Genomic DNA, 72,089 nt, shown 5'->3' on the forward strand with positions numbered 1-72,089 from the left:
CTGTCCGCATGGGTTCCCCTTTATCGTTACCCTTTTGGGCTGTGACTTCCCCCAGCCCCAGAGGGGCAAGGGATTCCCCCATCAGGGGTAGTGTCCCATTTTTGTGAGAACTAGCACCCGGGGAAACCTGAGATTCTCCAAGGAGGAGGACGCAGTAGGCGGCCTGAGGCCAGGGAGGCAGGGTGTCCTCAGGTCCCTGGGCTGCTCTCAGGGGCTCTTGGTGGTAAACCCACTGTAGCCTTGGGGGAAATCCAAGGGCTTATCTAGGCCCCGGAGGCCAAGTGTCAGGCAATGGGAGGGTGCAGAGGGAGGAATTGGCTGGCTCCCCCCACCCTCCCCTACCCCCACCCCGCCCCCACGTTCACCCCACTTCCCCCACCCCTGCCAACTCTCCCAGGCCCAGGCCCGGGGACTCCCTTGGACCCTCAGAGACATGGGGGACCACAGAGGCTGTGAAGCAGGGAGAGTAGCATCCCCTGCCCTGCTGATAAGGACCTCGCCTATGGGGGCCAGTGGCCATGGCCCTGGGTCCAGGGCAGGGGCATGTGGGAGTAGCAGTACCCACCAGCTGCCCCTCCCTGCCTGTGGCTGTCATCAGAATACCAGCATCCATGGAAGCCTGCGGAGCCATGCCCCTTGGCCCTAGTCTTCCCCACAGGGGCGGTGGCTGGGCTTTGTAATTCAGCCCTGGCACTGGCACAGTCAGGGGGGTATGGTCAGCAGCCAGAGGATGACAGGCCTGAGCCCCAAGCATGCGACCCAGGGAGGCAAATGCTGGCCGGCTTTGTCCCCGCCGCTGAAGGCCGCCTTGGACCCAGTGGTGGTGGCAGAACAGGAGCCAAGTGGTCTTCTTGTGCGAGTGGCTTTGTAGAATTCCCAGTTCATTTTTTTTGTGCTTTCTCATTTTTTTTTCTGTTTTAATAAAAAGGATCATGAAATCATTCGTCATTATTGTTGAATAGTTCATTTTTTTTTCTCAATCTTACTAATGATTTATCTTGTGTTATGCAATTTTGAACTTATATCTGTTCACTGAATCATTCCTGTTCTTATGGCTTCTGTGTACACTGTATACACTGTATGTTTGATAAATATCTGAGTACAAAATTATAATATTTTATTTTACCCATTTTAGTTCCAGTAAGTTTTTGTTTAAATTTTCCTTTTGGTCATGGTGGAAATACTTTCTTAATATGAGATATATTTTTACATAAGGAGAGAAGAAAAGATGAAATTTTCATGTCACTTTTTTTAGCTTCCTTTCCTCCAGTGATTTGAAAGGACATCCGTAATATTCATATGAACCTGAGTCTGTATCTTTTGCCTTTTTTGGTAACTTGATTTGGCATATCTGAAAAATACATATAATCCAGTACTTTATGAGGAAAAATTTATTAAAGTCATGGTAATGATATCATATGGTTATTTTTTCATTCACAGTTTTTTTATTTATCACTTTATGACAGTAAATTAATAATTCTGGATTCTCATATCAGTTTCTGATAACTACTCTTTTCAGCATTCTTGTTAAATTTCTTCATTTCTATATCTTTAATCCTTCTTTCTCTATTCTCATGAATTTTTACTTTTTTTTTTACTAAATGTTTAAAATACATTTCTAAAGAGAATGGGCCCACTCAGTCACAGTAACTGCTGATCTCCATAGAAGAGCAACCCACAAAGATACAGCACTGATTTTTTCCCATAATCAGGTGTGAAAAATATACAATTTTTTTCTGAACCAAAACCACCATTTCTGCAGTTAAAAATGTGTTACTGCTAATATGGCCATGGTAGAAATTATAGAGTTTTACTTCCTTAAAAAAATTTTAAAAAATGTCCTAAGACACTAAATCATTAATCTGGAATGTAGATTCTGAGCATAAAGCAGCACAGTTCACCTAAAAAATAAAGAAAAAAAATTCCCTTCACCTGTCTCAGTAGGGTCTGAAAGGAGAGAAGTAGTGTGGGGAACCCCTGCTTTGATATGGAGAATCACAGCCCCTTGACCCAGATGGAGAGCATGAGTAGCCATAGCTGGTGCTTCTCTCTGGATAAACTCGGATGTAGGAAGTTTCACCCTCATGAGAGCAGAATTTGGCATCATCCAGTTTACACAGGGTATATTCCATGTCTTCTTTTCTGAGATATTCAACCATTCCCATTCCATCTTTCTGCACATCCGCGCAGCAGATGTCCCCAGCTTCTCGGATGTGATCTTTCAGGTCTTGCCAGCTGCCTGATGGAGGAAGTCCTAAAACAAGAACTGGGAAATCAGATCTTCTTGTAGGAGGCCCATTCCTCCCACTACAGGGCCACCCACCCTGACCTCCATAAGTCCTGGGGAACTCCACATGAAGGCGACATTGGCCATTGTCATAACCGTTCCTTCCATAAATGGCATCCTCAGCATCTCAGGGGTCCTCAAAGTGCACGAAGGCTAAGGGCATGAGGCCATGCTGATTCTTGAGCTCAGTCTTGCAGATGTGGCCCTACTTGTAGATCATGTCCTCCAGGTCCTTCTCACGCATGTCCGTCAGTTGGAAGGTTCCCCACGTAGAGGGGCCCGTTGCCCTCACCGCCGTGTTCATCAGCCCAGCCGGACATCTGCACCGCCTGATGCCACGGGCCTGCCGCAGTCGGCGTCGCCACCGCTGCCTCAACTGGGGTTCCCCTGCAGCATCCCTGCGGGCTCTGAGGCACTCAGCCACACAGCATCGTGGGGATGGGAGCGGAAGGGAAGGGCTTTACTTTCTTTTTTATCATTTTTCTTACAAACCGTCTTCAACATTTTATTAAGTAACCAGGATAATTTATCATTTCACAATAATCATTGAGGTGACACTACATATATAACAATGCCAAGGAAAAAAAATAAAATTCTGCCAGTGCAGAATTACTGCATATCCAAAAATAATGGTAGTATTAATTCCTATCAAACAATAATTCCTACTATGGAATCAGCACCTCATTTCTGCTATTAAATGATCTCTATCAGGGTGATTTTAGTTCCAAAACAATAGAAAAACTCATATATATTTTAAATATATATACATACATATGTAAAAAACACTTTTTAAATTACTCTAAGTAGATGATTGATGTGTTTCTTCAATAAGTTAAAGAATTAAGAGGAATGAAGTGACTTAATTTAAAAATATTTTCTTAGTGGTTCAAAGAAACATTTTTCTGCAGGTACACACATTGTAAGCAAGGAGCGATTCAATAGAAGATTCAGGTAGTTTTCATTGAAGACGTGCACACATAAGTAAATGCACAGTATTATACAAATTGTGAAAATTAATAAATATATATATGAACCTATGTCTATGAATTGATCTTTCTAAAAATTTATATCTCCAATTCTATGAAAACTGGTTGCAGGGCAATAGATATATTAATGCAAAGTCAAGGTATATTCATGAGAATCTTCATCTTTTAGGAAATGTATTTATCATTATAATTCAAGCCTTTTCTAAATGCAGGTTCATTGCCCTTATAATACATTTTGCTGTGAACACTGGCAATAAAGACAAATTCCATTCATAATTTCAGCAAGTTCTCCACATCCTTCTTAGTGGTGACAATTTTAGGAGATGTGGTTTTTCAGCTACATTACACTAGCTTTAAGTGCCTACATGTGTTAAATTATAAGTACCGCAATGATATTTAAAAATAGTGGTTAATGACTTTAATAAGTAGTAAAAACCTCACATTTTCAGGCATATAAAGCCTATCTATTATTTTTTAGTAATGCTCTGTTAAAGAACTATGAGGCAGAGTGTTAGTTGCTAAGGAAACCATCCTTCATGAAACTGAATAGAAAATAAAAACCTTTGGAAAAGATAACCAAAGTGAGCAGTGAATGTTCTGTATTAGCTTTTTTTTTTTTTACTTTGTTGTTGGCATTGGTGTCTTTTGAAATATATATTTTAATAGCAGATACAGTAAAATTTATCCAGGGCTCTAAATGTATGCAGTGGGTTTGCAAATTTTGCTAATATAGTAGATATGAAATTTTGAGAATTTTATGAAACAAATGTCCTTAAATATCAGGAATTTAGCTATACCAGAACAAGCTATAGCAAAGTTATAGTTTACAAAATGTGTGCATCTTCTGCTCTTTCAAATATAAACTTGCAACAAAATTGTCTGTTTATCATTTTGGTTTGAACTGCTTCGAAATAAATCTAAATAATGATTAAGCAAAGATGAGATTAACACTAAAGAGATAGCATTTTTAACCTTAGATCTTTCATTATAGTCTTAGTTTCTATGAAAGCCAGAATATTGTAATCTTTAACTGATTTGTAAAATCATTTGGATTTTTCACAAGATTAATGAACTATAACATGGAGGAGCATACAGCTTCCTTTAAACATCTGAAGTAAATCGCCACAGATGTCTATAACACTTTTGTGTTTGGTTGATAAGTTACACATACAATTAAGAATATGTTATTTTGTAAAAGAACTAAACAATGTAAATGAAGAAACATGGATCCTTGAATATTCAATCATGTAACATTAGTGGGTGGTAGTAGTAGCAGTAGAATAAAATATCTGTTATCACTAGGCTCTAAGTGTTTTACATCCAGTAGACACTGATTCTCACAAAATTTCATACAGTAGGTCCTACTAACAGTTTTATTGTAAAGAGAAGGGAATTGAAATACAGAGAGTTTGTGGAGTTCCCGTCGTGGCGCAGTGGTTAACGAAACCGACTAGGAACCATGAGGTTGCGGGTTCGGTCCCTGCCCTTGCTCAGTGGGTTAACGATCCGGCGTTGCCCTGAGCTGTGGTGTAGGTCGCAGACGCGGCTCGGATCCCGTGTTGCTGTGGCTCTGGCATAGGCTGGCAGCTACAGCTCCGATTAGACCCCTAGCCTGGGAAACTCCATATGCCACGGGAGTGGCCCAAGAAATAGCAAAAAGACAAAAAAAAAAAAAAAAGAAAAAAGAAAAAAAAGAAATACAGAGAGTTTGGTTTAAAAGATAGATCTTAAGGACATATTGAAGATACTTGATAAAGGAATATAAAACAGTCCATAAACTAGTTGTTGAATATGATCATATGAAGTCATATGACAGAGCAAATTAACCTAGTTAAAAAAAAAAAAACTGTTTATGCAGGATATTTGTTGTAGCTGTTTCTATACCCATATTTTCATATGTACACAGTGGCTTAGAACAATAGGTACCCCCAAAGATTTCTTTTTTTTTTTCCTTTGTCTTTTTAGGGCTGCACCCACAGCATATGGAGGTTCCAAGACTAGAGGTCAATTCGGAGCTGTAGCTGTCTGACTACACCACAACCACAGCAAACTTGGGATCCGAGCCACATCTGCAACCTACACCACAGCTCATGGCAATGCTGGATACTTAAGCCACTGTGTGAGGCCAGGGATCGAACCTGCATCCTCATGGATACTAGTCAGATTTGTTTCCACTGAGCCATGATGGGAACGCCTTCCTCAAGATTTCTGCATCCTGGTTCCTGACACCGAATAGGTTACCTTACATGGCAAAAGGGTCTTTGCAAATGTGATTGAATTAGGACCTTGAGGTGGGAAGATTATCTTGGATTGCCCATGTGGGCACAATGTGGGCAACATAAAGATTTCTTTATTAGAGGGAGGAGGGGGGTCAGATTCAGAAGAGAGGGGATGACTGAAGCAGAGGTTGGGGAGATGTGGTCATGAGCCAAGGATTATAAGCAGCTTCTAGAAGCTGGAAAAATAACTGATTCTCCCAGAGGCAGGCAGAGAGAATACAACTGCACTGACCTCTTAGTTGTAACTCAGTGAAATCAATTTCAGAATGCTGACCTCTAGGACTATCAAGTATTAAAGTTGTCTTGTCTTAATCCACTAAATCTGTGGTAATTTGTTACAATAGCAGATGGAAACTAATAGAGTGTTTTTAATATTGTTGTATCTTATTATATAATTCATAAGCTCCATATAATATTTTTTAAAAAGCTGTGCATTTCCATTTAAGGCTCCATAATTATGAGAGTTGTAAAATCAGATTAGTAAGCATGATTAGGAAAATTTAAATAATGCCAGAATGATGTTTTCTTTGGAAATTAGATGGAAATTTGTATAAGCATTTTGACTTGGTGTCCTTTGAGGAATGCGGAATTGGTACTACCTTATTTTTAAGTGAACATTCTCTTTCAGTCTAGTTTCACATGCCCAGAAACAATGCAAGACTAGTACCAAAAATTCTCATTCTCTTCATACCTAGTATCCCCTAACATTGAAATCTCTGAAAAATTATATGGTATACAATTAATAAACCAACATTGGTATATTATTATTAATTATAATTTATACTTTATTGAGATCTTCTTACTTTTTGTCTAAGGAAAAGCTTTTTCTGTTCCAAGTCCTTTTTTCTAAGATCCCATCTAGAATTGCACATACAATGTAGTTGTCATGTCTGCTTAGGAACCAATTGGGTGTGACAGTTTCTCTGACTTGTCTTGCTTTTGAGGCCCTTGGCAGTTTTGAAGAGTGTCAGGTATTTTAAGAGTGCCTGTCAGTTGGTATTTGTCTGATATTTTCTCATCATTAGACTGGGGCTCTGTGTCTTGGAATACGACAGAGTTAAAGTGTCATGTTCCTCCTATTGTATCAAGGATTCATGCTACCTCCATGTCTTATCATTCTTGGTGTTCATCTTAATCACATGGATGAAGTAGCCTTTGGCAGATTGCCCCACTAGAAAGTTACTCTTATTTCCTTTTCCATATTTTACTCTTTGGAAAGAAGTTACTGTTCAGCCTGTTTAACAAGTTGGAAGTTATGCTCTCCCCTCTTGAGAGCATAGTGTCTACAGAAATGATTTATAATTTTTCTGCAGGGGACATTTATCTTGTCGCCCCATTATTTATTCAGTTATTTATTTCTGTATACATCATATTTACTTATACTTTGAGAAATAACAATACTATTTTATTTACTTTTTTTCTATGATTATTCCAATTTCACCTATTGGGAGCTCTTTCAGATACCCTTTGTATCCCTTTGACATGCTCCCATCATTTTAGGTTGGTTCTTATTTCTTGTTTTACATTTTTTCATTTTTAAGCTTGTTCTTATTTTCTGGCATTATAAGATGCTGCAGGCTCATCTTATATATTTCAGGGCACTAGAATCAGCAATTTCTCTTGGGTGTTCTGGTTTCTTTTATTGGAAAATGAATTTAAAGACCAAGACCTGGGTATTCAGTGCCACTGGGGTATTTTTGCTTCTAGCGGACAAAGGTGTTTTACTTTCTCAGAGGACAGAAAAGTTAATGTATGGAATAACCCATGTTTATATACATATCTTTAAATGATTTGTTATATATGTATATTTTATCTTCCCACTGTACAGCAAGGGGGTCAAGTTATCCTTACATACTTGACCCCCTTGCTGTACAGTGGGAAAAGAAAAAAGAAAAAAAAAAGAAAAAAAAAAGAAACCCCCCCAAAAAAACCCACACATATATACATTACAATTACATTTTTTCCCCCAGCCTTTGTTCTGTTGCAACATGAGTGTCTAGACATAGTTCTCAACACTACTCAGCAGGATCTCCTTGTAAATCTATTCCAAATTGTGTCTGATAAACCCAAGCTCCCGATCCCTCCCACTCCTTCCCCCTCCCATCAGGCAGCCACAAGTCTACGTATTTCCATTGGTGTCTATATTAAGCTCACATGAATTCATACTGATATCCTCACTCTAAGGCATTACCATCTCAGTGATTTTAGTCTCTTCTCCTTTCTTCTCTGTAACCATTCACTCCAGCAGTGAGAAATCTAGCACCCACTGTCTGCCAGCCAGAACTTAATTGTTCTGCTCCTGTATTTGTGTATAATGGTCTCAGAACTGTTATCTCATATTCTCACAGAGATCTAGAGCTAGGCTTTCTGGTTGGTTTTATTAATTTTGTGAAAGTGTGTTTGTTTTATCACTAGTTATTTTATGTATGGACATTATTTCACTAATCCAGATAAGTATTGTCATCTTGCGATGTTCAAATATATGTATTATATACGTAGGGCTTTGCACTTCCATATTTAATGCAATACTATAATGTATGAAATATCTTAATAAATATATGTAAGGAAAATACTAAATTATATATTCATATTGTAATTAAGGTGTGTGCATCTGTTAACCCACACTCCTGTCAGGATAGATAATATAACCTCTTCCACAAAATTTCCTCCATGCCCTTTCCCAGGTAACCCACATTCCTCTAAGGCAATGTGGATATCCTTTTTTTTCCACCATAGACTTTTTGCCTTCTTTGGAATTTCATAAAATTAGTAATACTCAGGCTATACCTTTTATTTTAGAAGCATCCATACTGTTTCATGAATCAAGTGCTATTTGTTTTGCTTGATTTGTAGTTGTTGCCTAGAGTTGTTTTGTGTGTGTGTGTGTGTGTGTGTGTGTGTGTGTGACTATGTGTGAGATTCTATGAGCGTTTGATTATCTAGCCTACTATTAATGGATTTTTGGAGCATTTCCAGATTGTGGATATTGTATATAAAGCTGTTACATACTTTCTTGTTAAAATATTTTTGCAATCATGTGTTTTCCTTTCTTTTTCATGGACATAAGTTTTAATTTGTTTTTGGTGAGTACGTGGTTTTGATCATTTGGTCATAGGTTATGCGTATGTTTAGTTTCAAAGATGCCACCAGATATTTTTTGAAAAGACTTGTATAAAAATGTTAGTGAGTGACAGTTGTCACACAGCCTCAGAAATATTCATTTTGTGAGATTTTTAAAGATTTCACCTGCAACTGTTTATATGTGATATCTCATTGTAGATTAAATTTACAGTTTTCTGGGGACTAGTGATATTTCCATGCTCATTTTAGCCATTTGTGTATAATTAATGTGAATTATAATTTCAAGTCTTTAAGTTTGAGATGACTTTTAAAAAAACTGGGTTCACATATTTCTATTTCACTGTTATGGCTTACTTTATATGGTCTAGATACAAGTAATTTGTCAGATATAATAATTTATTCCTATGTGAGTCAATATTTTCTTTTTAATTTTTTTATTATTTCCACAATACAATTTGTATTTTTTTTTGTCTTTTTGCCTTTTCCAGGGCCACTCCTGCAGCATATGGGGATTGCCAGGCTAGGGGTCTAGTTGGAGCTGCAGCTGCTGGCCTATGCCAGAGCCACAGCAACGCAGGATCCAAGACACATCTGCAACCTATACCACAGCTCATGGCAATGCCAGATCCTTAACCCACTGAGCAAGGCCAGGGATCAAACCCACAACCTTATGGTTCCTAGTCAGATTTTTTAACCACTGAGCCATGACGGGATCTCCTTAATTTGGATTTTCTAATCCCAAGGACTTTGTTCAAAGAGCCCAATCCATCAGCATATTTGTTTGTTTATTTGGATTTAGTGTGGCTTAGTGGTTTCATCTTAGTCCTTTTTGTGCCTGCTCTATTTTAGAAATGCTTCTCCATCTCCAGGTTACTAAAATATTTTTTCATGATTTTTATAGTGTCCATTGTGTCATTACATTTTATGTTTGGATCTATAATCCTTCTTGACTTAGCTTTTTCCTGTGTTGCATGAGATAATGATCAGGTTTCATTTATTTTTCTGAACAGATATTTAATGTTTTGGGTACTACTTATTAAAAAGCTGTTTCTTCCCCCATTTTATTTCTTTGAGACCTTTGTCATACGTCAAGATAGGATATGATTGGATCTGTATTTGATTAGTCATTTGTATGGATCTAATTTTATTTCTTCATGTTAATCTGATTGACATTCTTTTTTTTTTTTTTTTTTTTGTCTTTTGTCTTTTGTCTTTTGTTGTTGTTGTTGCTATTTCTTTGGCCGCTCCCGCGGCATATGGAGGTTCCCAGGCTAGGGGTTGAATCGGAGCTGTAGCCACCAGCCTAGGCCAGAGCCACAGCAACGCGGGATCCAAGCCACGTCTGCAACCTACACCACAGCTCACGGCAACACCGGATCGGTAACCCACTGAGCAAGTGCAGGGACCGAACCCGCAACCTCATGGTTCCTAGTCAGATTCGTTAACCACTGCGCCACGACGGGAACTCCTGATTGACATTCTTTATGCCATTTGCATGCTATTTAATTTACTGCAGTTTTTAAGTGAGACTTACAATCCATAATTTTAATGGCTCTTCTAAATTATTTGCATTTCCATAAGATTTTATGATTAGACTGTAAATGTCTATAAAATGTTGTTGTAATTGTGCTGAATCTATAGATTTGGTAGGAATTGACATTTTTAAAAGGTTGAGAGTGTAATTTCCTGAATAATGACATATTCTTATCTTTCTTTAATTTCTCTTAAGAGTATTTTATAATTGTCAGAAGAGATGTCATAAACAATTTTTATTAAATTTATTTTTAAATATTGTATGTTTTAATGCTATTTTGAATGTATTATTTTCTTCTTGTATCTTGTTTTCCACTGATTAGGTGCTAGTATGTGAAAATACAGTTATTTTGTCTCTTGACCTTGATTCTGGGACATTGTTAAATTTATGCATTAGTCATATTACTTTTGTTGTGAGTAGTTTTAGGTTTCCTACTTGTGATCATCCTTTCCAATCTTTTGGATTATTTCATCATACCATGTTCAGTACTTAGGGTGTTGAAAAGAGGTGGTGAGAATAGATATCTTGATCTTAGAGGAAAATATCCAATATTTCACAGTTAAGCATGGTGTTACTTATAGACATTTAAAAGACATTCATTGAATTGAGAAAGTACCTTTCTATTTCAAAATTTGCTGTATGTATCATGAATAGGTATTGAATTTTGTCGATACTTTTCCTGCATCTTCTGAGATGATTATCTATTTCTTCTCCATTATTCTATTAATGTGGTAATATACATTGATTTTTTTAAAGTTAAAGCAACATTTCTGCATTACCATAACATAATTGAATTGTCAAAGCAGACTCACATTAATCATAGATTTTCTCCAACACCAAACTTTGGGAACTACTCAGTGGATTCAAACAAGATAGAAGTACCAGCTTCTTTCTGGAGAGACCAAAACAATCAGAAGCAGTTCTAAGTATTCCTTTCTCCCACATTGGGAAGCTGAAAATATGGACATCTAACCATATGTCCATAAGAATCCTGTTAGATAAAGGTTTTTTTTTTTTTAGTGTTTTTTAGTACTTTTAATACCATATGCTTGACTAATTTTATTCTCCAGCTGACCACATTCTATAAATCCTTAAATTCTGGGCTTATTTACCATAAGCACAGTGACAGTTTGATTTCTTTCTTTGTTTCATTGTTTTTAGTTTTTTTTTTGTTTGTTTTTGAGGGGGGCACACCCCTGGCATATGGAAATCCCCAGGGTAGGGGTTGAAACAGAGCTGCAGCTGCTGGCTTAGGCCACAGCCACAGCAACCAGATCCAAGCCACAACTGCAGCCTACTGGATCCTTTAACCCACTCAGTGAGGCCAGGGATCAAACCTGATGTTCATTACCCCAAACCATGACAGGAAGTCCCACAGTGACAGTCCTTCTTCCTTTCCAATTTAGATTCCTTTTATTTCTTTTTCTTTGCTGATTGCTGTGGCTAGGACTTCCAAATCTATGTTAAATAAAATTTGCAAGAATGGTCATCCTCATCTTGTTCCTGATCTTAGAGGAACTGCTTTCAGATTTTCATTGTTGAGTATGATGTTAGCTGGGGGGTTATTATATATGACCTTTATTATGTTGAGCTGAGCTATGCCCACTTTCTGAAGAGTTTTTATTATAAATGTATGTTGAACTTTATCCAAAGCTGCTTCTGCATTTATTGTGATCATCCTATGGTTTTATTCTTTAATGTGTTAATGTGGTATATCACATTAATTTATTTTCTGGTATTTAAAAATTCTTGCACCCCTAGGATAAATCCCACTTGCTCATGGTTTTTTGATCATTATTTTTTGATCATGGTTTTTTTATCATTCTTTTAATATCATCATTGTATTTGCTTAGCTAATATTTTGTTAGAGAATTTTGCATCTATTTTTACCAGTGATAACGTCTTGTAGTATTATGTTTTTGTGTGTGTGTGTGTGATGTCTTAGTTTAGTTTGGTTACCATGGTGATGATGTCCTCATAGAATGAGTTTGGAAGTGTTCCTTCCTCTGCAGTTTTTTGTACTTGTTTCCAAAGTTTAGGTATTAACTCTTCTCTAAATGTTTGGTAGAATTCACCTACAAAGCCCTCTGGTCCTGAACTTTTTTTTCTTGGGTGTTTTTAAATTACTGATTAAATTTGAGTATGTGATTGCTCTGTTCATATTTTCTATTTCTTCCTGGTTCTGTCTTGGGAGAGTGTAACTAAGAATTTGTTCATTTTTTCAAGGTTGTCCATTTTATTGGTGTATAGTTACTAGTATTATTCTCTTAGAGCCCTTTCATGTTTCTGTTGTGTCACAGCTATAATGTCTACTTTTTCATTTTTGATATTACTGATTTGGGCCCTCTCTTTTTTCTTGATGAGTCTACCTAAGAGTTTATTAATTTTGTTTTGTTTTTGCTTCCCTGAACTGATTCTTGGAGATATGAATTTTTATTTTTACTCTAATATAGAAAGATAAAATCCATCATATCTGCAAAAATTTTTCTCCTTTTTCTGTGTTTATTCTGCATTTTTTCCTAGGCCACTTGTTACTTAGTCACCCTATAGGTGACTGAGACTCTGCTTTTTTAAAGTATCTTCTTTCTGTGCTCTATCTGAGATAAATTTTTGTTGACCTACTTTCACATTTTCTATTCCTTATTTTTACAATGTCTAACATACTTATAAGTGATGTACCAAATTTCTCAGTTCAGGCATTTTAACTTTCAATAGTAAAATTCCTATTTTGTTCTGTTTTATAGGTTATCATGTTTCTCCTGAAATTTCCCATTCTCTTACCCATTATATCCATCTTCTTCAGTAAATTATTTATTGTATTTAAGCATTTGTTTTTCCATTACCATATGGAAATTCCAATATCTTGGTTATCTATCTGCCTCTTTGACTGTGTTTCCTTTTGATTAGGTGTCACATTTATCTGTTACTTTTGGATGTACCATATTTTTAAAAAATGTCATATGTATGTATAAAGGAGTGATGGGAACTCATAACATAGCTTTTTGTTCTTATTTGTATGGGGGTTCAGACATTTCCTCTCTTTGGCATCGAGGCTGAGGTGCTGGTCATTCTGAATCCACCTGAAGGGAGGAGTTAAGCTGGAACTATGCTACAAAATTAATTGAAATCAGTAGAAATTTTCACAACATTGTAAATCAACTAGGCTTTAATAAAAACTAAAAAAAATTAGTTATCTATGATTATTCCAACCTCCAACTTTCCAGGATATCACCACTGAGGAACTTATTTGTTTTATCAGTTTTTTAGCTGAGGTGATTTTTTGATAACTTTGCTCTTTTTTATATTAAACTCTAGCAGAATCCAGAAACTACGATCCACATTAAGGAAGACTGTTATAATTTCTCACTCCTTTCTAGCTTTTCCTCTAGTACTGCCTTCTAAGAATTTGTTAAGTGTGTGTGATAGTGTGAGGGGTGGTTTGTCAAGCACAATGATGTATTATTGCCTTTTGAACTCTTCCACATTCTAAACCATCTTTCCAGCCTAACAGTCATTCAATGCCCAGCTGCTTTCAAATTATCTGGACAAAGGCTCTCTCTCCATCTAGGGCAGCACCTCTCTTCTGCCTGCCCTGTCCAGAGAGGGTATTTGAATTTATGACAACATAAAAAGTACAGAATTAGAGTTCCCTGGTGGCTCAGTGGGTTAAGGATGTGGTATTGTCACTGTTGAGGCTTGGGTTGCTGCTGTGGCATGGGCTTTATTTCTGGTGCAAGAATTTCCACATGCTGCAAAAAAAAGTATGAAATTATATTGTTTTCTTTTTCTTAACCATGAGAGGGAAAACCTTTAACATCGTATAAATTCAAACTGGAAGTAGAAATCTCAATTCCTCTTACTACATTGGCTATATCTCGGGAAGGAATTTATCCAATGAAGCTAATCATGGGAACACATTTCATTTTTATATTAAAACATATATTTCTTATTCATACACACACATACACATAAAACTATGAAGTGAGGATAGTTGCTCTTATAGATTGAAAGAGTCTGCATGTGTCCAAACTCATTAAAATGTACACATCAAATATGTACAGTTCTTTGAACATCAATTGTATCTCAACAAAGCTGTTTAAAAAGTAAGTAAAAAAGGAGTTCCTGTTGTGGTGCAGTGGTTAACGAATCCGACTAGGAACCATGAGGTTGCGGGTTCGGTCCCTGCCCTTGCTCAGTGGGTGAATGATCCGGCGTTGCCCTGAGCTGTGGTGTAGGTTACAGACGCTGCTCGGATCCTGCATTGCTATGGCTTTGGCATAGGCCGGTGGCTACAGCTCTGATTCGACCCCTAGCCTGGGAACCTCCATATGCTGTGGGAGTGGCCCAAAGAAATAGCAACAACAACAACAAAGACAAAAACAAAAAAAAAGACCAAAAAAAAAATTGAGACTTGGAAAATGTAAACAACTTGTGAAATTATAAATCCGTAATAAGCAGCTCAGCCAGGTACACCCAATTCTAAAGCACACATGATTCCTTATGAATCTTAAACAAAAATGTTTAATAAGAATAATGCAATATTTTCTACTCTTGAATACATTGAAGATTTTAAGTATTTATTTCTATCGCATTCCTTCTTGTGTAGATTTAGAATTTTAGTCTTGACACAAACACACTGAAGTTTTTCATTAGGTACCATAGACTAGAATCACCTCTGATGAAAATTCTTCAAACAAAATCTTCACCAAGACAGTGCTTAAGAGAGATATTGTCTGGGGTTCACGCAATGCTTTTGAGGAATATATTTCATTATTAAAACTTGCTGCAGGAGTTCCTGTTGTGGCACAGTGGTTAACGAATCCGACTAGGAACCATGAGGTTGTGGGTTCGATCCCTGCCCTTGCTCAGTGGGTTCAGGATCTGGCGTTGCTGTGAGCTGTGGTGTAGGTCACAGATGTGGCTCGGATCTGGTGTTGCTGTGGCTCTGGTGTAGGCCAATGGCTACAGCTCTGATTGAACCGTAGCCAGGAAACCTCCATATGCCATGGGTGCAGCCCTAAAAAGGACAGAAGACAAAAGACACACAAAAAAAGAATATTTCGTTTGACTTCCTAAGAGAGAACAGGATCATGCCATTCTATGGAGAGACTGATAAAAAATGACCAATAACCTTTCTACTTTTCCAGTGTTGTGTCTATAGTCCAAATTACCATTTGGGTACTGTGTTTTCATTCATTATATTTGTCCTTTTGGGGTGACTATGTGCCATGGCTTGATTCACAGTTCCTATGTTAGCATAGAGTCTAATGGCAACTTTTACTTTTTTTCTCTAAACAAACATATTTCTATTAAGAATCATTTATCTTACATAGAATTACAGAACACAAGAGTTATAATCTCATCCAAAGCTAAAGCATCCCTGTGCTGACCCATAGGAAGGAGGCAACTTAGAGCACTTTAGCACAGGATGCTGGTTGGATGGATTTAATTTCTAACCCCACTCTTCCACTTGCCATGACCATAACTAAATCTACTTCACATTTTAGATTCATTGTCTACTTAAAATTTAAATTTCCATTTCAGTGGGTTCTTTTCAACATTAATGAGATCCTAAGTCTAAATAACTAATGAGAATCTGTATCTTATTGTTGAGTTCATGATGATGCTAAGAAATGCTTGTTGTTTTCATGGCAGTGATTATCTGTCTAGATTTCACCTGCCTCCTGAAATAATATTAAAAAGACTATGCAGAAAACTGAAAAATTTAAACATTAAGACTTTCTCAATTCACATCTGTATAGCACTTAACAAATCTTCCTGAGTCATTCCATATGAGTATCATTTTTTAAAAATAAGACAAAAAGTTTGTATATACCAAATTGACACTGATGAGCTCTGTATGCATGTAAGTGGTATCTGCCTCTTTCTTAGGCTGGTTTTTTTTTTTTTTTTTTTTTTTTTTGGAGAATCACAGATCTGAATCTAGAGACTCAGAAGCAGGCTCACTTAAAGCCCTAATGTGGTTTTATTATGGATTAGATATTATGCAAATCCCCATGGAATATGGAAAACCTGACCCTACACCATCCCATTTAATGCTTTTACATACTTTTTTCCTTATCCTCGCATATGCTACTTCTAGATATTATTATACAGTCCATAATACACTGTTATTATGTTCCCATTAGCAAGCAGTACCTAAATAAGTTAAAAATATAACAATGTTTCAGAGTTCCCATTGTGGCTCAGTGGTTAATGAATCTGACTAGGAACCATGAGGTTGAAGCTTTGATCCCTGGCCTCGCTCAGTGGGTTAAGGATCTGGCATTGCTGTGAGCTGAGGTGTAGGTCACAAACACAGCTCAGATCTGGCATTACTGTGGCTGTGGTGTAGGCTGGCAGCTACAGCTCTAATTAGATCCCTAGCCTGGGAACCTCCATATGCTTTGGGTGCAGCCCTAGAAAAGACAAAAAAAATAACAATGTTTATATTAACCTACACATTTTCTATTGCTTTTGCTCCTCATCTGTTTCTACTGGTCTGGGCTTCCATCAGGAATAAATTTCCTTCTGCCTCAATAAAATCCTTTAGTCAATTTTTTCTTTTTATCTTTTGCATTATTTAGTTCAAGAATTTGCATTTTGTTCTTACCTGAACACAACCCCCTTCTTTCTGCTGAAGTTTTCCTTCTGTTCATCCATCTTGTTCCTCTTAACCTCTTGAAATCTTCAGCCAATTTTTAATACTGTACAATAGTTAAAAGTTCTTGTCTGTTAGTCAAACCTATGGGTTATTTGAAGCAGCTACCTTTGATTCTTTTTTTTTTTTGTCTTTTTTCCTTTTCTACGGCCGCTTCCATAGCACATGGGTGTTCCCAGGCTAGGGGTCAAATCAGAGCCATAGTCACCAGCCTACACCAGAGCCACAGCAACGCAGGATCCAAGCCACGCCTGCAACCTTCACCACAGCTCACAGCAATGCCAGGTCCTTAACCCAATGAGCAAGGCCAGGGATCGAACCCAAACCTCATGGTTCCTAGCGGATTCATTAACCACTGTGCCACAATGAGAACTTCTACCTTTGATTCTTATTCATGTTAATCATGGGTCATATTTTCCTGCTTCTTTGTACATGCTCTTTGGTTTTGTTTTTAAATTTATTCCTGCTAGATATGGTGTGTAAAGACTGCAATAATCTTCTCCCACAATCCAGAGGAAATAAGTCATTTTGCATGCATGGTCAACAGTAAAATTTGTATTTTTGAAGTGAAAATCACATCCCTCTCTCACCAAAAGCTGCTACAATCAATATTCCTTCCTGACACCCCCCACCCCAAGGCCCATGTGTGGACTGTATTGAAAAACCCTTTTGTGCCTTCATATCATTCTTAGGAAAATATACAAATCATGCAGACAAGCTATAGGGCCCAGAGTAATCCCACTCTTACTATGTCTGCAGACATATCTTTCCAAAGTCCTTCTCTATAGCTTTGCTTAGATATACTGACATCTTCCTTGCTTTCAATTTACCCTTCTTCTTCCCAGCCTTCTGCTGATGCTGTTTCTTCAGCCTGAAACTCTTCCCTTCTTTCTTGCCTTACTAACTTCTTTTACATCCTTAATTCTTATTGTAAATGGCATCTACTCCTTTAAGAAAATATTCCTTGAATTCTTTTTAAATTCTATACTATGCATTCTCTAAGCACCATCTATCCTCCTTTGCACATACCTCAGATGAAGTACTCTTTTATTTGCATGAATATTTCATTGGCATTTTGTGTTTGCATCTTCATTCATAAACCCTTGTAAGAGTAGGACCAAAGTTCTTTTTCATCCCAAGTGCCTAGCACAGTTTCTGAACATTGTATGTGATTTCAAGATGGATAAATAAATACTTCCACTCTAGCAGTTTAAGTTCAAATATATTCATTGAAGTGAAATTTCTTTTCAAACCAATACTTAGAGAATTTTGCTTTCTGAAGGTAATATAAGTGTAAATAAGAAAGCCTTCATAACTATAACAATTACTATATCGACAAAAAAGGTTTCAGTACTATTATGCAGGGAGTCAAACTGTCCTTTTTTCAGGCTGAATACTATTCTATTTTCTTTATCCATTAGTCCTTTTATGAAGACTTAAGTTGTTTACATACATTGGCTACTGAAATAATTCTGCAATAAACACGGGAGTTCAGATATCTCTTTGAAACCCTGATTTCAATTATTTTGAGTGTATACCTAGCAATGAGATTGCTGGATCATATGGTAGTTGCATTTTAAGTGTTTTAATGAACTTCTGTTTTTGTTTTTGGTTTTTGTCTTTTGTCTTTTTGCCTTTTCTAGGGTTGCTCTTTTTTTTTTTCTTTTTTTCTCTCTTTTTTTTTTTTTTTTTGGTCTTCTTAGCTATTTCTTGGGCCGCTCCTGCGGCATACGGAGATGCCCAGGCTAGGGGTCGAATCGGAGCTGTAGCCGCCAGCCTATGCCAGAGCCACAGCAATGCGGGATCCGAGCCGCATCTGCAACCTACATCACAGCTCACGGCAATGCTGGATGGTTAACACACTGAGCGAGGGCAGGGACAGAACCCACAACCTCATGGTTCCTAGTCGGATTCGTTAACCACTGCGCCATGGCGGGAACTCCTCTATGGTTGCTCTTGTGGCATATGGATTTTCCCAGGCTAGGGGTCTAATCAGAGCTGCAGCCAGTGGACTACACCAGAGCCACAGCAACATGGGATGCAAGCCACATCTGTGACCTACACCACAGCTCAGAGCAATGCCAGATCCTTAACCCACTGAGCAAGGGCAGAGATCAAACCTGCAACCTCATGGTTCCTAGTTGGATGCATTAACCACGGTGCCACAAAGGGAAACCCTGTCTTTTATAGTGGCTGTACCATTTAACTTCCTACTAATATTGCACAGGATTCTTTTCTCCATATATTTGCCAACACTTGTTATCAGTCTTTTTATTAATACTGTTCCTAACAGGTATAAGATGATATGTCATTGTGGGCTTGATTTTCATTTTCCTAATGAGTAGTGAATTTGAATATATATTCATATACCTGTTGGCCATTTGTTTATCACCTATGAAGAAATGTCTAATCTGTTCTGTTGCCTATTTTATTTTTTCTTTGTAAACTCACATTTTATTCCAAATCTTTCAGGTTTAGGTATTTATATAACAAAATTAAACAGGAGCATTTTATCAAATATAGATGCTTTTGCAGATAATGAAACAGGCTCCTGGAATTCGTACTCTGAAATGACTCTCCAGACTTATTTTTCTCATTTGTACAGGTTGGTGGTGAGAGATTTTTTCCCACCCACTAGTTGAAGTAGTTAAAAAAATTAAAGCAAAGAAAGGAGTAACCTTAGCATGTACTGGTCCTATGGCACCAATTGTATAAAACTGCAATAGCTCTTTGTTGAGTATTTGTCATCCAAACGAAACCTTTACATTTTTAACAATATGGGGGTATAAAAAGCTCCCTCTCCTTTACTGCACATACTGCAAAATAACAGGACATGTTCTTATTCATCAATCTTCTAAAATAATCTCATTTTGTATTGTATGAGATTGTAGCTAACATTAAGGAATGCCTCTGTATGCTTCTTGTCTGTTCTTGTTTCTGACTCTGTTCTCGTTTGTGACTCTGTGCACAACCTTTAGTATTGAACTAAAACCAAGGAATAATAAGGCCTATATTTCTATGTTCCAAGCTAAAATGGGCATCTAGTTATATTTACAATTCATTTTTTTCTCCTATAGTACCCCCCTCTGCTCCCATAAGTGCTAGTTTTTTCCCTTTATATGCTTTTTTATTTTATTCACTAGTTTGTGGTATTTTTTGGAGTCCACATATAAATGATATTGCAGAGTATTTGTCTTTCTCTGCCTGACATATTATACTTAGAGTAATGCCCTCCAAGTCCATCCATGTTGCTCCAGATGCCAAAAGTTCATTTTCATGGCTGAATAGTATTCTACTGTGTGTGTGGGGGGGTGTATACACACAAATATTCTTTATCCATTAATCTGCTGATGGACACTTGGGTTGCTTCCAAAGCTTGGCAATTGTAAATAATGCTGATATGAATATTAGGCATGTATATTTTTGAGTTAGCGTTTTTTGTTTTTTTTCAAATATATACCCAGGAGTATAATTACTAGGTCAGATAGTAGTTTTGTTTTTAGTTTTGAGAAACCACCATACTGTATTTCACTGTGACCACACCAGTTAACATTCCTGCCAACAGTGTTTCAGGATTACATTTTCTTCGCATCCTTGCCAACATTCATTATTTCTGTTCTTTTTGATGATCACCATTCTGACAGCTATTTCCAAGTCAGATTATTTGTATCTCTGCTGTTGAGTTGTAGGAGCCCCTTCTATATTTTGGATATAACCCTCTCATCAAATATATGATTTGAAATTATATTTCCCATTCTGTAGGTTTCCTTTTCATCTGTTCATTGTTTCCTCTGCTCTGCAGAAGCTTTTTAGTTTGATGTAATGACATTTGTCTAATTTTACTTTTGTGCCTTTTGCTTTCAGTATCATATCCATGAAACCATTGCTAAGTATAATGTCATGAAGGTTTTCCATATTTTCTTGTAGGGATTTTATAGTTTCAGGATTATAATTAAGTCATTAATCCATTTGATTTTTGTGTATGATGTGTTTGAGATCTTCTGATTCCAAACAATTTTATATTTTTTCCAAGAAATGGAAAAAGAAATGCCATTGGAACTTTGGTAGATAGTGCCCTGAATCCACCGATTTCATTGAATCTATAAATGGTCAATTTAATATATTGTCTTATGATTAATGAGCATGGGATGTTTTTCCATTTGTTTCTTCTTTAATTTATTGATTAGTTTGCACAGTACAAGTCTTTCATCTCCTTGGTTAAGATTATTCCTAAGTATTTTATACATTTTCTTGCTTCTTTAGGGGGATTGTTTTTAAAATTTCCTTTTCAGACATTTCATTTTTACCATATAAAAACCACACTGATTTTTATATGTGAAAGAAATAAAATTATCTCTATTTATAGATAGTTATATATATAAAAATTTTAAAGCCTGCTCAAAATGTGTTAGAATAACAAAATTCAGAAATTTAATAAATTAATAATTCAATACCTAAATAAATTGAGACTAAAGGGAAAAACAAGTCTCAAAGCTATCTGTTGATTAAGAATGCACTCCACAGTATACTGTTTTCATTTTCCTTTTTTAAGCATACATTGATTTACAACATTGTGTTAGTTTCACTTGCAGTGCAAAGTGATTCAGTTATACATACATATACATCTAATTTTTTCAGATTCTTTCCCCTTTTAAGTTATTACAAAATATTGAATATAATTTCCTGTGTGCTATACAGTAGGTCCTTTTTGTTTATCTATTGTATACATAAGAGTGTGGATATATTAATCCCAAAGTCTTAATTTATCCCTCCCCCTCTTTCCCCTTTGGTAACCATACAGTTTTTTCTATGTCTGTAGATCTATTTCTGTCTTATATATAAGTTCATTTGTATATATATTTTTTAGATTCCACGTAAAAGTAATATCATGTGATATTCATTTTGTCCAGCTTATTTTGCTTAGTATGACAATTCTGAGGTCTATCCATGATGCTTCAGATGACATTATTTCATTATTTCCTTGTAGCTGAGTAATATTCCATTGTATACTTGTACCATATCTACTTTATCCATTCCTGTCTTGATGGACACTTAAGTTCTTCCATATCTTGGCTATTCTAAATAGTATGCAATGGGGTACATATGTCTTTCCATAGTATGGTTTACTCTGGATATATTCCCAGGAGTGGTACTGCAGGATCATATGGTAGTTATCATTTTAGTTTTGCAAGGAATCTCCATACTTGCGATACCAATCACATGCTCCCCAATAGCTCTGGAGGGTTCCTTTTTCTCCACACTCTCTCCAGCATTTATAATTTGTAGACTTCTTGGTGTTGGCCATTCCTCTCACACATTGAGTGGTATGAGATGATACCTCATTGTTATTTTGATTTTCATTTCTTTTCTAATTGGCAAAGTTTAGCACCTTTTCATGTGCCTTTTGGTCTGTCTTCTTTAGAGAAAGGTCTATTTAGATCTGTGCATTTATGGATTAGGTTGTTTGGTGTTTTGATATTGAGCTATATGAGCTGTTTTTATATTTTGGCAGTCAATCCCTTGTTGGTTGCATCATTTGCAGATATTCTCTGCCATCATATAGGTTGTCTTTTTGCTTAGTTTATGGTTTCCTTTGCTGTGCAGAAGACATTAATTAGGTTCCATTCATTTACGTTTGTGTTCATTTTTGGTACTCCAGGAGATGGATCCAAAAAGATATTGCTGCAATTTTTGTCAAAGACTATTCTGCTTATGTTTTCTGGGTGTTTTATATTATTCAGTCTTATATTTAGGTCTATAATCTATTTTTAGTTTATTTATGTGTGTGGTGTGTCTGTTCCTGGCTCAGCCTCTGGAGTGATCTGTAACAGTGGTGGTGGGGGGGAGCTTTCTCACATGTGTGTCAGTTTATGGCCCCCCAAGGTAAGATGAAATTAATCATCTATCATTGACTATCCTCTGCAAGGATTTGTGAGGATTGGATATTAAAGCAAGCACCTGATCTGATGTATTGAGGGTGGTATACTGGTCTGTGACACCCGGCTGTGGAGACCAGTACCACTCCATGGGGTCCCTTCTCCTTCTCCTTGGCTATGGGTGATCCCCATGTCCACAAGTACAAAAATCACATCCTCTTTACTCTCCGCCCCCCAGACTCTTAAGAAGGCAACTCTCTCAAAATAACATTGGACAGTGCCTGGTTAGCAGAGAACTGCTGGATTTTTTTGGTCTTTCTACATCTCACTTAACGTCCTTTCTCAGGTCGATCCTGCCTATCAATGAATCCCACCACTCCACCCAGTGATATCATTGACTGTGCAGCCTAGTCCCCACCCAACTGTCATGAACTACTGCCTAGGTTCTTGCGCAGGATGTCCCTTCCCTCTCCCAAAATGTATGTTTCACAATTCACTTTGATAGGGAGATATCAGATGAGCCACTGGAAAGAAGTCAGCTGAGATCTGTGCAGCTGGTCACAGTGCTGTAGAAGAGCATTTTCATGATACTGGTTGGCAGTGTCTTCATCAAAAGGAATTATTTCTTCAGGTTTTTTTCCCCAAGAACTTGTTCATGTTTTAAGACAATGTGTAGTCAGAAGTCTTCTGAAAAGCGGTTAAATGCCAAGTAGCAGTGGATAGTGAGAGAAGTGCTACTCACATAATCCCATTTTACACCATCGTGAAAATTCAATGGAAGGATCTTCACTAACAAAACCACCACACTCCACTGACTGGTGTTTGCAAATGTTCCTAAAGCTCTGCAAGCCACCTAACAATACAAATGCTCTATACGTACATCCCAACAATGTATGTAACTCTGTTTTCTTTTAAAAACAAAAGCACACAGTGTGAGTCACAAGTTGTATGATTTCACTTCAGTACTCTCTTGACTAAAAGTGCATTATGATCTCTTCAGCATTATCTACATACACATAAATGCGTATTCCTTGACATTGGAAAGTATTTCTAAATGATTTAGAAAAGGCGGGGAATATTGCACCTTGGGTTAGCAATCTACTTCATGTGTGATCTTTATGGGGAGATACATATTGTTTATCATGAGCTCTGTGCTATTGGAAAAGGCATTTGGGGGAACAAAGGAAATGTTCCTGCTGAAAAGCATAAAAATCATAAGCTTTCAAGGTTCCTGCTTAAAAAAAATAGCAATCCTGGAATTTTCTTTTTATCTCACACATCTTACTTCCAGTTCATCAGCATGACAGCCTCATTCAAAAGACAGAATGCAGTTGGAGTCTACTTCTTCACATGTTTTTTTCTGCTGCCACCTTGACTCCAGGAACCATTATTTCCTTCTGTATTCCTGTTGCAGCCTCCTAGCTTGTCTCCGATTGGCCTTCTCCCTGTAGAATCCAAATGTCCATGTAAGAGCCAGAGCAGTACTGTGACATGGTAAATTGGATTATCACTTGCTTCACAAATACCACAAGATTTCTCATCACACTAAGAGTGAAGGGGAAGACATTCCCAAGACCTCGTGGTCCAAGATCATCTCATCCCCACTCCTTGCCTCTGTGAACTCATTCCTCCTTCTTCCCTTAATTGTGCTTAACTTTGTTTTGAGCACATGGCACCTTCACTCTTCTGTACACAGTAGTCTGGATTCTGCCTGGAATTTTGCTCTTTTCTTCATTTTGAAACCTCCTTTTCATAGACAACTGCATGTCTTTTTCCCCCTTACTCTTTTCTTGGTGAAAAACATCCTTACCATTGTATTTAAAACTGTACCTCTTCCCTTTCCCCTTTCATGCTTCATTTTTCCCCCATGACAGTTACCTCCAATGGCATTTTTGTGACATAGTTCTAATGCATTTTCTTTCCTGTCTGCCACACCACACGCACACACACATCAAGTAAGCTTAATGAGGGCAGGATGCTTGCTTGCTTGGTTCCACATTGTATCTGCAGCATCCAGGCAGATTCCTCAATAAGTGTATCCCAGTGCTGACATTCACAGATGTTGAAAGTGGAGTGAAGACAGGTTAAATAAAGGGCTTCACTCTCACCCCACTAGTCAAAACAGCAGCATGTATTTGATAGTCTAATTCTATGGTTCATAATCCTCATCATCACCCTATGATGGCACCCTTTGTATGAAATTTTACTACTACTATCATAGTTGAGAAAAGAGGATTTATTACTGCATTAAAGAAAGCATTAAAGAAAATACAAGGGGAATAAACCATCATGTCAATTTTTCAGAAATGCCTGTTTAGTGTCATTAAGATTGCATGGAATATATAGATCCTCTGGGAATACAATTAATGAATAGATCCCTTTTCCACAAGTGGGCTGTTATCTATATTATCTTTCCTTGCTTCCTTCTTTTCTTCTCTCTCTCTTGTACAAATCAGATGCCATGGCCAACATTCCCTGTCTACTCATTTAGACTCACTGGTATGCAGCCAAAGTGTCTATGTATTTTCCACAGTCTTTTTGAAGTATCCCTTTAGGTGTAGAGTCTACTACTAGTCTAGGGATAAATGTAAAGATCATGGTGGTACACGGTTCAGATGCTGATCTTTCTCTCTACCAGATCTCTCATATTCTAATGCTCTATTACCTAGGATAGTACAGTTATCTGTATAGTGTCCCATTGCTGTTGTCAGTATTTTCTATAAATCTATTTATGTCTTTTGGGGGGAGCTGCACCCAGAGCATGTATAAGTTCCCAGGCTAGGGGTCACATCGGGGCTGTAGCTGCAGGCCTAGGCCACAGCCACAGCAACATGAGATCCTAGCCATGTCTGAGACCTACACCATAGCTCACAGGCAACACCAGATCCTTAAGCCACAGAGCAAGAACAGGAATGGAACTGGCATCCTCATGGATACTAGTCAGGTATTACTACCACTGAGCCCCAATGAGACTTCCCTATTTAAATTGTATTTTCTCCATTGACTACCTAATAAGTTTTAACATGTCTTTCATAACACCAGTGTAGCATCTTTAAATTTAAATGAGTGTATGCGTGTGTATGTATGTATGTGTGTGTGTGTGTGTGTGTGTGTATATATATATATATATGTAATGATTATGAATTCTGCCATCATTCATGGTGTTTTATTATTTCTCTATGTAAGTGATTATAGAATTTGGAAAGCAGTCAACAGGTTATATTCCTAGGAAAAAGCAACTGAATTTCAGAGAATTTAAATTATCCACCCGAAGGCACATGCTTTTTAGTGTCAGAACTAGGACGATGTGCCACATCATTACATTTCATTTCCAGTCCTATGCATACTCTTTGTCCACTGAAGAATCTTTTTATACTGGAGACCAAAGTGCATTCTTGTAATCATTTTATCATGTAGTTCCCACTTCAGAACCATTCTCTAGTTTACCATGGGAAAAGATATTTTTCTCTTGTTACTTTTTGGTCCCAGGAGAGAATCAGTGTGTTTTCTCCTTGGGGCATCCTTGTAGATTTCAGGATGAGCTTGAAAACCTGGTCTAAAACTCCAAATGGTTAGTATCCATAGCACAGCTTCATTAAATGAGCAGGTCATTTCCCCAATTAAGACTTATTTTTTTAATCATTTCCATCCCAAGTTACAACCTTGAATCTTAAACTAGATGATGTGCTTTAGTCTGTCCCCCTAAGATGGAACATTTTGGTTCATCCCACATTGATAAAAATTCAAGTGAGAAATTCAGCAAATGTAATAGGGAAAATAAGACGCTGAACATGTTTAGGGCAACAGATTTTTAAGTTTGGTATTTTGCTTAATTTCCTTGATGGAAGATAATTTAAGGCAGAATCAAGGTAGTGAAAATAAGCAGTTACATTTTCAATTTAGGTGAACACATTAACTGGACTGAAAATTAACTATCACCCAACCACGGGGTATATGACATGTAGGGAACATAATTGTTTCTCCTGGAAGGATATCCATGAATTTTAAATGTATTTGACTAGTGAGATAATGATCTAGAAACCACTCCAGAGTTCTGTTGGTTTCTTTGTCTGCCTTTGTTTTTATCAACATGATGGGCTGCTTAAGCTGGTGGCTTGATAAAAGAATGAAAATATGTGAGGATGTTGTGTCTAGGGATAACATTCCCAAACAATGGTGTATCCCAGTGGGTCTGCAATAGGGTCAAGCAGAAATAGCTTCACGTTTAGAGGGAGAGAACCCTGGACTTGAATCCTGGCCCTGCTAGTAACAGATGATGTGCACTTGATCAGGTTATAGGTCAGGGAATTCTTGCTTTTCTAATCTATGTTTAGTTGGAGGTGTGCTACATGTGACAAAGTGCACAACATTTTGAACACCTTGTGGCTACTTAATAGCAGGTGGAAGCTGGTATCCCAGCTTGCCTTCTCAGGCACAGTGCTGGCAGTACTCTTCCTGCGGATGTATTGTACTTGGTTTTCTGACTGTGTGAGGGTTGAGGAAACTGATTTGATTATAGTTGCCCAGAATGATCAAGGTTTCTAAAAAGTTGATCCCTCTCTTGTTGTCTTTCTAGCCTCTATCTCCTGAAGTGAAATCAAGAAGATACAAACACAATCAGCTCCTTAATTACTGATGGACAAAATGCCTGCTTGAAGAGTATCTTCAGTAAGTGAATAGATCTTACACTTTTTGACTCTTATCCTGTGGGATCCTTTGAGTGAAGTAGGTAATTGTTCAATGGGTCATAATTTGGATTAAAAGATACCTTTCTTCATACATCACCATCTTGCATGACAGATAAATCAGAAAAATTAAGGAAGTGATGAAGAGCAAATTGCCAGAGGGATTTAAGCAAACACACTCTTCTTTGTCCTCCCAGGGTCAGAATGCAAGGACAGAATTGACTTTTGAAGATGCCTGATACCATAGAATTGGGATTCTGTGGGTTTCGCCTCATGAGAATGGTGCTTTAACATAATTTAATATCATGGAACACAGATGAGTAAAAGAAGAAATATACTTTGTTTCTGGTGTGGCACCCATTTGCTGATCAGTGATGTGATGCAAACCTGACTTTGAATTCTTAGTCTTTTGTCGATAATAAAATTTGGAAATCACATGTCAAATGTTTGCATCCTTCATATATAATGAAAAACATTTCAATTTTACATAATAACATTTTAACATCTTTCATAAATACATGCTGTGTAATCACACCACATTCATGTAGGTTGAACACAACATGCACAGATGTTGTGGCCAATCTTCATGATTCTTTGGTTTGAGGCATAAGGTGATCTTTCCAAGGCCACACTAGGTGCTAACTCTGATATTTTCATGGAAGGATTTAGAGTCAAATACAATGTTCTTTAACTTCCACGGTTGTGCTGTCTCAGACACATCAGTTAGATCAAGTTTAGTATTGTCAGGAAGCTAAAATTTCCCTGTATGTCAGTGAATACATTTTTTTTTGATGAATACCTTTAGTAGATGCTCATTTATATACAATTAAAATATATTTTAATTGCATATTTTTTAGTTGTTTTCACTGTGCTTATTCCTATTTGCCTAATTTCTGTCTGCTTCATTCCTCTCTTATAAATAATTCATTGCAGTAGTTGTAGTATAAGCCACTGATTCTTGAGAACCAGAAGGAGAAATGAAGGGATTGAGAGAGAGTGAGAACATTTTTAAACATATCTGAAGTTTGGGGGATACCAAAATAATACTTTGATGATACTTAATGGATTGTTTATATAATTGTATTAATGTAACCATTTAAACTGAAGTAGGAATTGCAAGACATCTGTGTGTATTTGTGTTTACAAGATTAATGTGTGAGTTGTTTACAAGTACAAATAAGTCAAAAATTAAATATATGATGTGGTTAACCTAGAATTCTCTAAGAATCAAGTGATATTTTTCATTGGATATTACCCACATTTTAAAAATTATGTATTATTTCTATTAAACTTTGTCCACATGTTTCTGGGGAAATAAATACATGTAGCTATCCTTTTCTCCTAAGAGCCATTTTCAGCGGATGTTCTGATTCCTTCTTGATGTCTAGAGAATCTCAATATGATAAAAATACAATGTGTTTCATGACATGGATATAAAGTCCTTGTATTCTTCTAAATACATTTTGGTCTTTGATACATTACAGGGCAAATTCAGCTCACAGTACTGAAATCTCACTCCTTTCTTTGCCTCAGGGGGGTTGCAGAGCACTCCACAGCAGGCGCTACAGCTTAGCCCCATGCCCAAGGCCAGCCTTCAGGGTGTGGTCACAGGTCAAGCAACAGCGCTGGTCCTCATGCCAACTGATGAGCTGCAAAACCCTCTCAACTTCAGCAGCTTCAGTGACAGCCTGCTACAGCAGCAGCCAGCTGCCTCCTTGGAGCGCTGCAAGGAGCACAAGGGCCATGGCATCCAGCTGGTCAACCTGGACTTTGCCACCCCTCAGGATCATGGTCCCTAATGGCATGGCCAACAGGAAGATGATCAAGGTGAAGCGGCTACCCTGCTGCAGCTGCCAGATGCCCACCATCTCTCCCAACTACTCCAAGACTTGAACTCCATGGCCAGCTTGCTGGTCTCCTCCTACTGGTCCATGAGGGCTCTTGGAACCCACTCATCCCCCAGGAGCAAGAAGTGCTAGACGTCCCCAACTGGGTCTGAGGGGGCTCAGCCTGTTCACGCCCTGGTGTGAATGGACTTTGGAAGCAGGCCCACCACACACCCTGCATCTTTAGGGCTTTCTCCTCAGTGATGTTGGAAGGGAGATGAGCAGAGAAATGAAGAGAAGAAGAAAAGACAGCCAACAAATCCAGGCAACCGACCCCTATGCCAACTACACCTCGCATGTGAAGCAAGGCTCTGGCAAAAGAGGGATGGGCGCAGCACAGTATCTCTGCACTCCAGCCATTCATGGAGATAGAAAGAGGGACGAGGGCCTGAGTCACTGCACAAAATGCCACTTGTGGAGCAAAATCAGTGGGCTTCTGGCAGACAGGAGCATCACACCCCCTGTAGAAACTGCTACCCACCACAAACAGGCAGAGCTGACCTTCCTGCCTTCTCTGAATGTGCAGTTCTTAGCCCTCTAGAAGTGGGTTTGTGTCTTTCCTCTCTGCCCCATCCTGATAAGCTGTGGACCTTTGTCTACAGTGAACTTGTGCTGTACTCAGTACTTTAAAGCCCCAATTGGTTGTGGGGGAGTGGTTCCCCAGGGGGTTCTCCAGGCTCCACTCCCTCACACCACTTTTTCTCCCATTTTCATCATTGAATGCTTCCAATCCTTTGTGAATCATTTCTTATCATAAGAAAAACCTATTCGTATCCATCCTAACCAGTTTGGGGATATTAAGGTATTTTTGTACATAGGAGACAAAGAGAAACAATGTTACAGTGTTTTGTACAAATGGTTTAAAATGTGTATATCTCGATCCTTGAACATGTCATGCTATTACCTCTGAATGTGTTAGATGTGTATTTCACCTTACAGCTGCCATTTTCCCCATGTGGTTTCATAAAAACTGTCCTCATTGGTGAGATCAAAAGGTCACCTGGTGTACTTCCACATCAATCTGTCTGTCCATATAGAAAATTTGTTAATGTATCCATGATGTCATTACATCCTATTGAAGAAGAACAAGGTTTACGTAGCTAGTGTCCAAACTCAAAGTGGCAGGCAGTTGGTTTTGATGGGTTGCCTTTTGGGAAATTCTATCACTGCCCTTCTTATTTCCTAACTGTTTTACTAAAAACTTGAAAAAAAAAACTCATATATAACCCTGTTTTATACAAACTAGTTTCATTTTTACAAATGAAAAAAAAATCTTTCTCCTGAATACAGTAGATGAAATACTTAATATTTCTTCAATGATGAAGACTTTGAGTCCAGGTACAGGCAACGCCTCAGTTTGTTTTTCTTTTTTTAGCCACACTCACTCCCTGACCAGTGACCAAATCTGGCCTGCAACAGAGATCTACATTGTAGCTGTGTGGCAATGTTGGAGCCTTAACCCACTGTACCACAGTGAGAACTCCTCAGCTTTTTAATATGCAGTTTTCTTTTTCATATTTCCCTGAGTGAGAAAGAGTCTAAAAACATAGGGAGAGTATTTGGTAAGTACTAGTGGAAGGGATAATAGGCAACCAAGAGGGTTTACAACTTTTTGTTTGGAAAAGGCTTCCCTTTTACATCTAAATGATCCTAATTCCTGCTTATCTGGGAGCATTTCTTATCAAATAACTTTTACACATTTTAAATTTAAGTACAATACAATCTTGTGCTATGACTGTACAGGTTCCCTTTTAACAATTGTGAGCATGAAGGAAAGACATTTCGTGCACCACTGTAGAAAATCTAGGATTTGTATTCAGATGTGTACTTTCCTATTATAATATTTCCAGATTTAAAGATTCCTGTATTCATTCAGCTTAGTGAGGTTTAAGATTATGCAATATAATACCAGGTTGCAGTTAATTTAACAGAAAATCAAGTGGAAATTAAACTCTTTCAGTTAGATTTTCTTATCTTACAATTTTTGCCAGTCACTTATGAATTTATTAATTTAACAGGACACTGCACTCACTTGGACACAATGTCTTCCTCACTGCCTCTTCTGTCACTGCCAAAAGTATCCATATGCGCTTCAAAGAAACAAAGGGTATAAGAGGATGGGTTGTAGTTTCAAAAGCATTGCTTTGATTCTATAAAGGAAATTTGAAAGTTCATGGTTGACATCACTTTTCAATTTAGACAGGAATCAGAAAAAATATGACCGAAGTCACTGTGTTTATCTTGATGGACTTCACAGATGATTTTGAGTTATGTCTTCCTATGTTTCCTTTATCTAGCAATTTATTATTTTACATTGGTAGGAAATTTGGGATTGGTTATACCGGTCATTGAAGATTCTTGGCTCCACAATCCTATGAGCTATTTTCTGAGTGTGTTGCCATTCTTGGACGCCTGCTATTCCTCAGTTGGCACTCCAATTTCCTGTCAGAAAATACAGCCATTTCATATCATGGGTGTGCAGCACAGACGTTTCTCTGTATTAGTTTTGGGACCTCAGAATGCTTTCTTGTGGCTGCCATGGCATATGATTGCTAAGAAGCCATCTACAACCCACTAGTGTATTCGGTTAGCATGTTACACAGAGTCTATGTGACACTCATCGTTGCTTCCTATGTCTGGGGTCCTCTTGCATACTTCTGTACAGACCATGGCTACATTTACCCTATCCTTCTGTGCATCCAATGAAATTAGATGTGTGTTTTGTGATATCCCTCATCTCCTGGCCATTTCTTGCTCTGACCCTCACACAGACCAGCTTCACCCATTCGACTTTGTGGGCTCTATTGAGGTAGTCACTGTTCTGACTGCCCTGATCTCCGATGGTTTCATTCTGCTGGTGAATCTTTTTTTTTAATTACATAATGAATTTTATTACATTTATAGGTATACAACAATCATCACAACTAAATTTTATAGTATGTCCATCCCAAACTCTAAGTATATCCCCACCCCCCAACATGTCTCATTTACAAACCACAGGATTTTCAAAGTCTGTGAGTCACTATCTGTTCTGAAAAGAAGGTCATTGTGGAGTAAGCATTTCTTTAAAGCTCCACCTAGGATCCTGGCTAAGGAAAGATGCTGATCATCAGGCCAGAGTTGTTGATACTGTGTCTATGCCTCAGATAGTCCTAGTATCTGGTAGGGCTTTCAGTGATTCCGGAACATGACCTTACCATTCTCTCTTACCATCATGCATCCACAGTGTTTTATTTGTGCTGTAGATATCCATGGCTTATTTTTATTAGCATCATATAAAAGACTGGGTTGTCAGAGTGTAAATTCCCCAAGAGAAGACTGAGTCATGAACAATATAATGTTTACTTGGTATATGTTTATTAGGTATGTGATTCAAAGACATATATGTTTGCATGTAATGGATAGAGGATGTTTATTTGGTAAAAGATTCTAGGAAGCAAAAATGACAGAATGGGGATGGTGAGGATAAGAAAGAAGAAAGCTAATAAAGTATGCAAAATGAGTAAATTACAGCTGTATTTTTTCATACTTAAAATGTTTTCTTGAAGTATACTTTATTGACAACGTTGTGATAATTTCTGCTGCATAACAAACTGACTCAGTTATACAGGTACACACAGCCATTCTATTTCAGATCCTTTACCCAAATAGATTTTTACTGTATATTAGGTAGAGTTTTCTGTGCTATACACCAGGTCCCCTTTGGCAAGTCATTCCATATACCACAGTGTGAAAACCCCAGTCCATCCACACCCACAGAAGTCCCCTTTGGTAAACATAAATTTGTTTTCAAAGGCTGTGAGTTTTTTTTTTCTTTTCTGCAAATGAGGTCATTTGTATCCTTTATTTTAGATTCCACATGAAAGTGATGTTTGTTTTTCACCTTCTAACTTTGAATAGTATGAACACCTCTAGGTCCATCCATGGTGATGGAAATGATGTTATTTCATTCTTTCTTCAGGCTGAGTGACAACCCATTGTATTCAGGGACCACATCTTCTGTATGCAACTATGTTGCCATCAACTTAAGATGTTTTGAAGTTTTCCTTTAAATATCTGTGAGGAATTGTCCAAATGAAGGCTAAGGAGCTGAGGTATTTATCCATTGAGTTCTATGCCTTCTTAGTTGAGCACTTTTCTTACGCCATCAGATCTCAGGCAGTTCCAAAGCACTTTGAAGATAGTCTGAGGATGATTTCAGGATCCTTTGACCTCAAGAAGAGAAGTCAAACACCCGAAATGGGAAGTTACCAGAACACCAGCATGGCTGTAGGTCAAGTCAGAGGTGACCGAGAATGACAAAGGATGGGAAATAGATGTGTCTGCTATAGTGACATCCGCATTATTAAGTGGATGGCAAAGGCAAAAGAATACCAAATAGACTTTTGAAAGAAAATTAACAAGAGTTCCCATTGTGGCTCATGGGTGAAGAACCTGAGTAGTGTCTGTGAGGATGAGGGGTTGATCCCTGGCCTTGCTCAGTGGGTTAAGGATCCAGCATTCCTTCAAGCTGCAGCATAGGTTGCAGATGCAGCTCAGAACCTGTGTTGCTCTGGCTGTGGTATAGGCAGGCAGCTGCAGCTCTAATTGGACCCCTAGCCCCAGATCTTCTGTATGCTGCAAGCGAAGCCATGAAATGAAAAACATATGTATATACCTGATAAGCTGACATTTCCTCCTCTCCTTCCTGGATCATTTTCTCATCAATATTATGCTGAGGAACCACACAGCATTTTCAAAGGCCTCAGGACACTTCCTTCCCCTGCTCCTATCACAAACCCCAGGCAGGAGGACCTTGAAATGCTGAAAAGGCCCTCTTCTACCCTTGGTCTCAAGAGAGATTCAGGACAAATCCCCTCCTATATGGAGACCAAACTGTGAACTTATTCTTTCATATTTATATGTGTTGTCTCCTCATGTGGGTATGAGAATATTCTGCTAACATGGAGTATGTGGACTACTGACTTGCCCCTTCCAAACTCATGTAACAGGAGACTGCATTGTCTTTTCTTGACCTCCAAAATAAACTTCTGGACTTTGGGTAACATGTCCACCACACAACAACAATAGGATATCTTTGTTCCCACTATCTTTGCATTTTTAAAATATGGATAGTAAGGTTAAAGGTTTGTAAGTATTTCCTAATATATTTACAGTGGGGCCAAAACTGAGTCTAAATTCAATGTCACTAAAGGGTTGAAGAAGCTCAGTTCTTGGGAGAATTATTAATCTAGTGCATGCATTATGTTTTCAGTATTGGTGAAATTACCATGCCAGAAACACCCCATAATCTAGCCTAGGGCATTTCCTTTCCTATTTCATAATGTACCTAAATGCATTGAGGGGCATTTTCTTCTTAACCTCTTCTTTTTCATTTTACACATAGCACATATCACAAGCAAATAGGAAAATTAATTCTCTTGAAGCATGTGAAGAGAGGGCAGATGACCTTTCCACACATCTCCACAGATCCCAGTTATATGACACAAGTAAAACAAAAATGTGTTACTCAGCTCATACAATTTTGCCTGCATGTTTGCGAATCTAACATCATGGGAACGAATTATAATGAAGAAGTTCAGGGTTTTTTTTTTTAATCTTCAGGAAGTGTTCCCTGGTGGTCTAATATTTAGGATTTAGTGCTTTCATAGCTGCAACCCAGCTTTGATTTCTGGTCTGGAAACTGAAATCCCATATCATACAGTTGTCAAAAAATACTGTGTATTTTACAGAATGAGAAAAGGAAACATATGCAAGAGTCATTGGCTTTATTAGCTGTGTTGAATATGAGAAGTATGGATGTTGGTAGTTTTTAATCATTTTGAAATACTATATGTGTGTATACATATGTATATGTATATATATGTATATACGTGTGTGTGTGTGTGTGTGTGTGTATCTACTGATGACATCTCCCTTCTTTGGTTTGTGCTAAGGAATCTATGTTTTTACTTTTTGGTCAATACTTAGTCAATATGGTGAACAGAATTTTTGGAAAGATTAAATCATGGGGCAGACTTAATATTGCAAATTCCTCTTGAATTTAAATTCTGATGGTCTTGAAATTCAAATTTAGTTAGTGACCTCCAGAAGTTCTAGTTTTTAAGACTATAAGTTTAAATATTATAGTTTCATGTTAAGTTCTTGACCAGTATATGAACGGACTATACCTTCCATTTCATCATTTTCTATAGGGATAATTATTTTTTCCAGCTCTATTTATGGAGTAGATAATATTGTCTTCATTGTCCTAACATGCCACCTCTCTCATATAACACAGTTGTATACAATCATGAGCTGTTTCTGAGTTCTCTATTCTGTTCCACTGATGTATGTGCCCACCCTTGTACCAATGCTACATTGTCTCAAAAACCCTAGCCTGTAGAAGTTTTAGTATCTGACAGTGCCAATCTTTTCAAGTGTCTAACTTATTCTTCATATTTTGCATTTTCTAAGTACATTCTAAGTTGGTGCCAAATCCCCCAATGAGGTTTTATTTGCAAAGGCATTAAGCAAATAAATTAATTTCAAGAGAACTGACATCTTTAAAACATCTAGTTCTGCAATCCACAAACATATTATGTCTGTCAACTTCTTAGGCCTTCTGTCATGTTTTTCAATAATGTCTTAACTTTTTTTCCTTTTACAGGTTAGGTGTTCAGTTTAGTTTTTATACAAGAGTCTATCATTAGGGAATTTCCATTATCTTATTTTTTCTTGCTTTTTAGGGCCACACCCATGGCATGTGGAGGTTCAGAGGCTAGGGGTCAATTTGGAGCTACAGTTCCGAGCCTACACCACAGCCACAGCAACACAGGATCCAAACAACATCTACAACCTACATCACAGCTCATGGCAATGCCAGATCATCAACCCACTGAGCAAGACCAGGGATACAACCCTCATCCTCATGGATCATAGTCAGTTGTGTTAACTGCTGACCCATGAAGGGAACTCCCCGTATAATTATTTTCATAACAGTTTGGAAGCACCTGACTTTTTAAAAAAATGAAGAAAGGAGGAGTTAGGAAAGTAGAAGTAGAGACAATGTGAACCTTACCTTAAAATCTGTTCATTCAAAACATGGGATGTAGCCCTGATGAAAGGTGAATCAAAGGCGTAAGAATAGCTTTCAAATCAAAACATAGTAAATATTCCTTATTTCTATGAATGTCAAGTCCAGCTGACTGAATCTGGATGAAACAATCTGTTGTCCTGTCCATGTATATTTAAATCAAGTAAAATTTTAGTCCTTCAAAGGAATCATGCCATATCTAGTTCCTCTTGTTTTTCATTATTGTCTTTCTTTTTCATCTTACACGTCATACAATGATATCCTTTGCCAGCCCTTGAGGCATTTGAAGCAGAATTCTATACAGTGATGTTTCTCTGGGTTAGATAAGAATATTTATAATAGTTTAGTGTGTGATTTTATGTGGTACAATAGTTAACATGTTTAATAAGTTTTTACTTTTCATAAAATGTGCTAGGAAAATAAAACTATGCTGTTAAACCCACCATTTCAGTGATACTGTGTTAGGGTAACAGCGGGTGTCCGAATGCCTACCAATTGTTCTTTTTCAGATAGAATAAACTGTAGAGGCAAGGATGACTCAATATGCAACACAGGAAAAACATCAGAAACTTCAAAAATCAGCACACAGTGCTGGGCCTCACTTCTAGAGGAAGTGAAATGCATCTATGTGCAATAAAGTGGGCATGTTAAGGTCTATGGCAAGGTAGCTAAATCATCCTCTATCATAACAACCATTACACAACATTTAAGTTCATAAAAAAATAGTTGAAGGAGAGCACAATTTAATAAATCAAACAGGAGTTCCCATTGTGGCCTAGTAGAAATGAATCTGACTAGGAACCATGACGTTGCAGGTTCAGTCCCTGGCCTTGCTCAGTGGGTTAGGGATCCGGTATGGCTGTGACCTGTGATGTATGTCACAGATGTGGCTCAGATCTGATATTGCTGTGGCTGGGGCAGGGGCTGGCAGCTATAGCTCTGATTGGACCCCTAATCTGGGAACCTCCATATGCCATGGGTGAGACCCTAAATGCAAAAAACAATAATAAATAAAATATCACACAGTGGAATAAAAATATTTGGATACGTGGAATTATTATGAAGTCAAGTAAATCAAAGTCTATTAAATGACCTTAAAAATGGTTTTCCTGGAGTTCCCGTCGTGGCGCAGTGGTTAATGAATCTGACTAGGAACCATGAGGTTGCGGGTTTGGTCCCTGCCCTTGCTCAGTGGGTTAAGGATCCGGCGTTGCTGTGAGCTGTGGTGTAGGTTGCAGACGCGGCTCAGATCCTGCATTGCTGTGGCTCTGGCATAGGCCGGTGGCTACAGCTCCGATTTGACCCCTAGCCTGGGAACCTCCATATGCCGCAGGAGCGGTCCAAGAAATAGCAAAAAAAAAAGGTTTTCCTTGGAGACAGAGACTGAAGTTGCAAGGGTAAGAAGCAGAAGGCTATTCCTTATTTTAATTCATTCTACAATTTGATACAGTTTAACTAATTACATGTTTCCTTTTTCATTTATTTACTTATTTTGGACTTGGAAATCTAGATTGAACCCCCCTACTTTTTGGCCACAACCATGGTGTGTGGAAATTCCCAGGGCCAGGTATCTAAATTCCACCACTGCTGTGGCAGAGACATGGCAGTGACAACGTTAGTTCCTTAAACTACTAGGCCCACAGGGAACTCCCAATTATCTCTTCTAAATAAAAAACATTTTGAAAAATATCAGGATTTCCATTCTGACCACATATTTTTAATGACATATTGTTGACAAAACTATAGAGGCTCTGTAAAGACCTTGAAATGAGAACCAGGACAGGACAGAAAAGAAAAATATCATGGCTACTCTATATCCTAGGTTGCAGTGGTTTCTAAATTTGGCTCCAGGTTCTATAATGGAGGTGAGACTTGTATTTACTTTTTTATTTAATTGTTTGTGTATTTATTTACATACTTGACTTGAAAGGGCCACACCCACAGCATGTGGAAGTTTCCAGGCTAGGGGTTAAATTGGAGCTGCAGCTGCTGGCCTGTACCACAGCTCACAGCAACACCAGAACAATACCAAACTGGGCAAGGCCAGGGATCAAAGCCATGTCCTCATACATACTAGTGGAGTTTGTTACAGCTGAGCCCAACAGGAAATCCATGAATCTTGATTTACATTGCTCTAAAATGATTGGGTTTATCTTCCATGTAATGCCTTTGCATAATAAACTTTCAACAGATGACATCTCCTGAAATGCAATGTTCTCTCCAATGGTTCATTGCACAGTTATTGTCCTTAATGGCTTGGATGGCCAAATGGAGTCAAACTGTGCTGAGTGAATTCATCCTCATGCAAATCACAGAACTTTGTGAGCTTCAGGCTCCCTCCTCTGGACTGCTCTTCATCACCTGTGCCATATCAGTGGGTGACTTGGGTGTGATCATCCTCACCAGGTTGGACCCACATCTACAATACCCATGTACTTCTTTCTCAGACACCTAGCTGTCACTGATCCTGGTCATTCAGTGACTGTGAGACACAAATGGTAAACCTTGTAGCTGATTGAAGTACAATCTCCTATGATTGGTGTGCTACACAGCTGACTTTCTTCATTTTGTTCATCATTAGTGAACTCTTCATTCTGTCGGCAATGGCCTTTGACTGCTACATGGCCATCTGTGACCCTCGGCTCTGCACGGTAGTTATGTCCCAAAGAGTATGCTGAGTGTTGGTCACAGTCCCCGATTTTACAGTGTCTTTGTTTCTCTGATAATCACCATAAAGATATTTATTTCATCCTTTTGTGGCTATAATGTCATTAGTCATTTCTACTGTGGCAGCCGCCCCTTGTTAACTTGGCTGTGCTCAAGCATTTGAGAAATTGAGCTGTTCGTACTGACCTGTTCAGTGTTTAATGTGGTTTCATCTCTTCGGATAGTCCTTGTGTCCTACATATGGATCCTTGAGGCCGGTCTCAGGAAGAACACCTCACAGGGAAGACACAAGGATTTCCCCAACTGTGGATTGCACCTGACAGTGGCAGCTGTATTATATGCAACTCCATCCTTTATGTACATGCAGCCCAAGTCCAGACACTCCTTTGAAACTGATAAAATGGCCTCTGTATTTTAAACTTTGGGAATCCCCATGCTGAATCCTATGATCTACAGCTGGAGAAACAAAAAAGTAAAAGGTGCTCTGCAGAGGATATGGAAAAATCTGCACAAACACCCTACATAAAATTGAATATGGAATGTGTATGTGATGCATTTGGTTATAGAATACTGTTTACTATATGTGATAAACAATTAGAAAGCAATCATTTGTCAACAGCAGACAACATAGAGATTTTTTTCTTGCTTTCAACTTATAGATGTTCAAGTAGTGATGATCCCTCTGGTATCAGCTTTGATATGCCTCAAATTTCAGTGCAAGAGACTACCATCCAGATCACCATTCTCACACTGCCTAGCATGTTACAATGGAAGGCAAATCTTTTTTTATGGCATCTATCATTAAATAATCTCTCTTTTTTTTGAAATTTTATTTTATTTTTTTGCATAATAAAATACATATATTTACACACAATTACATTCACACAGATTATTATATCACGGACCTTAAGAAACAGATTAAGTGACTCCCTCTGGAGAAGTGGGATGGAAAATATGCCGAGACAAATAGGACATTTATTCTATACTTTATCCCATTTTGTATAGCTTTCATCTTTACCATTTAGTGTTATCTATTACATTTCAATTTTTCATTAAAAATTAGCGTTGTATTAAAATTTTGTATATTATGCAACTAAAATTTATAAAGAAGAAAGCCTTATACACCATTAAATATTTTATATAGTAAATAATCTTTCTAAGAAAAGGCTTCCTATGTGTTTTAATAAATGTTTTCTGTGTCTTACACAACATTTAAATACTAGTGCCCGTCACACTGGTCTACTGACACATAGAGGATGGCAGCTACTGTTCTTTGTCCTGGGCATTTATACAGCAATGAGTAATATACCATCATAACTGCCTAAGGATGCTTTAACTGTCTTGTCTCAGTTGGTGGCACCTTAGATTTCTGTTAAATTATGATATGTGAACATTTATAAGCATAAGGATACACAAATAAAAGTGTAGCTCTTTTCATTGTGGCTCAGCATGTTAAGAACCTGACATTGTCTCCAGGAGGATGTGGGTTTGATCTCTGGCCTCACTCAGTGGGTTACAGATCCAGTTTGGATCCAGTGTTGCTGTGGCTTTGGTGTAGGCCCTCAGCCACAGCTCTGATTTGGGACAGAGCTGGGACACTTCAATATGCTGCAGGTGTGGCCTTGACAAGGAATAAAAAAGGTGTAACTCTTTTCCATTGGCATAAATGTCCTAATTAAAAATCCAGAAGTATTTCCAAGTGTTTCCCCCACGAGAAAAGTGAGGTTGCAATGTTGGTAGATGTAAGGTCAGCATACAAAAACACAGTTATTTTGCTATAATATTAGCATAAAACAGACAAAAACCACAATACTAGGTAATAAATTATATAGGAAAAATCTGTAAAGTTCTTAGGAAACAACTTGTGTGACTTCATTGTTAGGACATATGGAAACATTTCTGAATAGGAAAGAAGATATGCATGAGCAAAATATCATTGGCTGAAAGAAATAAACATGAAGTCATATATTGCTCCATATGTTTAATGCAATAACAATCAGAATTCCACTCAAGATAGTATTAACATTTACATGGAAATGCAAATGATTGAGAACAATCAGGACAATATGGTAGTAGAATAAGAATTCCAGAGGACTTCCAGTATCAGACATCAGGTCCTTAAATGAGGCTAGATTATTTTAACAGTTGTGTCATCAATGCATGTATGGACAGAAAGACCAATAAAGTAAATGAAAGTAAATTCAATATATAGACTCACCCATATAATTTCACTTGATTTCAAAAAAAAAAAAAAAGCTCCACTGAAATATAACAAAGAAAGAAGGGGTTTTCAGTAAATTGATCTTGTTCAATTAGGTTTCCTATGTAAAACAGGGACCATAGTCATTGACTTGCTGTATAAGTAAAACTTAAATAAGATGTGTCATAAACAGAAATGTGCAAGCTAAAATCACACAGTCCCTTGAAGAAAAAGGAAGTAATATCACTATTATTTGGGTCAAGCCCAATTTTCCAAAATGAAGTGCAAAAATTATAACACCAAAAGATAAGTAATATCACTCTTTCCAAAATTATAACTTTTTTTATCAAAATACACCATATGAGAGTGAAAAGCAAATCCTGAGAGAGTATATTTGAAACACATGCACCCTACAAAGTACTGGTATCAGATATTTGTAAAAAGAATAAAACAAACAGATAACAGGTCACCTATCAGTATGATCTAGTAAATCAACCTATTAAGGAAAAAAAAAAGGCAAAATACCTGACCAAACACTTCACAAAAGAGTGTGTCATAACATCCAAAAAATGCATAAATATATTTCAAAAATTATTCATCATTAGATAAGTGCAATTTAAGATTATACTATGATATCACTATACACCCACCAGGATAGCTTTTAGCTTTAAAGTTTTACTCAAAAATTACTTTGGACAATTCAAATTTGATATGAACATAAAGAAACTAAAACTCTCAGTTTCTTTATGGACTATATGATGCTATACAAACTTTAGAAAAATCAGTGCAGTGAATACTAGTTTTTAGTTATGTATTCTCTGTGATGTAGCAATTCCATTCCTGAGTGATTAGGTCTACTGGAGGATATGTAATAGCTTGTCTTGGAACATGTATTTATTATAGATATCAGGTTAAAAACAGTCCAGGTATTACGGGTCAGTATATAATGGCACACTCAGCATTCACACAATGTATTCTATAAGTAGTAAGGTAATGGAGGGAATGGGATGTGGGAGAAGAATGGGAAAGGGGATGAAGGAGGGGAAAAATAAATGGATACAATAAGGGAAAGATACCAGACTCTCTGTAAGTTACACCAATATACACACATATGAAAGATACTGAGCTGTACTCCTAAGATACAACCACTTTGTGTGTTATACTTTTTTTTTTTTTTTAAGAATCTGTGATACACTGAAAGGGGTACTAGATGTAAATAAGAATGACAGGTTGATTTTGCATTTAGAATTCAATCAATGTAATTAATATCATTATATATTAAAAACAAAATAGGTTAATACTAAAATTCAATAACCATTTTAATAAGCTGTCTAGCAGACTAGAAAAGAAAAAATGATTTTATAAATAATTACATATAATCTTCTACATATAGGGAGATGGTGAATAGGCAGAACTCTGAGAATTTTTAGGGCAGTGAAAGACACTATTTGATATTATGGAGATGGATATATGTCATTAGATTTTTCTAGGAAAGCTGCTAGTGAGCATGTAAGAGATGCTGCTGGCCATGAATCAGCACCAGTTTTTCAGACTAGGGGGTTATGTGGATCTGCTGGACCTGGGTCCAGGGAGCCCTGGCAATGGGCTGAGCCTGGCGGTGCCCACCTGGGGTGTCGCAGAGGAGGCAAGAATCAAAATGCTTCACGGTACCACCATCCTGGCCTTCAAGCCTCTCCATGGAGTCATTGCCGCAGCAGACTCCCCGGTCACAGCAGGTGCCTATGTTGCCTCCCAGACAGTAAAAAAAAAAGTGATAGAGATCAATCAATACATGCTAGGCACCAGGGCTGGAGGTCCTGACTCAGCAGTGACAACTCTATGAGCTTCAAAATGCATCTTGGTAACAGCTGCCTCCAAGCTGCTTGTCAATGTGGTGTATCAGTATAAAAGCGTCGGGCTGTCCATGGGCACCATGATCTGTGGTTGGGGGAAGAGAGCCCTGGCCTCTTCTATGTCGACAGTGAAGGAAACTGGATCTTGGGGGCAGCCTTCTCTGTAGGTTCTGGCTCTATGCATGCTTACTTGTTCATGGATCAGGGTGACTCCTAGGATCTGGAGGTGGAAGAGGCTTATCATCTGGCCCATCAAGACTTCTACTGAGCCACCTAAAGTGATGCCTACTCAGGAGGCTCAGTCAACCTCTACCATGTCTGGGAGGATGGCTGGATCCACATCTCCAATGACAATCTAGCTTATCTACATTATAAGTATACTGAATCTTTCCCCTGATGGAAGGTGTATATGGCTGTTTGCATTTTGGGGGTGGGGACTCTTGGTAATATGGATATGGCCTGCCATCCTCTTGCAGAGGGGTCTCCAATTGTACTGATTATTTTTTTAAGCTCTGGTGCAATGACCTTCATGTGTTACCAGTTGAAATGAGCTGCTGCTGAGGTCATTATTTGTTTACTTGGATGTTAACATTACACTACTTGACCTCAAAACAACAACTACAAAAATATCTACATAAAATATCTAATGCAGCACTGAAACACTTTAATATAACCCCCTGAAAATGATCTCACAAGTAGGAGACCCAGTCTCTATACTCATTAATAGTCAGATTATATTGGACATAGTATTTATTTCACTATGATAAAGAAATAACGGTACAAAAAATAGAAATTAGAAACTGCAACTTTAAAAAATTGGTGAAACACAGTGAAAGATCTATACATAATGTATGAAAAATAACAAGTGAATTTAGTGCAGTTACTGGATACAAAAAATTTAGAAAAATCAACTTTATTCCTACATCCTACTCACAGCAATTAGAAAATAACATTGAAAGATTATAACAATTATAAAACCACAAAAAATAAACCTAAATTAGGAATAAATATAAAAAAAGATCTAAGCCCGGAGCAATCACAGGTATAAAAATTTAACAGCTTTTTCTTTGGGGGGGGGGAGTGTGCTCCCAGCATATGGATATATCCTGGGGTTGGACCCACACCACAACCGGGGCATCAAATCCTTAATGCATTAAGCCAACAGGGAACTCTTGAAAATTTTGAACAATTGTACAATAAGTAAATAAATGAAAACCAATACCAAATTTGTCCATGGAGTGGAAGACTTATTACTGCAGACTTATTACTGCCCTTTCTTCCTGTTTCTTTTTTACCTCCCTCCTTTCCTTCCTTCCTTTTCCTTCCTTCCTTCCCTTCCTTGCCTTCCTTTGTCTTCCATTTAGAACCTTGAAGGTGTATTGTACAATTGATTCAGAAAGTAAAGCACAAAAAATAGCAAAGATACCCTTGAAGGAAGGGAATAAATTTTAAAAAGTTACATGTTGCATGGCCAGATGCCCTGGCCTATTACAAAGATTTAGTAATGAAGAAAACATTTTTTTGTGAGGACAGACCAGTCAATGAAATAAGAAATTCCAGAAACTGATCCATCCACTCATCTACTGTTTCCTGACATGCTATTCTCCAAAAGAGAAGAAAATGTCTTTTCAGGAAATGGTATTAGGTAATTTGCATATTAAATTTGAGAAAAGCATAAAAGAATTGGACAACTACACAATATCCTATACAGAATCAATTCTCCCCAAACTAAAGATCCTAATGTGAAATGCAAACTTAGACATTTTAGAGGACAACACCGTGGGAAAACTTTGTGATATTGGAACATGCACATTTTTTTACACAGAACACATAATGGGATAACTATATGGTATTTTAAAGATGAACTGGACTATTTTTAGAAATAGAATAGAATACTAGAGAATGAACAATCTAGAAGTACATATTGCAATATATATTATATTAAGTAAAATAACCCAGATAAAACCAAAACTAATATATAGGATTTCCTTTATATAAAGTAACACAAATAGTTGAAAATGACTTCTGTTAATAGAAGTCAGAATATTGTGTGTGTGTGTGTGTGTGTGTGTGTTTGCATGAGTATATGGATGTGTGTGTATATGTAATGGGACAGGTCAGGGTAGGAAGAAGAATAAAGGATTCTTCTGGGGTCCTAATGTTTTAGTTTATGTTTTAATTGTGATCACTGTTTAATTTGGATTCTGATTACACAGCTCTGTTATGATTGTACTTTTCAGCATGTAGTCCTATCCACATTGCATGCCTAAGTCTTTTATTTTTAGAGGTGTGACTATATCTGTTCTGGTGTCTTTGATTGGTTTCCAAGTGGCCGTTGTAGCAAGGAGGAGCCCATGGCCTGTCATGTGAGCTTGCCAAGCCCGCTGTCCTCCTGCTTGTGTTTTTCTTACTTCCCTGAGATTTTCTAGTCACCCATGCCCCTGCAAATGGGGCGTATGATTTCTTCCTTCCCAGTCTGTCTGCATTTCCTTGCCTTTGGAAGCAGCTGGGATTCTCAGGGCTGCTCTGCAAGGGGTGGAAAGAGCAGACTTGCTGTGTCACTCCTACCCCAGGGAAAGACCAGGGGCAGAACTGGGAACTGCCTCGCATGCTGTCCAAAGAGACCTCAGACTTGGTGGCCAGTGTCACTTACAACACAGGGCTAGTCCTTGCCTGTAGTGATCAGAGTGTGGCTGGCTCCACAGATGGGAACAGATAGTGACACTGGACGACCCCTCCAGACCAGATGACACAGGCTTTAAGGCCAGAGTGAGGGACCTGTACCCAGTGCAGGAGCTAGTGAGCCAGATGAACAGAGAGAGAGAGAGAGAGGAGCTGTGACAGCAGAGAGGTCTTCTTTTGTGACTCTGTCCCTTTGCAGGGGGACCTGGGGTGGGACTTATCCTGGCCAGCTGCACAGAAGCAGCTGGACACAGAGCAAGGTCCCACGGCTTGCCCATCCCAGCTGTGTCTCAGCATTCCTGAAGCACCAGGTTCTCGGACTCCTGCTGGGGCACAGCAGGTGCCACCCTGCACCTGCCAGGAGCTATGTTACCCTCAGAGATTTGGGTGTGGGGCCGGGGAGTTCCTTTGGTTTTCATTGGCACTTTCCACACTGTAGGGATCAGAAAATCAGAATGGTAGATGGTCACACAATGCAGTGACCTGGATGTGTCCTGGCTGTCATCTCCTCAGGACATTCTGGCCTGGCCCAGGCTAGGAGCAGTCAGAACAGTGGAGCTTCAGCCAGTCTCCTGGTGCTTGTATTTGGCAGGGCCAGCACTGCCACACATGCAGAGGTCCACATGGGCAGAATACACAGAGGGATGGAGGGCCTGGTGCCTCTGAAGGGACTGGGCAGGATGGAAAGAAGTTGGGCACTTAGTCTGCATGGTCCCACAGGTCATGGAGGCCTGTTTTTTTGGCTGAAAACCCATGTGCCCTGCAGAGGCTCCCAGAATCCCTTCTCTTTATCCAGAATGACATGGCATCTGGTGACCTGGAGGGCATCACGGATTCCAGTCCAACTGCAAGGGCTTAGTTTCCACATTGGTGTCCTCCTGGCACTCGTAGTAAGCAAGGGGAGAGAATGAGTTAAGGAAGGTCAGGGATGGAAAAGCATCTGGTTATGAGAGTCCAGGTGCCCATGTCAAGCTTAGCCATGCTCCATTTGCTCCTGGTCACACTGCCCTGCATGGAGAGAGGACCCTCATGGAAAAGGAAACTCATTTTTAGGTCAAGGATTCAGTGTTGCTCATGGCTAATGGGATGGGCTCCAATGTGGGTAGAAAGGCAGAGACTGCAGAGTTCCACCCCCTGCCCTCCACCCACTCTGCTTCATGTTCCCAGGCAGCTGGAAACCCTTGTGATCACTGACCTGCTCTGACATGCTCACCTGTCCACCCTGCTCTGACTCACCTGATGCCCACTCCCACCCAGTTACCTTGAAACCATTTTGAGAGGAGAGGCCCATATTCAACAGCCAGAGTCAGAAAGGTGACTATGAGCTGTGCCCTAGACCCTTACCACAACCTCAGTGACAGAGGCCACTGGTGGGTACCTGAACTACTCAGGTCTAGACTGAGGTGAAAAGGACTGCCAGCCCCAATCCCTGAGGGAGCAGCTCCCTCAGGGCTCTGTGGAATATGGGTTGCTGCCAGAGGTGCCTAAATCCCTGTGAGGAGCCTGAGGTGAAAGCTCGGGCCCCTGACCAAGAAAAGGAATAGGGGGCAGGAGGGATGGGAGAAGATGAAGGTGGTGGAGGAGGAGGATGTGGAGGAAGGAAGGTCTAGTTGGACCAGAGTTGCACGGAGGAAGGAGGAAGGAGGAGGTAAGCGAGGAGGAGTAAAAAAGGCAGGAGGGTGAGGAAGTAAAGGAAAGATGGTTGGAGGCAGAGGGGGAAGACATAGGAAGGAAGAAAAAGAGAAGAGGGGGAGGGTTGAGGTGCATTGAAGAGAAGGAAGTGAGATGGAGAAGGGAGTGAAGGAGAAGCTGGGGGGCCAGAATTCCAAATGGTGTTACCTAAAAATTGTACCTGACTGGGCCCCTGGTTTCATGCTAGGACCCAGGGAACCTCAGGAAGCTGGGTGAGGCCTAGGTGCAAGTCCAAAGACAAAAACTTAGTGTGCACATTGATATCTTCCTGGAAACCTCTAAGACGGAAGGGGATAGGGGGAGTGAAGGAGGGTCAGGGTTGGGAGACCAAGTGTTTCTGTGGGTCCACGTGCCCATGTGCATCACAGGCCAGGCTACAGCTGCCATGGTCCCCTTCCCTGCAGGGTGACACTCCTGTCCCTGGAGAGGATGACCGCCTTGGTTATGGGCTCAATGTCAACCCTGACATCTGATATCAACACTATTGTGGGTTGAAAGATAGTGAACTGGCAATTCTATCTGCTTCCTGAGACCAGCTCTGCTTCATGTCCCCAGGCAGATAGAGGCCCTTGTGGTCACTGACCTGCTCTCGCCATCACTCACCTGCCTGCCCTGCTCTAACCCACCTGATCCCCACACCCACCTGTGTACCTTGTTACCATTTTGAGAGGAGAGGCTCACATCCAACAGCGAGAGTCAGAAAGGTGAGCTTGAGATGCACCCTCACCCTCGACTGATATGTCAAGGACAGAGGACCATGGTAGTTGCCTGGAGCACACAGGTCTGTGGTCGAGGTAACAAATCTTTCTGGCACCAAATCCAGAGCATGCAGCTCTGTCTGGGTTCCATGGGCTGCAGGCTGCTTCCAGCATTGACTGACCCCCTGTGAGGAGCCCAAGGTTAGGGCTCAGATCCTGGCCAGAAAATGAAGAAGTAAAGAGGAGGATCAGGAGAAGTTTCAGGAGGTTGCAGGAGGGGAGAGGATGCAGGAGGAGGAGGATGGGAAGGAAGGAAGGTCTCACAAGAGGAAAGGTGGATTCAGGGAAAAGTTGGATGGAGGAGGAGGGAGGGAGGAGGTGATTGAGGAGGAGATGTTAGGACAGGAGTGAGAGGAAGAGGAGGGAATATGAATGGCGGTGAGGGGGAGGATGCAAGGAAGATGATTCAGGAGGAGGAGTAAGAACAGGAGGAAGAATATGAATAGATGCAGGAGGGGGAGGAGAGGACCGAACAGGAGGAGATGGATGGATGGAAGAGGTGAATGAAGAGGATGAAGGCGAGATGCAGGAGGGTGGAGAGGAAGTAAAGGGTCCAGGCCAGGCCAGAGCAGGTGGTATTGGGAGCTGGGTGGGGTCACTGAAAGGGTGTAGCTGAGTGAACACCTGGTTTGATGACTGGATGCAGTGAAATCAGCAGCATGGTGAGGCCTGGGTGGAACATTGCTGGCTTGAATCAAGTCAAACGGCAAGGGCTTAGGGTCCACACCAGTACTTTCCTAGAAACCCTAATTGGGATGGGAGAGGAGGAAAGAATGATGGTCAGGGTTGAGGGACAAGAGTTAGTGAGGGACCAGGTACCCTTATCCATCACCTGCCAGGTGATACCTGTCCCTGTCACCTTCTGCTGCAAGGTATAGCCCTGTCCCTGAGTAGGATGATATCCTTGGTTATAGACTCAATGCTAACACTGATCTCTGGCCTTGGTCCTTGTGGGTGGGACGGCAGTGACCCCAGAGTTGCACCCACCACACAGCACCTTCTCTGCTTTGTGTCCCCAGGCAGTTGGACAAGGCCCTCGTGGTCACCAACCTGCTCTGACACTCACTGGCCCTCCTTCCTCTGATTCAGCAACCTGACGACTGATCTACTGATACAGAAGGGACACAACTTTGACATCAAGGGGTCAGAAATGTGAGTATAATGTGAGTATGACCTGCACCCTCACCACATACTGACCCCTGCGGACAGAGGCAAGCTGGTGGGTGACTCCATTCTCTCTGGTCTCTACCAAGGTGATCCTAAACCCAGCCCTAGAATGACCCAGGTGCATGCAGTCCCCTCATGGCTCTGATGGGTGTGGGCTGCTGCCCCTGGTGCCTGAGTCCATGTGAGAGGCCCCATGTCAGATTTCAGACACTTGGCTTGCTGGGTGTGGGGATTCATGGGATAGTGGAGTAGTGTTGGGAAAGGATGCAGGAGTAGAAAGAGGAGGAGACACAGGAAAAGGAAAGAGGAGAGGAAGTTGAGGGGAAGCAGAAAAGAAAAAAGGAGCAGGAAGAGAAGAAGAGGAGGATGGGTTAGATGTGGAGGATGAGTCAGGAGGAGATGGATGAATAGAGGAGGAGCAGGAGGGAGGGCCAGGCCAGCTCAGAGCCTGCTCTCTGGGGCTTTGGTGTGGTCACTGCAATGGTTGTTGCTGAGTGAGCCCCTGATTTGATGCTCAGACCCAGCAAGCACAGGAAACTGGGGGAAGACCTGATGGGAAATAGCTGGCCTGATTCAAGTCCAATGGCAAGGGCTTTGGGGCCACATCACCATCTGCCTGGCAAGGCTATCAAGCAGGGGGAGAGGAGGCGTGCAAGAAGGGTTGGAGAACCAGCTGGTTGCAATGGTTCGGCCCAGTCAGTCTCCACCTGCCCCTGCTGATGCTCCCCTGTGTGGAGAGAGGAGCCTCCCTCAATGGAAAATCAATTTTAGGTCAAGGGCCCAGTGCTGCTCCTGGACAATGGGATGGGCCCCACAGGGGTTGGAAAGGCAGTGGCCCCAGATTTCCACCTGCTGCCCTGTACCCCCTCGGCCTCCTGTCCCCAGGCAGGTGGAGGCCCTTGTGGTCGCTGATCTGCTCTGACACTTGCTCACCTGCCCACCCTGCTCTGACCTACCTGACCCCCACACCTGCCTGGTCACTTTCTTACCATCTTGAGAGGAGAGGTCCACATCCAACAGTGAGAGTCACAAAGGTGAGCATGAGGTGCACCCTCACCCCCTACTGACAAAGAGAAGAGGCCTGTGGTGGGTGCCTGGGCCACTCTGGTATGAGCGTGAGGTGAGATGGACCTCTTGCACCCACCACTGAGCTTGCACCGCCTCAGGCCTCCATGAAATGTGGGCTGCTGCCAGAGGTGCCTGAGGCCCTGTCTGGAGCCTGAGGTCAGATCTCAGAACCCTGGCCCAGGAAACAAAGAGGGGGAGGCAGAGGGAGGGGAGAGGTTGCAGGAGGAGGAGGAGGAAGGAGGAAGATTGGGAGGAAGGCAGGCAAGCCTGATGAGAGATATATGGAGGAGGAAAGGTGGACGCAGGAGGATGGAACAAGGAGGTGAGTGATGGGACAAGGAGTGCTGAAGACAGGAGTGTGAGGAGAAAAGGAAATGTTGATGGAGAGGGAGGGGGAGGATGAAGGAGGTGTAGACAGAGGGGGGAGGGTAGGAGAACCAAGCAAGAGAGGGAGAAATAGGATGTGGATGAAAGAGAATGAAGGTGAGATGGAGAAGGGCTGAAGTAGAAGCTGCAGGTCCAGGCCAGCTCACAGTCCATGCTATTGGGACCCAGGGACTGTTGCTTAAACGTGTGCCCATGGGAGTCCCTGGGTTGATGCGCAGACCCTGAAAAATATGGAAGCTTGGGAGCCCTGGGTGATCAATCACTGGCCTGAGTCATATCAAACCCCAGGGGCCTAGGGTCCACATGGCTGTCCTTGCTGGACCACTAAGATGGAAGGGGACAGCAGGAGTGGAGGAAGGTCAGAGCTAGGGGCCCAAGTGTTTCTGAGGGGCCCTGTGGCTGGATCCCTCACCTGCCAGGCTACAGCTTCTCCTGACATTTTCACTACCAGGTGATAGCCCTGCCCCTGGAGAAGTTAAACTCCTTGATTATGTGCTCATTGCTTACTGTGATCGCTGACCTTGGCCCTATTGCGAGTGGAATGGCAGTGGCCCACGTGTTCAGTCTGCTGCCTGGCACTCTCTCTGTTCTTGTCCCCAGGCAGTTGGAGACCCTGCGGTCTCTGACCTGCTCTGACCCTCGCCCATCTTCTCCACCTCTCCTGCCCCATCCCTGGGTGCATTTCCACCAGAGGCACAGCTCCAGCAGTGAGAGGTCACAAAGGTAAGTGGGATGTGCACCCTCACCACGTACAGACACTAGGAGACAGAGGCTACTAGTGGGAGCCTGGACCACTCTGGTCTGTAGCCAAAGTGACAAGGACCTCCAGCAACCACCACTGAGGGTGCAGCTGCCTCAGGACTCCATTGGGTGCCTTTGGCTGCCTGAGGTGCCAGAATCCCTGCGAGGAGGAGGTGAGGGGATGATAGAGGAGGAGTTGGACATGCAAGGAAGCTGGATTGGGTGGAGAGATGGATGTAGGCAGTGGAGGGAGGTGGATGGGTGAATGTGTGTTGGAGGAGCAGTGGGTGAGGAGGAGGCACATGGAGGAGGACCATTGCAGAAGTGGACCGAGGAGACATGGGCCTAGGGAATGGGCAGAATGCAGCAGTAGGATGGTGGTGGATAAGCATGGAGGGAGGAGGAAGGTGGAGAAGTGATGGCTGGAGGTGGAGATTAGGGAGGCAGAGGAGGAGGATGGGAGGCCTGGATGGAGGGACAAGGAGCAGCATGGGGGCAACTGGGGAGGAGGAGGTCTGCACTTAGGCAACTCTCCAGGGTGCACTCATCCCTCAAAACCTCTTTTTTAGCCTGAATCCTAGGTTTCCCATCCACCCTGCCTAAGATCAGAGATGCCAGCTAGGTGAGCACGTGTGGTCTGTGGGCTGGGGTGGGGACATAGAGCCTCCCTCAGTTCAGCATCCTGTCTGCCATCATTCTATGTGTCATCTGACTCAGATACCCTGGCTGTGTTCCCCATTGGTGAGACCTGCTTTGTGCTGTCCCAGGACAGATGTGTCCCCCCACGTGAGCAGGGAAAATGAGGTCTTCCCCCTGTGAATTGTTCCCAATGTGAACTTCAGGATGGTCTCATAGCACAGAGGCCACCTGTGGTCATCCTTCCCACAATCCTTTCCACCCACACCCCCACCCCCAATAGGCTGGCACTCTTCTCTGATTCATTAGCCAGAATCAGCTGAGAGTTGAGAAGAATGGAGCAGATGGGAGCCTCCTGTCCTAGAGACCTCTGGTCCCCACATCCCAGTCTGTGTCCCCAGTGGCCACATCTGGTGTAGGGGCATGGTTAGGGAAGAGCTTAGTGGGCAGGAGCAAAGGGCTCTTCTTGGCTGGGTGAGCACCTGACACTATTTAAACCCATGCACCTTCCACTCCCAACTTCAGAGCCTCTCGGGGCCCAGGAGGTGGGGAATATGGCTCAGAGCTTTTGTCGTTGCTAAAGCAGATGATGGAGAGGTTTTTAGGGTATTAGCAGAGCCGTGCCACTATCACCACTCTTTCCACCTTTCACTCCCTCATCAAGAAAATCTTTTACCATCAGATACCTTCCCTCCGCCCTCCCACAGCCCTGGGGACCGCTGACCTCTTCCTGTCTCCCTGGGCCTGGCTCTTCTGGACAGGGCACCTCCTCAGAACCTCAGGACAGGCAGTCTCTGGTCCTGCTTTCTTTCCAGAGCATCATCTCTGTCCATGTTGCAGCACATGGCCATATTTCACTCCCTCTCTGGTTGAATGATGTTCCACCACATCCTGGAGCCCAGCTTTTTGTTCTTGCAAGTAGTTGGGCTATGGACATACACATTAGATGTCTGCATCCCTTCTTCCTCTCTGTTGGGTTTATACCTGGGAGTGGCGCTGTTGGGTCACGTGGCAGCTCTTCATTTAAATTTTGGAGAAAGAGCTGGTTTTCCATAGACGTTGCACCACTTTACAATCATGTCAGCCATGTAAGAAGTTTCCAGCTCCTCCACATCTTCATTTAATCAGTGACATTCCCTCCAGTGAGTGAGACTTCGGCCCTCTGGTGGCTTTGCTTTGCATCCCCCTGATGCTAACATTGAGCCATGTCTCCTGTGCCCACTGGGCTTGTTCTCTAAAGTTGGGTCGACTTTGGAGAGATATCTATACAGGCCCTCCACCCACTGTCTCTGTGGGCCGTTTCCATAGAGGAGATGGGAATTTGGCCATATTCTATATACCAGGCCCTTATCGGTCAGGTCATTCATTCTCATAGTTTTATGAATTGTGTGAGTTGCCTTTCTCTTGGCAGTGTCACTTGAGGTGCAGCTGCTTTAATTTTAATCAAGTCCAGTGTATCAATGTTTACTGTGGGGAGCTGAAAAAAGGCAGGGACTCAAAATAAGGACCTTGCCTGATGGCAAAAAAAAAAAAAAAAACGCTGAAGGCAGGTTCCTAACCAAGAAAGGGGGCTCACCGGAATGGTACAAGCCAAAGGTGGGCTTCTGCTCAGGAAAAAAGCTCACCTGAATGGTGCTGGTGGAAGGTGGGCCGCTGGTGAAGATCAAAGCCTGCCTGCATGGTACAAGCCAAGGGCAGGCCTCAGGTTACACAGCTCTCATTTTGATGTTGATGGGGAAGAATTAGGGCTTTCCTGGGAAAACAATGTCCATGTTTGCACTGGAGAACATGGATTGTTTCTCGGGTGACCTAAGTCTTTCCTGCTTTTTTATATGTTATTCAGTTTTCCTCAGCCTTTCCTGATTATTTTCTTATTTTTATTTTCCATTCTTATTTTCCTGTGGTGATTTGTGATTTAACAAAGTCATAACAATAATATAAGAAGAATTTCATCCTGAAAGACTTTTCCCTATTTTAATCCAACTTAGTTAAAACAGAGTGTTTATCTATTAACTAGTTATATGGTAAACTTTAGAGTTAGGATTTTAATGAGGTTCCTAAAAGTTAGCCATATCTTATCCAAAAAAACCTAGCTGTGAGTTTTGTCTTTGATTTTTTTTTTTTTCCCACTGTACAGCAAGGGCGTCAGGTTATCCTTACATGTATACATTGCAATTACAGTTTTTTCCTCCACCCTTTCTTCTGTTGCAACATGAGTATCTAGACATAGTTCTCAATGCTATTCAGCAGGATCTCCTTGTAAATCTATTCTAAGTTGTGTCTGATAAGCCCAAGCTCCCGATCCCTCCCACTCCCTCCCCCTCCCATCAGGCAACCACAAGTCTCTTCTCCAAGTCCATGATTTTCTTTTCTGAGATGTTCATTTGTGCTGGATATCAGATTCCAGTTATAAGTGATATCATATGGTATTTGTCTTTGTCTTTCTGGCTCATTTCACTCAGGATGAGATTCTCTAGTTCCATCCATGTTGCTACAAATGGCATTATGTCATCCTTTTTTATGGCTCAGTAGTATTCCATTGTGTATATATACCACCTCTTCCGAATCCAATCATCTGTCGATGGACATTTGGGTTGTTTCCATGTCCTGGCTATTGTGAATAGTGCTGCAATGAACATGCGGATGCACGTGTCTCTTTGAAGTAGAGTTTTGTCCGGATAGATGCCCAAGAGTGGGATTGCAGGGTCATATGGAAGTTCTATGTATATATTTCTAAGGTATCTACAAACTGTTCTCCATAGTGGCTGTACCAGTTTCCATTCCCACCAACAGTGCAGGAGGGTTCCCTTTTCTCCACAGCCCCTCCAGCACTTGTTATTTGTGGATTTATTAATGATGGCCATTCTGACTGGTGTGAGGTGGTATCTCATGGTAGTTTTGATTTGCATTTCTCTTATAATCAGCGATGTTGAGCATTTTTTCATGTGTTTGTTGGCCATCTGTATATCTTCTTTGGAGAAATGTCTATTCAGGTCTTTTGCCCATTTCTCCATTGATTGATTGGCTTTTTTGCTGTTGGGTTGTATAAGTTGTTTATGTATTCTAGAGATTAAGCCCTTGTCGGTTGCATCATTTGAAACTATTTTCTCCCATTCTGTAATTTGTCTTTCTGTTTTCTTTTTGGTTTCCTTTGCTGTGGAAAAGCTTTTTGTCTTTGATTTTAAAAGCTTTTAAGTGATAGCTAGTTTAGTGAAGTTGGTTTATATTTACGTACACTACCTCCCTGCCTTCAATGCTTTGACGATAAGCACCAGTCTACAAACAAGGCTTGTGAATGCCAAATTCTTGTGTCTGTGGCCTCCTCAAAGTACTAAGTTTAGTTAAGATAGAGATCTTAAGATATGATTTTTAGCTGCTATACCATGTAATAGTTAACCAAGGTACTTTTAACACTGTGATGTAATCTTTAGTGAAAAACTGTCTATATAATCAACCACTGTTGCCAATAAAGTTTGAGCAGTCCACCGCCCTGAAAGAAGGGACAAAGAGAATGTCTCTGTATGTACATTCGCTGATGCCGTGTCCCTCTCCAATGAGGAAAAAATGTACACTCCATGGCCGCCAGAGATGGCCTCCGACAACAGTGTACCTTTTGTTGGTGGGCTTTTGATGCCTAGGCAAAATGTGAGTCCCATGAGCCTGCAGGGCCTCCCCAGCTGGCAGCTGCCCTCCTCTCAGCACACCTGGGCCGGGAGTGCACCCCCTTGCACTGCAGGACCGCCATTGTCCGGGGTCTCTGGGCCCCCTTCTCGGCCTCCCTCATCTCACTGTGACAGCATCTCCCAGGCTGCTGGGAGGGGTCTATTAAGTGGAAGTGTTAGGATGGATGGGATGTCACCCACCCAGGTAGCACGGTTTTCTCCCCTCTGATCAGACAGACAGGGAGCTTCCAACAAGGAGCCCACTTTAACCTGTTGGTTCTCAGGAGGGCTTTTGTGCAGTGGCATATCAGGATTTTTTCTTGCAGCACCAGACACGGTAAGCCTGGAGACCCCACTGCCCCTGGAAGGAGCAGAAATAGTGGCCACGTTTGAGCAGGTGAGGCTCCAGAGGGAGCGAAGGCACTAAAAGCAGGTACAGCCACGGCAGGGGTCAGAGCCAAGGAGAGACAGGGAGGCCTGGGTGGGACCAGAGCCAGGTCACCAAGTGAGGCCCAAGGGGGCATCGGCATCCACAGGAGCAGGGACATTCCCCAGGTGGGAATCCTAACAGCCCAGGTGCAGACCACAGCCTGAGGGGGCAGGTGAGGCACAGGTGGGGAATCATGGCTCTCAGGGCCAGGTATGTTTCTGGTAGGATCCGAGCCAAGGCTGAGCAGGTGAGGCCCACGTGGGGACCAGAGGCAGCAGGAGCCAGTGTGTCCCAGGCAGGATCAGAGTAGGCAGGAGGTGATTTGCCAGCAGCTCCTCTTGGGGCAGGGTCGTGTGCTGGGCCTGTCATCAGACATTCCTTGGCTCCCTCAGATGCTCTGCTCACACCCACACCTCGGTGCTCCGTCTGGGTTTAGGGGGCACTGGTCAGTGTCTCCAGCAGACCCATGGGAAAATGTGGACCTCTCACTCCACAAAGTCACGGACAGCATAGGTTTTTCTGCTGTGAGTCATCTGGACACCCCCTCCCCTTCTCCCTCTCCCAATGGGGAGGGTTGCCATTTGTGGAATCATCTCTGGAGGCAGGACCCTTCAGCCTAGCTCAGGGCCTCCAGCCCTGATGGCCACTGGGGGCCAGGGTCCACACTTGGCTCATGATGAGAGAGCTCAGGGAGGTGGTACAGGCAGAAGTGGGGGCTGGGCTGGCCTGGGCCTCAGTCCCATGGCCTCCATTCCCACACTGAGCCCAGGGCATCTGTCCAGCAGGATCAGAGACTGCCCACCCATGCGAGGAGGGGCACCACCTGGGTTTCTGCAGGCTGCTCCACAGCCAGCACCCTCTTGGGGAAGTCCACTGCTCTGGGTATCCCAGAATCAGATGCGGGTTTGGCGGCAGCAGCAGGGATTTTGGGGCACCTGGTCCCCACGCTCTCCTTCTCCTGACTTGCAGTCAGGAGCAGCCTGGCCTCAGAACCCAGGGCCTCAGCATCCATGGTCCCAGCACCCACAAGGCGAGGGTGAAAGCCCATTCACACTATGTGGGTAGGAGCTGAGAGGTGGCTGAGGGGTGGCTGTGGTTCCCTGCTGCCTGACCTCCGAGGAGACCAGGGGTCCTCAGGCTGTGAGTGGTCTGTGCTTTCACTGGTTCCTCCAAGATCACAGCCCTGAGTCAGGGCCACTTTAGGGAAGTGGGGTGCTTGACTACCACCACCATGTCCCCTTCTCCAGCAAAGAGCCCAGGAGATCAGGTGAGCCTCTAAGTGGGTGAAGATGCTGTGGAATTGGAGTAAATACCAGGGCAGTCAAAATGGAGAAAGTGGAGGATCCTGACACTGAAGAGAGCTTGCCTGTATCCCCCGAGACATCTCTGGCCACCCTAGCCCAGAATGCACAGGGTAGGGCCAGCCATGACCACACCTCAGACTCTTCTTTCGGGGAGATGAGCACAGGTTCAGGCAGAGGCAGCCTCTTCTGAGCATCTTCTGGATGGGACTTCCTCCATCTCACCATGGGGTGTCCCTTGCACCTGTCTTAGGGCACCTTCTTTCCCGCAGATGCACTGGCGGGTCTATGAAGGGATCCCCCCACATGTAAGAGGACAGACATGGTCTCTGCTGTTGGAGAAGGTGAAGGCAGACAATCAAGGGAAATACCAGGTATGGCTTCTCCATCTGAGCCTCAGGGAGCCGCCCTCCCCTGTCCCCAGCTTTCCTAGTTCCTCCCAGGCTCACCTGCCCAGAAAGCCATGCCATGCCCACCTCCTTGCTCCCTGTAGCCTTGGCCCAGTGCAGACGCTGGCTCCAGAGTTGCACAGGTGCCACCTGACATTACAATTAGACCTCCCAGGTACCTGAGGGGGACAGAGTCACACAGCAAGAGACAGAAGCTAAAAGGACAGAGCAAGGAGACTCCCACAGAAACCACAGAAGGAGATGGCCAGCCAGATAAGCACAGGTCTGACAGACATGAGACAAGAAACAGGTCTCAACCCATTGATCCAGAGAGATCCCTGTCTCTGCCTAGTTCCTGCCACTCAGCCCCATTACCATGGCAGGTAGCCCAGGTCCCGCTGCCCAGGAAGGGTGCTCTATGCACCCAGGCTGAACTGCATCACCAGGGCAAGTGCAGATGGAGTGAGAGTGGCAGGGACAGTGGCCATGGTTGTCCAAGTGGCGTGAGGGTGCATGGACCAAGAGGCCCAGAGCGTGATGCACACACACTGACACTGGGCAAAATGTGCCAGCCTTACACTTGGTCCGCAAGCTCTCAAAAGGGCCTGAAAACAAGGCATGGGCTCCTTTTCCGGCCCTCTGCCTCACACAGCTTATGTGTGGTGGGACTCGGAGGGCTCAAGGGACAGAAGCTCAGTCACCCTCCCACTGCCCTGAGACACACACACCTGGGAATAGCATCCCAGGGGACAAGCCCAGGCCAGAAGCGGTGGCACTGCCATCATGGACTGCCTTGTGTGGGCTGAGGAGGAAAACTGGTGGCCTAGCCAGTGTGTTCCTATTGGGTGGGGGTTTAGGCCTTGCAGAAGCCATAGGCTGACCATTCACAGGTCCGCATCCCCTATCCAGGGCTCCTGAATAGACTGTGACCTTGGCACCCTTGTGACCGTGCCTAGCTTACGAAAAAAGCAAAACATAGGTTTCTTCAGAAAACACACACGCTGAGCCAGCAGCACCCACCCAACTGCAGCCAGTAGGTTCTGACACTCCACCCCTGGCTCCACCCACAGGGAATGAAGCAGCAGGCCAGGCTCTCGTCTCCAGACATCACGTTTATTGACATGGATGTGAGCCACACCTTCCAATGTGATACTATGTTCTGGGAGTGTTACAGCATCAAGTGAGGCCACTGAACCACTGGTCCCAGGGCAGAGGGGCAGCGGGGTGGTGGCCAGGGTTCCGAGGGGAAGGGAGGCACAAGGACGAGGGTGGGAGCTGAGGTGGCAAGAGTGGGGCCCGTCCAGAGCACCTTCCGGAGCGGGGGAACACAGGGCAGGATTGGCCCTGAGAGTGCTTGGCTGTGCCCTCAGGTTTAAAAGGCCCCTGTGGGGAGGGGAGGGGTTCCGGGCAGCAGAAAGCAGGCTGGACTAGGACACAGGAGGATGGAGTGAGAGTCAGAGGGATAAAACGGCATCTCATTTTGATGTTTGTCTACTTTAGACATTCGGCATCATTCATTAAAGTATAATGGAGCCCTCAATTCTATTACCCCATCCTACATTAGTGACCTTTGCCCCATCCAGGCTCCCACACTCACCACACACTTGACCAGGGACAGGTGTTTATAGTGAGACCATTGTCCTCTTCCAAGGCAGCAGGCCCTCTTCAGTGTGCTCACATCTTACTCTGTGTACAACACAAGGAGTACCTGCTCCTGGGGTCAGCCATCCCACAGGGGCCCTGCTTCGTAAGTGGCCTGTTGGCTCCAGTCAGGATGCCAGCTCCCCATGGCCACAGACATGACGTGTGTGGAGCTCTGCTCTCAAACCAACACAAATGGCTGCGGGGCAGACCTGGCTTTTCGGGACTGAAATGGCTCAGGAGACCTGGCCTGCGCCAGCCCACGGGCTTGGAAATGGCTTAGAGCAGGTTCACATAGGCCTAAAATGCATCACTCGAATTGTCACACTTGAGTTTGGAACCCAACATGCCATTTGATGAATCAAAATCGTCACAGGGATCAGAGTTCCCAGCAACCCAGACTCCTGGGGGGACCCCTGGAGGGTCCTGTTGTTGCCTGAGTCTAGAGAGAACTGTCTTCTCTGCCACAGTGCACAGGGACCATCAAAGTGGATGAAAAGAATGACCAATATCCCATTCTGATTGAAAGCACCTTTCCCTTCTAATCACATTTGCAACAACGGACTGTTCTGGGAGGAAAGCAGCTGAATCTTATGCCATAACAACGATCTTTTCCCACTACCAAGCCACCCTGCTGTTTTCATACATAAACTCTGACCTATTTTTCTCCTCTTTCAGCTTTCCATCTAGTTCAATTCACGTACTTACTACTAGTGTCTAAAGTACTGCAGTATTTCAGACACCAATACCTTATTTAAAAAAAAAAAAAAGCAACCCCAAATGTAGCAGTTTCAAACATCAACATTTATTATTATTTCAGATGGTGCCAGTGGGTCTGGAATTGGCTGAGTTCATTCAGATACTGCCGGTTCAGCCTCTCTGAGGAAGGTGTAGTGCGAAATTCTCTAAGGTCTGAGGTCCCGTGGTGGAGCAGCAGCAATGCATCCGATCCATGAGCAGGTGGGTTCAATCCCTGGCCTTGCTCTGTGGGGTGAGGTTCAGGTGTTGCTGTGAGCTGTGATGTAGGTCTCTGAAGTGGCTCAGCTCCAATTCTGCTGTTGCTGAGACATGGATCATCCACTGAAGCTCCGACTGACCCCTACATAGACTGGGAACGCCCATGTGCCACAGGTGCAGCCCTAAAAAGATACATACATAAACAAAAGAAACTGGGTGAGGTTGATGTCCTCAAAGAATTGTTTATTCACACACTAGATGCATAGAGTGTAAAGCCTTGAATGGGGAGACAGAAAGAGCTGTTGCTTCTTAATATCCTAAGGGTGGGGCAATAACAGACGAGACCAGGGCTTATTACGTGGAGACTTAGAGGAAAGGCCATGTGAGGACAGAGCCTGAAGGCAGCCATCTAGAGGCAGGCAAGAGAGGACACCCTCGAAGCCATCCCTGTTGTCGTCACCTTGATCTTGGAGGTCCAGCCTCCAGAACCGTGAGAGAAGAAATGACTGTTGCTTACGTTCCCCAGGCCATAGTATTTTGTCATGGAAACCCTAGCCAAGAATCTGAAAGTGCCACTGACAAGGATGATGGGGATGAGCACATAGAAACTGAAGTGGTGCAAATTAGAAGGATGAATGAAGCATCATCAGGCTTGATTCAGATCATGGATGCCTCTTCCTTCCAATCATCCAAGGAGGAGCATTTCCATATCCCTGGATTTTGAAAGAAGTAACACATCAGACACTTTTGAATACAAAATCTGGAATCTCATCCAAAGTAAGTGGTGTCCATCTTCCACCTAACCTTCCTCTGAGGACTCTGAGAGCATTTACCAGAGGCATTCTGCTCTGCACAAATGGACACACTCAACCTCACTGAGGAGATCTAAGCTAATAACCCTCACTCACGGGTGGCAGAACAGCGGCATCCTCCATGGGTTGATGACCTGAAACAGAATGGTAGATCGTTTTGGCACAAACATGATGAGTGTATTGGGGGATCAGCAGGAATTTCAACTGGAGGCCTGAAACCATGGTCAACCATAAGCCATCTCCATCAAGGCAAGAAAAGGAGACTGCCTGCACAGAGGGTAAGAGACAGTTTGGAGAGATCAGTCAATAAATACAGAGCCCATGGCTCATGGCTCTTCATTGGCGGAACAACTTGCAAGGAAAGAAGGCTGTCTTATTCTTGTTGGGCTCTGTCATGCTACAGGGCATGGAAGTGCTTCCTGCAGGTCTCCCAATTCCATTCAGTAGAGTTTAGGTTAATTACTTCTCATGAGGGGAGAGACTATGGACTCAGCCCTCTCAGAAGGGACCTGGTCCTCGTATCTAGCAGACCATGTGTTTTCTTCAGGGGGCATCAGTTTCCATCTTGGGTCCCAGAGGCGGGAGTAAACTTACTGTTGGAAAGCACGGTGGAGAAGCATTTGAAACAAGTCTCCTCTTCCCAAATAGGGAAAAGCAACACTGTATGAATGAAATGCAACTCGAAACTACAAGATACCACCTCACACCAGTCGGAATGGCCATTATTCAGAAGTCCACAAGTAGCAAGTGCTGGAGAGGGTGTGGCGAAAAGAGAACCCTTCTGCACTGCTGCTGGGAATGTAAGATGGCACAGCCACTACGGCCAACAGTACAGAGGTACCTTAGAAATCTACACATAAAACGATCATAGGACCCATCAGTCCCACTCTTGGGCATATAGCCGGACAAAACTTTCCTGAAAAAAAAAGACACGTGCCCCCGCATGTTCATTGCCGCTCTCTTCACAATAGCCACCACAAGGAAACCACCCAAATGTCCACCGACAGTTGACTGGATTAGACAGGGTGGTGTGTGTTATATATATATATGTATACACACAATGGACTACTCCTCAGCCATAAAAAAGAATGACATGATGCCATTTGCCGCAACATGCATAGAACTAGAGACTCTCACCCTGAGTGAGATCAGTCAGAAAGAGAAAGACAGATACAATATGACTTCACTCATATACAGCACAAATGAACTGTTCCACAGAAAAGAAAATCATAGACATGGAGAATAGACCTGTGGTGACCTGGGGGGAGGGGAAGGGAGTGGGAGGGACAGGGAGCTTGGGGTTGAGGGATGCAAACTACTGCTTCTGGAATGAAGTACGAATGACATCCTGCTGTGGAGCACTGAGAATAATATCTGCACACTTACCTCACAACATGACAATGGGAGGAAAAATTATGTATGCATGCATGGGTAACTGGGTCCCCATGTGGTACAGTGGGGGGGGGACAGAATATGTAATCAAAACAAACCTTCATGGAAACAAACAAATAGAACAAAAATCTCTATTAACATTTGAAGATATATACACCAAACATTAAAAAAAAATAATTTTCAGCAGCTACGCAACCAGGGTGACTTTGTTTCCCACCCCCACCCCCCCCGGAATACTTCATACCATGAAAATGTGTAAGTATATATACACCTGCACACAAGTATTACATATTGTTTACATACTGCATGTTTTTCATACAAAAGACATCGCTTCATTTGTGTGTCCTACCAAGTATTGCCCCCAATAATTCTGTGTTCCTCAAGACTAAGCCTATCAGGAGTGGAGTCTAACGACTTAAGCAAGACTTGGTATATGAGGGCCACTTGAGATAGCCAAGTGTGGGGAACCTGTTTAGGCACCACAGGGGGAGAGACCCCCCTGAAAATGACCTTGAGTTTAGAGGGGCACATAGACACACTCTGCTTCTAAGAGAATCTGTGCGTATCTCAGTTCCACTTCCTTTACCATCATGCAGCTGTGAAAGCCCCTGAACCTCAAGCACGGACACTTTAGATACCACATCAAAAGGCATGTTAAAACACATAGGATCATATATTCAAAGAAGAGCAATGTTTAAAGGGACCCTAAGTCAACAATGTATATAATGACATCTGCAGAAAAGACAAAGGTTTTTCCAATGTGAAAAGTCTTGCAGAAAAGCATTTAAAAATGACTGCTTTTATGTAAAGGATCTCTACATTACGTTAGATATTGAAAACATCAATCACATGCTTATCACTAAGGCTCTTTCCATCTTTTCTTTTTCCACATGGTTCTACCAGGGGCACATGGAAGTTCTTAGGCTAGGAACTGAATCCAAGCTGCAGAGGCAACCTAAAAGGCACCTGTGCTCATGCCACAGCCTTTGACCCGCTGCCCAGTACATCAGCATCAAATGCACATCTCCACAGCACCCTGAGCTGCTCCAGGCAGATTCTTAACCCCACAGCAGAGATCCCAAGCTATTTCTTTATGCCCCATGTACTTACAGGTTTGAGAGACCTAAGTAGCAGATGCCATGAAGGGAGTAGCAGCAAAAAAACTAAAGGCAAATGCAGGCATATTTCCTTTCCTTCAGACCTCATTGCAAGGGACGCAAACAATGTGAAAAGGACAACTACTCAGAGGTGATGACCAAGTGGAAGCTTCTGGGACTGACAGATGTAGCTGAGGTGCCTGTCCTGCTGGTGGTATGCCTCGTCATCTACCTTACCTAGTAATTGGCAATGTCCCTACCAGTCTGCTAATGCACAGTGACTCAATGCTTCACACTCCAGTGTGCTTCTTCCTCAGCCACCTACCTCTGCTTTGTAGGTCTGTGTAATGCCACGAAGGTCACTCCTCAGATGCTGGTGCATTTCTTATCCAAGGGAAGGGAAAAAAATTTCCTTTCTTGGTTGCTCTCTCCAGTTCCACTTTTTTATTGATCGCCCTGGTGATCACACATGATGGCTCCTACAAACCACAGATGACGTGATCACAGTCATGACTTCTGACCATGGCCGTTTGCCAACCCTTGCTCTATGGGAGCAAAATGTCCCAAAGTGTCTGCCTCTCTCTCATGGCTACCCTTATAGTCATGGCTTTGCAACTGGTCGATCCCAGACCATCCTGATGCCCTGTCTCTCCTTTCTGGGACCCAATGAAATCAACTGCCTGTATTGATTGTGCTGATCCACCTCTCTTCATCCTGCCCTGCTCAGATATGTATGAAAACATGACTGCCATGTTCACGGTAGCTGGTTTCAACCTCCGCTGTTCTCTCACACCATTGTCCTCGTCCTCACCTCCGATGTTTTTATTTTCACAGCCATTCTGCGTAACAGCTCTGTTGAAGGGAGGCCCGAGGCTTTCTCCAGCGCTGGGTCCCATCTGCAGGCTGTCACTCTTTTTTTATGGGATGCCCTTCTGCATATATCGGAGGCCTCCTTCTGAAGCATCTGTAGAACAAGGCAAAATGCTAGCTGTTTTCTATATCTTTGTGAGTGCGCCCTGTTAAACCTTTTGGTCTACATAGCCTTTGGAACAAAGATGTCCAAAGGGAAATAAGGAGAGGCATACTCAGAAAAACTGCCAAATAGAGGAGACATTTTCATCTCGGGTATGTAACGTATGCTGCGTATTCCCCTCACCAATGCCTGAACATTTTACCAAAAAAACAAACAAACAAACAAAAAAAATCTCTCTTCATCACTGGGTACTTTGTCCTTTGTAATTAGCCTAAAAGACTTGGAACAGTGTGTCCAATCATTAGCCTTTGTCTTCCTCATGTATTTCAATGAATGAAATGCCACATAGGAAATCAAAGAAAGCATTATGGCTCCATAACATCAGTAAATGATGGGTAATTCTACCCATGGAATGCCAATGAGTATCATGGTATAAAAGAGGGAATGACCAATGAGGCTACAATGGTGGTCATTTGGATTTTCAGGGCTGAATGATTTCCAATGTTCCAGAAGCTTGCCAATCACAGGGGCATTTTGGGGTATTTTTCTCCCTTAATTCAAAGTACATAGCAAATAACATCTTGAAGATTCTTGGATTACTACTGTGAATATTATCTTCAGTTTTTAAAGGTGTAACATTATTTTTTATTGGTGAGGATGACATAAAAATAGCTGACCATGCCTAGGTACTCCTCCTATGTCAGGCACACTGTATATATATTACCTCCTCAGAGGCTCACACAAATCTCTTGAGCCAGAACCACTATTATTTCCATCTTGCAAACGAGGAAATGAGTATTTCGGTCCAGTATCTTTCCTTTGGAGTAACGTGTTTCAGTGGAATCCTCTTTCAGTTAGACCTCAAAGGCCCTTAGCACTGGTCATCTAGTTGTGTGGTTTTGTTTTGTTCTTTGTCTTTTTAGGGCCACACCCGCAGCATATCCAAACTCCCAGGCTAGGGCTTGCATTGGACCTGTAGCTGTTTCCTACACCAGAGCAACGCAGGATCTGAGCCACACAGGCAACATGCACCGCAACTTCCGGTAAAGCCAGATCCTTAACCCACTGAATGGGACCAGGGATGGAATCCATGTCCTCATGGATACTACACTCAGGTTTGTTACCACAGAGACACAATGGGAACTCCCACAGCTGTTTTGAAAAAGCTAACTTCCTGTAGGTAATAAAGCATTAGAAACTTCTTACCCTTTCTGTGGGTAGATCATCTGGTTCTTAAATCAAAATGGGGATTGAATCTGCATGAAAGCAGCCACCATGGGTAACTTTACTCACTTCCTTGTTTTTCCTCCCCTTCATTTCTTTGCCCTAGCTGGCTATTTCCAAGATCATGGTTGCTTATGTAATATCCGCTCCATATTCCAGCTCTGTCCTATCTTCTGTGAATGCTAAATCTGTACTCACTGCAACCTGAGGCCATGAATTTTAAATAATGCTATGGAATTTCTATGGGAATATATGCCGCAGTGCACTGTCCAAAACTTTCCCCTATAAAAGAATCTCTTGTGATCATATTATGTGACAAGATCAACTTGAAGCCGACATACAGATGACTAATGCTGTAGCCAGCAAGAGCCCCAAGGAAACGCAGGTTCTATCTTTTATTAGGATTGTGAACAAAGGCTGTGCATCAAAGTGTGTGGGGGGGGTAAAAACACCCAAGAGTACGGATACAGCTTGCTAAACCAACACCGGAGGAGTGTACCTCATGAGGGGTGTATGATGAACAGTTTGCTCTAACCATCGTCCCATCTGATCTCAGGAAAGCCTTAACATTTACAGTAGACCTGTTTGTTCCCTTCACAGGGCCCATAACCCTTCACTATCTGAACTCCTTTCCTAGCTTAACCTCCTTGGCATTCCAAGGGAGGTCATGGTTTTTCCAGGATCGCTATATTCTATTCTCTTTCATACTCTTAGCTCTGTGCTTTCAAGCTTGAGGCCTATGGCCCTGTTTTCTGGCACCCACACTCTTGGCATCCACAGAGCTTTTTTCGTTTTCATTTCCTATGACTACACTGTATTTTATAATACCCTGACTTAGTTTCAGTCATTAGACAAGCTCTGTATTCAAACGTTATTCAGCAAGGATCCCATGTAACGAACACTCAGTTATCTCCTCCACTGTCACAAATCCATGAGTGGCTTACCATTGAGGCTTTGAGCAAGATTCATGCATAGCAATTGATAAAATGGGCCCTGGAACAAAAGCTTAAAATAGCATTTGTATTATTCACTACAGTGTGTCTACAGGAACACTGAGACACAAAGACATGCTTGCTGCTTTTTCTATGCTCAAGACATCAACTTGGAAAAGCATCACTCCATGGACTATTGTCTGGGTTGTATGTATTGTGTACTCAGAAGCAAGGCATTATTACCTCTGAGTATATACTCTGGGTATATGCCCTCTCCGTCAGATGAGGCTTAAAAACTCCCTTCCTCCAAAAAGCCCTCTGTATCTTTCACCTGCTTCTGATATGTTCTGGCTTTGTATCACCAGGGAACATTTGACATCGACTAGATGACCATGTGTTCCCTAGCAGTAAGATGTTAAGAGCATTCGTAAACAGTCATTATCTATAGCTTCTCTACCTACCAAAGGTGGAACCGTTCATGGGAATGTGAATTCAAACATGGCCTGCATTTTTTCCCCCTCTAAATGTTCATGCTGATAGTCTCATCAAGAGATAAAGTGTTCCTCTTCTACCTATGGGGTAGTCAACAGCATGCAGGGGAAGAGGTACATGAGGACAAAACCTGAGTATTAGAGGGCTGGGCAACTTTCTTTTGGAATGCTCACCTCCTACAACAGGATGAGTCCTTTGGAGCCCAGCTTCCATGTTGTGGGATGCCCAAAGCCATGTGAAGAAGTCACGTGCCTCCAGTTGGCATCCCTAGAGGAACTCCCAATTGACAATGGGCATCTCTGCCCAGACCCTTTTTGACAGTCCACCTACATAAGCCCCCAGATGATGCTACCATTGCCAAAATCCCAAGGAGCAGAACCATCCAGCTGAGCCTCGTCAACCCAAAGAACCATGAGAAATAACGCAGTGGTGTACCTTTGTTGCGGAACCAGCCATGAGACCACCCCCAAAACCCCCCCATCTTTGGACCCTAAACAGAAGCCTCCCTTACTCAGAGTTACATCCTACTCAGGTTTGTTCTGTCGGTAAGGTTTTGAGGCCATGGCCAGAGAGTGGAGAAAGGGCTCTAAGGTACCTTCTCCCCAGAGGGAGGTCAAGTTAAGTATAGGAATTTTAAGGTGTAGGAGACAGAGAGATCCTCAAGGTTTTAGGGGTGGGACAGAGATGATCAGGCATAGTTAAGGACAGGTGGAGAATGTGGCATTTTCCACATGCCTCTCAACATGGCACCAATTGGGTCGAGCAGAGTGTGACACTCACCTTTGGGAAGACATCTCAGAATGGTACGAAAAGGAAAGGAAACTTGTGGATGATGCCATGAGTTCGCTGCCCATGTGCCTCCTTGTCATCAAGTCAGAACTAGGTTGGGGTGTGTATCTCTAAAAGCACAGAGATTTCAGAGTATAGCTGCAAAAGACTGTTGAACACCAAGTACTTGTGAAACACACTCAGTGGTAAACTGAGGTCAGTGTCCACCTCTCAGGGAGGAGCAAATGCCTACCAATAAAAAGTCCAGGACCAGATGGCTTCACAGGTTAATTCTACCCTGAAGACACAAAGGAACAGATACCCACCCTTGACCTTTTCCAAAAGGCTGAAGGAAAACTCCCAAAGATATTCTTTGGTGTCACTATCACCCTAAAAACTATAGTCCTGCATCACTGATTAATATAGATGTAAAAATTCTCAACATTTTCACCACCCGAATCCAAAAACCTCCATGTGTTTAAAAATAAAAAATACACCACGATCAAGTGGTATTCACCCCAGGTTCACAAGGGTGATTCAACACACACACCTCAGTCAATATTGCACACTACATTAACAGACAAAAAGCATAAGAGCATCTCAATAGAGGCAGAAAAAGCATTTGTCCTAGGCCAACATCCATGCTAACTTTCTACCAAAACATGTATAACTTTATGTAATAATAAAAGCCACTCACAACAAAACTAACAGCAAATAGAACACTCAATGGAGAAAAGCTGAAAGCCCTCCCACTCAAATCTGGAACAAGACAAGGATGCCCACTCTCACCACTGCTATGCAACACAGCACTGCAAGTCCTAGACTCAGCCATTGGACAAACAGAAAGCCATGATATCCACATTGGAAGAGAAGTGCTAAATTTGCCACTGTATGCATATGACCTCATACGCCATCTGGAAAACCCTAAGGACTCAACGGCCCACAAACCACTCAAACTGATCAACAAATTCAACAAAGTAGCAGCACATAGAACCTTAACTTCCAGAAATCAGTCACATTTCTGTTTACGAACAATGAAATATTAGAGAAAGAACACCAAAATCCCTTTTAAAATGTCATCCAAAGACTCTGAATCTCTGGGACTCCACCTGACCAAGGCAATGAAACACATACCTGCTGAGAACTAGAAACCCTTAATCAAGGACATTAAAGAGGATGCAAAGCCATGGAAAGACACTCCATGCTCCTGGGTGGGAAAAATTACTGCTGTAAAAACGGCCATACTACCCCAAGCAATCTACCAATTCAAGGTGATCCCTATCAAATGACCCATGATGTTTTCTACATACAGAACCAGAACAAGCAATCCCAAACCTTATTTGGAACCCCAGAAGACCTGGACTTGCCGAAGCCATCCTGAGGAACCAAATCCAGGCAGGAGGCATGACTCTCCCACACTTCAGGCAATGTTCCAAAGCCACGGTCATCCAGCCCGTGTGGTCCTGCCACCAACAGAAGACATACCCCACAAATAAACCCAAACACCTACAGTTAATTTCATCTTCCATGAAGGAGGCAAGAATCTAAAAGGGGAGAAAGACCCTTTCTTTGCAGCAAGTGGTGGTGGGAACACGGGACAGCTGCATGGAAGACCAATGGAACTGAAACACACCTTCACTTCACACACACGAACCAACTGAAAATGTCTTAGAGATGCAAACCTAGGAGAAGACACTTTCAAACTCCTAGAAAAGAACATGCTAGGCCAAACAGTCTGACATCAACCTTACAAATATTTTCTCAGGGCAGTCTCCCAAAGCAACAGAAATAAACGCAGAAAGAAGCCAGAGGGACCTAATCAGACAGGCTTTTGCACAACAAAGACAACCCCTAAAAACACAAAGACAACTTAAATAATGGGACAAAAGACAATTTCAAAGGATGCAACCGACAAGGGCCTAATCTCTAAAACATACAATTTACACCCCTCAACAGCAAAAGAGCCAACCACCCAATTGAAAAGTGGGCAAAAAACCCTGAATAGATACTTCCCCAAAGAAAATACATGACTTAGGTATGTCCAAAATGTAACATACAGCACAAAGGAACCTTTCCACAGAAGAAAATCATCAACATGGAGAACAGGCCTGTGGTTTCCCAGAGGGAGGAAGGGAGAGGGTGTGGGAATTTGGGGATAAGAGATGCAAAGTATTACCTTTGGAATGGATAAGCAATGAGATATGGCTGTACAGCACTGGCAACTATATGTAGTCACTTACGATGAAGCATGATAATGTGAGAAAAAGAATGTATACACATATGAGTGACTGAGTCACCTTGCAGTACAGTACAAAACAGACAAGACACTGTAAAGCCACGACAACGGAAAAAAACGACATTCCTTAAAAGAATGAGGTTTGAGCTGAATCTCCACCCCAGAATGTCCAAGTTAAATACACTAGGACAGCTTGCTTGGTGCTTCTAAATCTCGGTTTCCTCCCACCTACAGTTGAAAGAAGATAATGCATCTAGTTGATAAACAAAACTGCTATGGAGCATCAGCACTTACTGCTACATAGCATTATCATCATATCTTCCCCTACAACATAAGACTTCTGTATCAAAACATACCTTTTGCAGCTTCCTTTCCAAACTCTATCTTCTTTGCAATTAAGGTTTCTTACTCGCGCTCCAACTTTCCTTAACACTTCATGTAAAGCTTTGTAATTCTAAAACTATACTACAGTTTGGAAGCTTTGTAATTCTAAAACTATATACCGTTTGGCTTGTACCAGAGTTTCTCTTATACACAATGAACTCCTTAGTAAGTTTCTGTATCAGAATTTTATTTCCTCAGGACATATCAAAATGGCTGCTGTCCAGAAAATGTTTATCATACGAAAAATTTTTCTAGGGAGACTAGCTACTGTTTCTAAATAGGCCTCATCCTCCTAGTATGTAGCAACACTGTAGTAAAGATCTCCACTAATTGGAGAGAACAAAACAAAATTAACTAAAAAGCAACTAGAATGTTCATCCGTTTTAATAAAATCTTCATTTTTCTTAAAAATGGAAAGGTCCAGGAAATGTTCAGGACTAGGAAAATATCTACCAATGATCCCTCTGGCACAAGGCTATTCCAAACATGTGGATTGCCACAAACCTATTTTGTGTTGTTTCAGGGAAAGTCGGGATGCATGTATACACACACAGAAGAATGTATGGTACACTCTTCCCGTTTCAATGAAGTCATTAACTCCTTCCAATAAAATTTACAATCGATTTGCAAATACTTTTAATCTTGAAACCACCATGTCACTGGTGCAGAGAATGGTTTTTCTGATTGTTCCAATCCATATACTGCATTGCCTTTTTCTACCACATTACACTGACTGCAACTTCCAGTACTATGCAGAAAGTAATACTAGGAGAGGCATCCACTCTGGTTTTGATCAGAGAAAAGTTTTCCATCAGTTCACGTTTAAGCAGCATTGATGTTAGTTTGAAGTGCTTTTCTAATACTGGAAATCAAATCCTCTTTTTTGTTCTTCCTTTCCTGAGAGATTTCCTCATGAGCATATTGAAAATCTTGCATGCTTTTTGTCTGCATCCGTTTCTCATGTGACTTATTTTTGAAGACTGAACTAGCCTTGCATCTCTGAAATAATTCCAACCGAGTTAGTGTTTATTGCCTGGCAATAGCCTTTAATCACTGTTACCAGAAACAGACAACTAAGGCAAAGGATCGATCGACCCATGAAGAAAATGCAACGTCATAAACACGTAGGCACCCAACAAAGGAGCACACATCAAGAAGAGATTAATGGACATAAAAGGAGAACTTGATAGGAAAAACA

The 72,089-nt window shown here is 41.7% G+C and overlaps 4 pseudogenes; 3 read left to right on the forward strand and 1 right to left on the reverse strand.

The window, feature by feature from the left end:
- Window positions 1–1,837: 1,837 nt before the first annotated feature.
- LOC100521084 lies at window positions 1,838–2,607 on the reverse strand (annotated as a pseudogene).
- A 23,804-nt stretch (window positions 2,608–26,411) lies between these two features.
- On the forward strand, window positions 26,412–29,388 carry LOC110258226 (annotated as a pseudogene).
- Window positions 29,389–38,610: 9,222 nt separating this feature from the next.
- LOC110258227 lies at window positions 38,611–39,543 on the forward strand (annotated as a pseudogene).
- A 3,190-nt stretch (window positions 39,544–42,733) lies between these two features.
- Window positions 42,734–43,467, forward strand: LOC100621060 (annotated as a pseudogene).
- Window positions 43,468–72,089: the final 28,622 nt, after the last annotated feature.

The sequence above is a fragment of the Sus scrofa genome, unplaced genomic scaffold (assembly GCF_000003025.6).
Source record: "Sus scrofa isolate TJ Tabasco breed Duroc unplaced genomic scaffold, Sscrofa11.1 Contig1583, whole genome shotgun sequence".
NCBI lineage: Eukaryota > Metazoa > Chordata > Mammalia > Artiodactyla > Suidae > Sus > Sus scrofa.